This window comes from Glycine soja, chromosome 11 (assembly GCF_004193775.1).
Source record: "Glycine soja cultivar W05 chromosome 11, ASM419377v2, whole genome shotgun sequence".
Classification (NCBI taxonomy): Eukaryota; Viridiplantae; Streptophyta; class Magnoliopsida; order Fabales; family Fabaceae; genus Glycine; species Glycine soja.
The window spans coordinates 18,799,416-18,871,504 of NC_041012.1; the positions used below are offsets into that span (position 1 = coordinate 18,799,416).

The 72,089-nt window shown below is 31.0% G+C and overlaps 5 protein-coding genes across 9 annotated transcripts; 3 read left to right on the top strand and 2 right to left on the bottom strand.

Moving 5' to 3' along the window:
* Positions 1–8,995: 8,995 nt before the first annotated feature.
* Positions 8,996–21,871, bottom strand: LOC114375847 (probable ADP-ribosylation factor GTPase-activating protein AGD11). Its single transcript, XM_028333712.1, has 11 exons — positions 21,815–21,871; positions 21,352–21,413; positions 21,076–21,200; positions 19,982–20,068; positions 18,378–18,462; positions 17,747–17,822; positions 16,705–16,868; positions 16,389–16,605; positions 15,885–16,001; positions 15,695–15,790; positions 8,996–9,453 (listed from the first exon to the last, which is right to left on the bottom strand). The coding sequence occupies exons 3-11, from the start codon at positions 21,125–21,127 to the stop codon at positions 9,172–9,174; spliced, it is 1,176 nt and encodes a 391-aa protein (XP_028189513.1). The 5' UTR covers positions 21,128–21,200; positions 21,352–21,413; positions 21,815–21,871; the 3' UTR covers positions 8,996–9,171.
* Positions 21,872–29,171: 7,300 nt separating this feature from the next.
* Positions 29,172–32,063, top strand: LOC114373009 (protein MAIN-LIKE 1-like). The gene is made up of 5 exons (XM_028330570.1): positions 29,172–29,324; positions 29,436–30,095; positions 30,199–30,288; positions 31,274–31,351; positions 31,887–32,063. Exons 1-5 carry the CDS (start codon positions 29,172–29,174, stop codon positions 32,061–32,063), a joined length of 1,158 nt encoding a protein of 385 aa, XP_028186371.1.
* Positions 32,064–34,825: 2,762 nt separating this feature from the next.
* On the top strand, positions 34,826–39,943 carry LOC114376415 (uridine 5'-monophosphate synthase-like). Of its 2 annotated transcripts, none has more exons than XM_028334515.1 (7): positions 34,826–34,971; positions 36,550–37,405; positions 37,627–37,710; positions 37,971–38,053; positions 38,149–38,236; positions 38,322–38,576; positions 39,629–39,943. In XM_028334515.1, exons 2-7 carry the CDS (start codon positions 36,608–36,610, stop codon positions 39,755–39,757), a joined length of 1,437 nt encoding a protein of 478 aa, XP_028190316.1. In that variant the 5' UTR covers positions 34,826–34,971; positions 36,550–36,607; the 3' UTR covers positions 39,758–39,943. The 2 variants fall into 2 exon arrangements, with proteins under 2 accessions (XP_028190316.1, XP_028190317.1); XM_028334516.1 differs by lacking the exon at positions 34,826–34,971 and adding an exon at positions 35,531–35,698.
* Positions 39,944–46,640: 6,697 nt separating this feature from the next.
* LOC114375131 (translation initiation factor eIF-2B subunit beta-like) lies at positions 46,641–53,563 on the top strand. 4 transcript variants are annotated; one of them, XM_028332881.1, is made up of 11 exons: positions 46,641–46,718; positions 46,910–46,966; positions 47,375–47,526; positions 47,698–47,985; positions 48,293–48,422; positions 49,736–49,843; positions 49,951–50,053; positions 50,137–50,262; positions 52,225–52,412; positions 52,528–52,655; positions 53,202–53,563. In XM_028332881.1, exons 2-10 carry the CDS (start codon positions 46,914–46,916, stop codon positions 52,622–52,624), a joined length of 1,245 nt encoding a protein of 414 aa, XP_028188682.1. In that variant the 5' UTR covers positions 46,641–46,718; positions 46,910–46,913; the 3' UTR covers positions 52,625–52,655; positions 53,202–53,563. The 4 variants fall into 4 exon arrangements, with proteins under 4 accessions (XP_028188682.1, XP_028188679.1, XP_028188678.1 ...); XM_028332878.1 differs by having other exon boundaries at positions 46,647–46,718; positions 47,372–47,526; XM_028332877.1 differs by having other exon boundaries at positions 46,714–46,830; positions 47,372–47,526.
* Positions 53,564–58,749: 5,186 nt separating this feature from the next.
* Positions 58,750–62,505, bottom strand: LOC114376650 (F-box protein SKIP5). The gene is made up of 5 exons (XM_028334856.1): positions 62,315–62,505; positions 61,229–61,373; positions 61,067–61,145; positions 59,985–60,043; positions 58,750–59,295 (listed from the first exon to the last, which is right to left on the bottom strand). The coding sequence occupies exons 1-5, from the start codon at positions 62,451–62,453 to the stop codon at positions 58,914–58,916; spliced, it is 804 nt and encodes a 267-aa protein (XP_028190657.1). The 5' UTR covers positions 62,454–62,505; the 3' UTR covers positions 58,750–58,913.
* Between the last annotated feature and the right edge of the window lie 9,584 nt (positions 62,506–72,089).

Consider the following 72,089-nt stretch of genomic DNA (forward strand, 5'->3'; position numbering starts at 1 on the left):
AATTTGTAGTTGTATTAAGTATTCATAATATATGTTACAAAATGTACCTGTGAATGTAGCTAGCAATTTTTTTATATGTAATAATTGAACTTAAGGATGAAGAATTTATAATAATTCACTCATATAACTCGATCAATTAAATTAAACTTATTTAATATAGTTAACAATTGATTTGTTTCTTTATTTTTAATACATATATATTTTTTGAATTATGCAAATACTATCTTAGTTACATATATGAAAAAAATAAAAAAATATCATCATTTTATAATTTTGAAAACAAAAATATTTATAATCATTAAAAAATAGTAACCGAAAAGTAAAATAAAAAATATATTTTGCATTTCATTTATAATAAGAAGGATAAAATATAATCATTGAATAAACTAATGAAAACTTTTGCATTTCATTTATAATAAGAAGGATAAAATATATTTTTGATTCTTAAAATATTTCATAATTTGATTTTAGTTATTATAAAATTTTATTTAGTCCCTACATTTTAATAAAAACACGTTCATGCGTAATTTTGAAGTCAATCGTGCAACTTTGCAAATCTATCTTTTTCAATTTTTTTGTGTTAGAAAAGTTACCACAAATTTATTGTAATCTATCTTTAGTAATAAAAGAACAACCTACAAGCACAGTGTCACCCTCTCGAATTTTTCACAATTTTTTATTCCTCCTACTGGCTTCCTCAATCGACTTCGTTGTTCTTCGTGGTTCCACTGTTTCGCGCTAATCGTTCAACTTGAATTTTGAAATCGATAGGCCAGCCTCCTTCGAAGCTAGATTGCAGACATGGGAGGTCACATCGCCGAGTCTCAGCTTCATCTACTCTCGCTTGCACGTGTCAGCGCTTCCCCCACCTCCCGCGCAACCTTTCTGCGTTCTGCTTCCATGCTTCTTTGTTCCACCATTTTTCGATTTTCATTTTCAAATTCAAATTCAAAAGCGTAGCTTAGGTGTGTGTAGGTTCCACGCACAACTCATTCTGTCACGCCGCCGAGCTATTCGCACACTAGGCTATACCAACATTGTGCAATAGCTTCTGATTTCACACAAATGTGAGTAGCTTCCGACTGGTTTTCATTTGTTGTGTTTCCAAAAAAAATCCGCCCAGCCTAGCTTCCGATTGCTTTTCTTCCAACCTCATTTCTGCATTCCAGTTCCGCAATCTAACCACGATCCTGCATTTTCATTCTCCGATGTACACAGGTTGTCACCTGTGTTGGTTGAAAAAGCTCACTTCACTTGGTAAGGTTCTTTGTATATTCTCCTCCCCCTAAGTGCCAAAAGTTTTTTTTCTTTTCCCTTTTCATTTCTTTGCAGAAACCCGATTTCTTGCTCGATTCACGTCACTGATTCACTTTGATTTTTTTCGATTTCTTGCTCGATTCACGTCGCTGATTCACTTTGATTTTTTTCCTCAGGTCGACAGTGGTACCACCATGTCGGAGAAACCAATGCCGGTGGCGGAAAATTCCAAGGAATTGGGCACGCTGGAGCCTCCCAATGTATCGTTCAATACTCTTCTCGAAGAATTAAGCATGCTTTTAATTTTATGTTGGTAGAAGAGGTTTTTGCCATAAAAGTGTGTAAAAAAAAGAATTGAAAATTTTATCTAATTCATAGCTTTGATTTGGATGGTTAGGATAATATATATTATAAATATTCTTTTTATTTAAGTCTATAAATCCGTTTGGTTTACTTTTGTTATTTGTCATTAATATTTTAAATCTATTCATGTAAGTTGAGTTTGTCATGTATCAGCTTTTGAATTAGGATTTGTAATTAATTCTGCTTATCTAACTTTGCATATCAGACAAGGTAGGAAAGTTGCTTGCTGAAGCATTATTGGGAGGATTATAGGGAAATAAGTATTTAAAATTGTGGAATATGAAATATTTTAATCTATGAATTTCAGGCCTCTTACACAAATAAAACATATTTTTAATCTATCTATGGAGTCATGGTCTATTTTATATTTACATTAATGGATTTTTAAAGACTGTTTAACAACTCTGGTCTAATTTAAAACCTATTACTTTATATCCTTTTTGTAATATAGTGGTTCTGTTTATATTAACTATCATTTGTGTATTTGTGTAGCACAATGCTTTATTTTATCTGGATAATGCTATACTAGTTTTTTTGTATTTTGTTTGAATGATATTGTGTTTTTTATTTGTTTTGGACTGATTTATGAGTTGTAAGTTATGTGTTTGATATAATGTCTAAATGAATTTTAAAATGTTTTAGCTTATATAATGTCTAAGTTTATTATAAAACATGAACTTTGAAAAGAAAATTGCACATGGTTTACTCAATCAAATAAAAAAGAGAATGTAATGTTGAAACATGAAACTGATGAAAGCACCATTAGTCCATTATATGTCTTTTCTTGGTAAAATTGTGAAATGGATTTGTCTTCATTTTGAATCATAATGTAGGCTTTTAGCAGTGACTCTGTTGGCAGATGCTTAGTGTGGTTATAGCCGATTCCTGGCTTGTTGATTGACTTTGCTCTAGTTAGTCTAATTGACATTTGGATGAAATTTGATTTAATAGTATATTTAAAAAAACTAATGTTGTAGAAATAATGGTTTTTTTTTTATCAAATAATCATTTAGAAAATATGTAAACAAATTATTTTCTCAAAATTAAGTCCATTTGATCTTCGCTTATTATTATTTTTTGTTTACTTTCTAACTGTTATTGCAAACTATTTCGTTAACTCAATTGAGTTATTGTAAACCTATATTTTTGTATTTGGCTTTGATTTCTATGAATAAAAAAAAGTTATTCTATTATTCTATTTAAGAATTGAATTTATTGTATTGATTAAAAAAACACTAATTACATTTTTTAACACTAATTACATATGCAAATTCAATAAATCCAATTCTAAAGAATAAAAAATGTGGACAAAAATATAGTAGTGTCTTTCTTTTTGCTAATATATAGTAATGCTAATATTATTGGTTGTCAGTGTTGTGAGACACAGGAATGTGTATGTCTCATTCTTCATGTTGGAAGCACGGTTGTATGTCTTTTTTATCTAAAAATGTGAATTGAAATTTTGCCATGAGTTTGTTCACATTAAATAGTGTAGGTGCACCTAATGTTATCCTATAACAAGAGATACGTGATTGTGACTTCAAAAATTGAAATCAAATTATATATAAGACAAAATTAAATTTTTGGTCTCCGAGTTTATCTCCAGTTTTAGATTTGGTTTCCTAGTCATTTAATTTATGAATTGGGTCTTTCTATTTTGTAAAATTGAGCAATGTTGGTTCCTCAGACAACAATGGGACGTTCACCGTTAGCAAGTGATGTTGACTGTCATGTGTCACGTTCTTATTGGATGATAACTGTCACGTGTCATGTTCTGATTGGATGTCAACTCTATGAAGGATGAAATGCATTATTGTTTTCATTGATTAATCAGAACATGACATGTGATAGTCATCATCCAATAAGAACGTGACACGTGACCGTCAACATCACTTGCTAGTCAACTTCACTTGCTAACTGTCAACGTTCAATTGTGGTCTAAGGGACCAACATTGCATGATTTTACAAAATAGGAGGACTCAATTTGTAAATTAAATTACTGGGAGATCAAATTCAAAACTATAGATAAATTGAGGGGCCAAAAATACAATTTTACCTATATATAAAAATAAAATGAAAGCGAATGAAAGAAGAGGAGAAAAAGAACATTCATGACTATTCTTTTCCATACACAAATTAACTTTAAATAGTTCTTTGTAATACTCTGGCTTAAGATAGAGAATATGCCGACAACACAATCTGCTGATGTAGACATTTTATCTGATTTTGTTTTTTATTAGAGCTTTTCAATGTAAATTTTGTTGCTTTCTTTCCCTTCTGGACGAAGCATAAAGTTCTGATCTTATTTCCTTGTTCAAGATATAGGAGATGCTGGCTTATGAATATTTTTAGTATACTTGACCAAAGAGCAAAATAATACTGCAACATTTTCAAAATAAGATGATTACAGGAAAAATTGATATTATAATTTGGAATTCTAATTTTCAATTATAAGATGATCAGTCATGCCAGCATGTGATTAATAGTTTAATTTTAATTTGGACAAAGAATAAGTTAAAATTTAGAATCATAATTTTAATTTGAATAGAAATTTGACGATTTAAGTCTCTTAAGTTTGAGATATTTCTTATGTTTTAATCTCTCAAATGCATAAAATATTATTTTTAATCCCCGAACTTGACTTTAGAAAACTAAAATGAGCAGAAAATATGCACCTTATAATTCCTAAATTCACTTTCAAAGGACTAAAAATAACATTTCATAAAATAGAAGGATTAAAAAGAAAAAAATTATTAATTAAGAGATCAAAATCAAATTTATCCTAAATTTGAGAGAATAAAAGCAAGATCATTATACAATTATTAATTTAATCTTTATGTAAAATTTTATATTATCAATCAATTAGAAATATTTTTGTCTATAACTTTTAAAATAATTATTATAAATAACAATTAATAATTGAATAACAGTCTAAAAAACTTCTATATTATCAATATATTCTTATTAAATGATTTTATTAAGAGTTTATTTTCCAAGCTATAAACATAAAAGATTCTCTAAAAAAAATATACTCATAAAATACGAATTATATTGTATTAATTAACTTTTAAAAACTACATTAATTCGATCATTTTAATAATCTTAATTAAACCACATGTTAATCCTATATAATTTTGTTGTTAAATTTGTAAGACCATCTTGTCATTAAATTATAATTTTCATTAAAGTTTTACTTTTTCACATTCAGAAATTAAATTTGAATTTTTCATCTTTCAAAGATTAATTTGTCAATGTTTCATACTTTCAGTGACGAAATTAACCATTTATCCTTTTTTATATATAATTGGTGAATCTCTTTTAAACATGACAATAAAAATCAAACACGTAGGTACCCATGTAACCCTATTCCGAGTTTGACAGGAAAAATCCACTTTGACTAAGATTAGGCTTAGATTTTTCCCGACTTGGGGAAGCAGAGGTGAGGCAGGGTTGGGTATGTCACTCCCCCTCCCATCCCACTATTATATTTTTATAATTATTAATATGTAGTTATATATTTATGTATAATTCTATTATATATATAATACATAATTGTATAATTATGTAGTAATTTTATATTTTATTTTTATAATTATTAAAAATAGAATCATTATTTTAATAGTTAAATAAATAATATTATAATTATAATACTAATTACAATATAATTAAAAATTATACATAAAAATATAATTTAATTCTTAAATATGTTTAGTGTTGGAAATAAATATGTATGTTTAAGATCCAATCCTTCATGTTATCAATATTAGTAAAAAATTGTTCTTTATTTTATTATCATATTTATTATTTTATTAAATTATTAATTTGACAAGTCCTTGATTAAAATCGGAGACTTGTTATCATGATAAAAGTTATGATAATGAGAAACAAGTCTTATATAATTTCAATCTAAATTATTCTTGATCGTAGGATTATTGTGAATAGGACATCAATAATCCGGATAGATCAAAATATATATGTAATTGTTTTTATTGGATAAAGATTAATAAATCTCATTTATTAAATTACATATATAGATTATGTATACGTGGATGTTATAGTTGAAATGACTCAATTGAGAATTTTTAATAGTTAATATTACCTTGATATGTCAATATGAAATTCTCAAGAAGAAATATAATATAGTTTCCTTTAACATGAGATTATACAAGTTACCTGTTATAATTTTAATTTCGGACATCTAATGTCTTAGGACACTAGTTAAATGAATATTGGATATGATTAAATACTTGTAGAATTAATGATTAATCAAGAATGAATCCATCAACTCTAAGTAATGAGTTTGAGCTCTATGATAGAATTAAGACATTGGTCAAGACAATTGAATGAAAGAAGAAAAAAGTTTTAAGTCATTAATTGATTAAATGTATTAACTTATTAGAGTTTGATAATAATATTATATTCTATAATTAACCTTGAGCTATAAATGATGGAAAAAAATATTACCTTATTCTTCTATTGATTCTTGAATGTAAAAGATGTTATTTTATGTTATTCGGACGTTAAGTAGTGTTGCTAGACGCTTACATTGCGTAGTAAATTAATTATGATAAATTTACTACTGGTTTAACATTGAACTTACAAGATCACAACAAATGAGTGTTCCAATCTTTGCAAAATAAAATAATTTATTTGATAATTAAATTATAGAATTTAATTTAATCAAATAAATATTTTAGTGGAATATTATTATATTTTTTGTTAGCACCTATAATTAATATAAAAAGGGGAGTATTACTTTATAAATGTGGAAGTTATCCATAAAATAAGAATAATATTCTATTACTACTTTTAAGAATGTGATTAATTATTGTAATTGTAATTAGTCATGTATAAATTATCTTTGTCTTATATCACAATTATAAGATAATTCTTATTTTTATAAAGATAAAGAGATATAAAAGTATTTTAAATATTTCTTTTTTCTATAAAAAAAAGACCCAAATGCATATTTCTTTAACATTATAAATAAAAGCATTTACATGAGACAAACACAAACTAAAGTTCAAGCCTAATTTTATACTTGAAAAGTAAATACAGGATTTGCTCTTTAGAGTTCCACTCATAAGTTGATCGCATGTATTTTAGTGTGGATACATATATAGTTTTCTTCACACTATAGAAGATAAATTTTGTTACTTCAAGAATGCATATTCGGATACACAAATGTATTTTTCTCTATTTATTATGTTGTATATTTTTTAATGCAAAATAAATCATAATTTTTCGCTATAAATATCGGGAATACTTCTATGTAACTATCATTTACATTATTTATTCTTTATTAAATTATATATATATTGATTGAATTAAAATGTAAGAATTTAAACTTGATATTTCTCTAATTAGTGATTTTCTCACATTTTTATGTAACTATGAAACACTACCTAATTTTCTAAACTATTTCATAGTCTAATCTATGGCAATACTCTCCCTCTCTCTCTCTCTTCTTTGATTGTTGTGTTGCCGACAGTGGAGACTTGAGAGAGCTACAAAGTCTTTTTCAGTCGCAATTGATGGCAGTGAAGTCTGTTTCAGTTGCCATTGGTGGTGGCAGTGGATTTGTAGCTAAAGGTGCCTTGAGATTACGGCAAACCCATCAAATTAAAACTGATAAGTGATCCGTGGATAATATATATGACTTTGTTGTTTATTATGAATTATTGAAAATTCAACTTTCACGGGTTATATCTAGTTTCTTACCATATAATTTTGTATGATGTTAGCATGTCATTCTCTGGTTTGGATATTTAGTTTACTTCAATGCTTTATCATATTTCTTACATGAGGAAATAGGAATGGTTGCTGCATCAAAGTTCTAGTCACTTTTTTTAGAGGAATAAACTTATGTTATTTCATAAAATAAGCTCAGAAATCCAATCGGAAATGTGATGGAAAGGGTGAGAGCTAGCATATAAGATTGATGCCCTAGTTAATGAGTGAACAACAAAATTTGCTTGCTTCTTGATAAAACTCACCAACGAGTTTAGGAGAAAAGAAAGCAACTAATTACATTTAGTTCTGAGTCTTTGTCGGGACGGTAGACATTAAAATTTGCACATTCCTCCATATGAAGTGCCTGATTTTAGGAGGAATGTGCAATGTCCAAAGCTGCTTCAAGTTTCCATCTACTTTAAAATGATCATTTACAGATAAGTTATCCATATAGGCAGCGTGGACAGAATGTAACCCATTCTTGGTAAATTTCCATATTCAAGCATCACATTCGGCAACATTTAAAATAGGCAGTTTCTAAATATGTTGGAGGCCTATGTTATTGAAAATCTGAGTTATGATATCAAACCTCCCAGTACTCGTGTGGTGATCAATTAAAGTATTGACTTTCATATTCTCTAGACCAAAAGGAGGATGAGTAGAGACATAAGAATTACCTTTCTTTTTTAATAACCATGATTGATTCTAAATATTCACCGATTGTCATTTTGATCCTCCATCTTGTGCTTTCCCTTGTCACAATCCGTGAAGCCTGGATGTTATGCTAAACATAGCTTGGATTATGTCTCAAATTAGCATCCAAAATATCTACATTGGAAAAATATTTAACTTTGAACACACTTGAAATCATAGCGTCAAGGTTAGATATGAAATCTCAACCCTGTTTCCTAGCATAGATAAGTTAAAAGCATGAAGATTTTTAAATCTCATTCCTCCATTTTCCTTTTTAATAATTAATTTGTACCAGCACATCCAATGATACCTCTTGTCGATCCACTTTTTTTACCCCACCAAAAAGAGTTTATCATTTTTAGCAAGTCATCCTCTAAAGAAGTAGCAGAGAGAAAGAAGACATTCATACAATAAGATGGAATGACCTAAGCACATAATTTTATGAGAATTTCCTTATCCGCCTTAGAGAGATGTTTCCCAGACCAATCATTCATTCTTTTTCACATTTTGTCCTTAATGAAACTAAAGATGCCTTCTTCTCCCTTCCAACAATAGATGGTAAGCCTAAATATCTAATCATTACTAATAAATAAAAACTTCTATAAATAATAAACTTTATTAATCTAATAATTATTAATAAGATATTGATTCTAATGAAATTGGACTTAAATTCTTTAAGGTCTTAAGTTTGTGAATGAAAAAAATGTGATTGAGAAAAAAATACTTAAAATTTTACTAAAAGTAATCAATCAGTTAGTATTAACAGAGCGTATGGATATTTCACTTTAATGTTATAGTGACAAAATTATTCTTCAAGGACCATTCAGGAATCATGAATGGTCAAATTAAAGCATAAAAACATCATTTTTTTAAAAAAATTATATGATATTAAATAACTTTTAATCTTAACCAATTCACTTATAAATTTACCACCAGCATTTACAATTGATTAATCAATAAGTTTTTTCCCCCTAAACTCTTTTTGATATTTCATATTTTGTTCATTTATAGAAGGATGGTCACAGTCACAACATATTGTACAAAGGAGAGCAGAGAAAGGACATCTATAGTGATAATGCTCCAAATTGTGTTATGCTAAGTTTTGACCCTTAACATCTATCTCAACTATTGAGTTAGAGGAACACATTCGAGTTCAATCTCTAACACTCCTCTTTCAACATGTTGAAGTCTCACTGAGATCTCCTGTTTGACCTTCCCCTCTTCAAGGGAGATGATACTATCTTTAACAAGAGTGTTGTCGCCACTTGCTACCCATTTTCCAAGCTGCATGGACTCATTGATTGAAGATTTTTCATATGCCTTTGCAGCTGAAACTAGAGGTTGGATGTCAATTTCAGCCTCGCCCATAAAATCATCCGTTGAGAAAGTATCTTTGTCATACACAAGCTGTAGATATGCATCACAATAAGTTAATTTCACAAATTTAGGACAAGATCAAGCAATATTAGGTGTAAAATTTAAACGACATTGGGTATCAAATGTGAGAAATGTCACCTTTAATAACTTTTTCATAAAAGTTAAATTTTATCAAATTTTCTAATGTATGTGTTGAAATTTTTATGGTGTTGAAATTTTTATGGAATAGATTAAGCCTACAAATTTTTTATATAATTTAAAAATTAATTGATATTTCATCATAGTATTGTATTTTAACAAATAATTTGATATTTAAAGTATAATTAAATTTATATTATTTCATCATAATATTGTATTTAAACAAATAATGTGATATTTCATCATAATATTGCATATCTAGGAAGTTCTGAGTTATTAATATAATCATTAGGATATATTAGAAGATGATTTAATAGTTGGTTCAATATAAACTTTAACTCATGTAAATGGTTATGAAAAATATAATTTTGACAAATATTAAATAAGTAGATGTGCCTTTGATTCCTAGTTTTGAATTCTTAACATAGATTCCTCTAATTTTGTCTCTATGTGAGTAGTATCCCATATAATCCTTGTGAATTTGTGATTGATCCTTTCCTTTTAATCCTAACCCTTTCCTTATCTGTATTAGATTGTGTGAGCTTTTGATCTTTCCTTTGGAGTGTTTACCTGACATAGCCATGAAAGAACCAAACCTAGATAACCTCAACATTGATGATGAGAACCCAAAAACAAATATACGTATAAAAGCTATTTCCAATGCCGGTTTTGATCCTTCCTTATGTTTGCTTGGAAGATTCTTGACTGACAGGCCAATGAGAAGTTATATCATGAAAGAAAAGAATGTCACTCATTTAGAGGCCTCTATAAGGTGTCTCAATTACTGACATCAATGCCAACACTTTCTTATTCCAGTTTTTTTACCATGTTGATATCCAAAAAGTTTTGAAGGGAGGCCCATGAAATTTCAACAAGCATTTGCTTATATTGAGTGTCATCAACGAAGGGCAAAATCAGCAAATGCCCCATTATTTAATGTGTCTTTTTAGATTCAAATCCATGAACTACCAGTCGAATTCATGTCCCAAGGGGTGGGACAAAATATTGGCAAACACCTGAGAAAATTGAGTATGTTGAAAAGAACAATTCTAGCTATTGGAGGCATATATGAGAATTCCAGTTTTCCTCGATGTTAGGAAGCCTATTAAGAAAACGCCAAGAATCAGGAGAAAAAGTAGCAAAAGTCCACCTTAAATATGAAAGGTTAGGGCCATATTGTTATCTTTGCGGACTAATGGGTCATAATGATGACAACGACAAGCACCTGCTGATAATGGATGAAGATAATGACTCACAAAAATGGGGAACAAAGATACGAGCTGGCCCTAAAAGTTCTATGTCAACACCTTCTTGCCCATATCTCTGGCAAGGAAACATCGACGACTCTAACAAAATGCCAACTAATGCAAAATTTGTTATTGAGCAACAGAAGCAAAGCCATAATTATGGAGGGGACACCAGCATAAATGCATATAATAAAGAGCATGAAAAATGGGCAAAAAAAATTGGTTACACCTTTTCAAAATCCAAAATTGATGATTAACCAATCATTGCAGTAATCCAAGGCCAATACCAATGGTGTAATGATTATAGAGAAGGATAACATTCAAGAAATCATTGTTGGGGAGAAAAAGAGGCGTTTTGATCCTTTTGAACATAATTTTGCCAATTCTACCCAAAACCCTAATCTTTCACCTAGCCTCACGTCAAACACCACTAACCGTATACCTTCTGCACCCTCAAACCTTCAAAATACACCCTTAACATCACTAAACCCTACAACCAACCCTATCAAGCATACACAACCACATATACCAAATACTAATAATCCTAGACCTCAATATCGACACAACTATCCCAACCCAAATATCCACCCACTATCACTTCACAAATCCCAAACCACAAACAAGACCCAAATAGTTTATCTTCCCATGTCCTAAACCTTACCCTTCGTAACACACAAAATACACCTCCCAAAAATGATCACCATTTTTTTTGGCAGGCCCTAACAAAGAGGTCTGCAGGGACAATGATTCTTCTAAGCTAGAATTTTAGGGACTTAGACAACCCAAGTGTAGTTCCTATTCTAAAAGACCTCATTTGTGCTTACCATCCAGATGAAATCTTTTTTATGAAACTCTGGTTTATTCTCAACGCATTGAAGAAATGAATATGCAAATCAGTTTTGACTCATGTTTCTCTGTTGATATAAATGGTAGAAGTGGAGGTCTTGCTCTACTTTGGAAGCATCCATTTACTTGTAATCTCATCAACTTCTCCCCCCAACTTCATAAATGTTGAAATTCATGTCCCAAGAAAATTAGTTTGGCAACTAACTGGTTTCTATGGATTTCCTGAACATGAAAGAAATAGTGAGTCTTAGAGGCTTCTATGTTCAATTGTTGCTTCTTCCATCTCCCTCTGGTACATCTTTGGAGACTTCAATGGACTCCTCTCCAATTATGATAAGATTGACCTTTCAAATCACTCAAATTGGCTCATTCAGGGCTTTCGTGAAGTTATTTCTAATTGTAATCTGCATGACCTCCCCATGGAAGGCTACAAATACATAGGCTCGTAGAAAAGGAAAACCTGATGCAGTTGACTAAAAGTTAGTTAGAACAATGGTCACTTTGGAATGGATTCGTATATTCCCTCGATCGAAGCTCTCAAATATGATTTCTTCAAAGTTTGATCATTCCCTCATCTTTCTAAAATTAAATTCAGGTGATAGAAAGATAAAAAATATTATTTTTTCATGTTCGAAAATTCTTGGCTCCTTGAGTCTGAACTAGAAAAAATTGTTGAAAGTGGTAGAATTAACTCTGTTCTAACAACATCATGGACATAATTAATTCATGCACAAATGAGTCAACACATGGGGAAGGAAAATTATATCAAAATTTCGTACCCATATTGATGATGGCAGGCAACAATTGAAATTTCTCAAGCAATTTCATGATGAATACAAGGAGATCAATGACAAACTCTCAAACCTCATTGCCCAAGAAGAAGCTTACTGGAAGCAACAAGCAAAAACTTTCTGGCTAAAGGAAGGAGACATAAACTCAAAGTTTTTCATTCAATTGCCACAACTAGGGAAAAGTTTAACACCATCACTTCTATGGAGAAAAATGGAACAATCTCCATGAGCATAAAGATATTGGTTGTATTGCAAATAATTATTTTGATGGTTTGTTTCTTATTGGAAATTTTAAAGATCTATTAAATGTTGACCACATCACTTCTTGTATATCTATTGAGGATAATTCTGCCCTGTTAGCCCCTTTTACTATGAATGAATTAAAAAATTTCAAAATCTATTAAATGTTGACCACATCACTTCTTTTCCAAATGCATTATGACAATCTAAATGTTGCGTTTTACAAAATATTTTGGTATCTTTATGGCCCATAGATTTTTGCAGCAGCCACTACTTGGCTAGAAAATGGCTACTTTCCCCCTAAAGTCAACAAAACATCCATGATCCTTATTCCCAAAATCCCTAACCCTCAATCCATGAAAGATTACAAGCTTATATCCTTGTGCAATGTCCTTTACAAAAATTATTTCTAGAACTCTTGCAAACAGAATCAAACCTTTTCTCTCAAAATGCATTTATAAGGAACAATCAACCTTCATAGAAAATTGTTTCATCACTAACAATTTGGTTATTGCATCTAAGTTGATCCACCATATAAGATGTAAAACACAAGGTAAAGCTTGTGAGATAGCCTTGAAAATTGACATCAACAAAGTCTTTGATAGGGTTGACTGGAATTATTTGTTGATTGTTATGACAAAAATGGGTGACCGAGATGAAACTTGATCTTGAAACTATTCAGTTTTCTATAGAACCAATTTCTCTAGAAAGAAGTCTAAGACAAGGTGACTCACTATCACCTTACCTTTTCATACATGGGTGTTTCAAAAAGCATTCGAGTAGGAAAATACCTTGGTCTTTCCTCTATTATTGGAAGGAAGAAGACAGTCTTTGGGTGTCTAAAGGATAAAATGTGGCAAGGGATCTACCATTGGAGGGGAAAACAATTCTCTAAGGTGGGAAAATAATTTCTTCTTAAGTCTCGTGCTCAAGCTATTCCTACTTATTGCATGGGTGTTTTTCTTTTACCTTGAGGATAACCTTCGAAAGATGATGAAATCTTTTTAGTGGTGTTCTAACAACAATTCAAGAGATATAAAATAGATGAGTTGGGATAGACTTACAATGAAAAAGAGTTTGGAGGCATAGGTTTTAGAAATCTTCACACTTTTAATTTGTCTATACTAAGGAAGCAAGGTACGAGGCTCATCTCAAACCAAGATACTATTGTTTTTAAATTGTTCAAAGCTAAATAGTTTTTTCATGTTGATTTATTGGATGTCAATCTTGGACATAATCCAAGTTTTGTTTGGTGTAATATCTTTGCTTCACAGGTGGCGATAAGGGAAGGCATGAGATGGAGAAATGATTCAACGTGATTGTCTCTCATCAAGAGTTAGGCTCCAATCAAAGGGAGTGCAATTCCCTTCAACGTGTCATTCCTGCCATAACAATCTAGAATACAATTGGCACATTTTCTTTGGTTGTGAAAATATAGTTTCTATTTGGGTTGTAGCTGGCTTTTGGACGGAAATTCAGCCTCTAGTGCATCAAGCTAAAGGTATCTCAAAACTCATATTCAACATCATAAAATCCTTGCATCACGATGATTGTAGCAAGTAGGCAGTTATCCGTGGGACTATTTGGTGTCGAGGTAATGAGAAAATATGGTAGCATACTGAAATTCCTCCAACAATTTTGGTCTCTCTTGCATACCAACATTTGTTTGAATGGAACCAGGCGCGAACTCTCTCATTTGAACCTATTCACCAACAACAACGATATGAAGCTTGGCATCCTCCACCCGCAGGTCGTTTCGTTTGAAGTGCAATATTGATGTTTCGATTTTCAATGATCAAAACATACTTAGAATGGGCCTTTGTGTAAGGAACGAATGGAGGTTATTTCATGGTAGCTCAAACAGCTCGGACGAATGGCTCTTCGAATCCAATAGAAGCGGAAGCATGGAGCTTATTGCATGCTCTTACATGGATAAATGATCAGAATTCTCAAAATATTGATGTCGAGATGGTTGCTAAAGTTATAGTGGACAAAGTATACAATAACTCCACTGGTAAATCTGTTTTACAACAATAAATGTAAAAGGCTTCTTCTTAGTTTCCCAAACTCAGTGGTGAGTTATGTACGACGACAAGCTAATCATGTCACCCACAACTTAGCTAGGGTGTCAAGATTATATGCAAGTAGTTTTCAATCACGTTCCTCATTGTATTTCCTCACTTATTATGAATGAAATATCTTTATTGTTTTCTTAAAAAAACATAGATTAAGTATTGTATTTTTTTCTTTCTAAAAACACCGATAACTTGAAAGTCATAGACCAAGCTTTTACTTTTGTCCACCATCCCCTTAAATTTTCTTTAAACTTAAATATCTCCGATGAGAGTTTCTTGAATGATTTTTTAAGTGAAAAAACTGTTTTTTTATAGTTTTTTTCCATTAGAGTAAATCTATGTGGCAAAGAGAATTTTTAAAAAATAAGATTTGTATCTTGTGTAAGAAACTATTTCTTATATAGCCATAAAGAACAATAACAACACCATAATTAAGTAAAAATAAAAATATAAAAATGTGAGTTTCTTGAAGTTTTTAAGAGTTTCTTACCATTAGAGCAACATTGTATATGAATTTTTTTATAATGACATGACATTATAGGAACCACAAAATATACTGTGGGGATCATAAAAAGTAACTTAAAAAATTCTCATTAAAAATGTTATTATATCTTTGTTGATGTTAAAAAAATTAATCAAGCTCTTTCTTCGTTATTTATTTTCATTTAACAATTAACCATTGAAATCTAAACCCCAAATTTCAATTTTAATGAAAGAAAAAAGTTGAATGGATATTAAGGATGATTTCCATACAACAATCCATTACAAAAATAATTATTAATCTATTATTGAAGAAAAAAATTGAATAAAGTCTAATGCAAGATAATGGGTATTTTTTTTGAGGTTAAGATTAATTATTAGTATTAATTACCAAAAACAGATTAATGTGATAATTTTTCTTATGATTACTCACAATAAATGGTATTCAACTTACCACTTTAAGAGGTGGAATGTGATCAGGAATTGACAACATTAAGCTTTCATTCCAAATTGGATTTAAACTACTCTTTATGACACGTGTCTTCACTGACTGCAAAGCAAGCATAGATATTAAAGTTAGTTCTTGTTAAGTTTATTTTACATATATGAATGGTTCCAAGTAGTTAAGAGATGAAGAAACTCACTTGGTGACCAAGAGATATGATGACATAAGGGTCACTACTCATTACATCACGGATAGCAAGGTTAGTGCCTTTAACCACATTGACCTTGATCAACCCAATAAATTCAACCATACCTGCCTATATAAGAGTAAATAGGGAGAAACAAGATTTAAAAAAGAAAATTTTAATAGGTTAAGACTTATCATTTTCTCTTGTTGTTTACTTAGAAAAATATATCAAATAATATATAAATGCTCAATTTCTCAAGTTGCATGTTTCTTAGTAATGCTTTGAAATCAAATTCACATGGGAAAATAGATCATAAAATTTTTAGTGTAACAAATCCTGAAAACTAAATCTTATTTAAGCCATTCTTTTCGTCATATCACATACAAACATAAATATATTTCTTGGTAAAAATGCATATTTACAATATATTTCTTGCATTAGATTATTTCAAAAAGAGTTATACAATTTATTTGATAAACGACTAATACAACTAGCTATAATCCAATGAAACATTACCAATGAGTTGCTCTTCTTTGAACTCTTATGTTCAGAATCTTTTCTTCCCCAACTATTTCGAAATGCGCTCCCAATACGACTTTTAGTTGCTTGTTTATCATAGTGTTTTTTGTCTTGTGGAAATTTGTTGCTTGAGGAACTTCTTGCATGAGATGGTACAAAGGGACAAGACAAATTCTCTTCAATATTCAAAAACTGTAGAAACTCATATTTTCTCCTGAATAATAAAATTATATTTGCGAATCACAATGATGTACCTTTGCAATAGAGTTATGGATTATGTGTGTATGTGTGTGCGTGTGTGCTTTTCCATTACCTAATAAAATCATAGCGCTCCTCAATGGAAGAATTTGGTTTTGGCTTTTTTATGTTACTTGGAAGGCAAGCTTCATACTTCATATTAATTACTGTATTTCCACCCAAATTCACCAATGCATCAACTTGTTCATCTGTCCATTCATCTAGCTTTAGTGATAGAACCTATGGTAATGTCAAATCACGTTAGAACTTTTATTCCTAAACATGCAAGTAAATGCATGTAAGAACATGTAGGGATACATTGGGATAAGGGGAAAGGCCTTAAAGTACTCCCTTCCCACCAAGATGTTTGGATTGCATAATTAGTAGACAAGGTACCAAATTGATTAGAAAATTGTTTTAAAAAATTAATCATATTAACTATCTTTCCAATGTAAGCTAACAAATTTCATTTATCATTTTTGTTTACTTTTCTCCTAATAATAGTTTAAAAATTAAAGGTGGTCATCAAATACATGTGTTCTTAAGTAAAATTTTATTTATCATTTTGTTCGTTCTCTCCGATGACCTTCACTTAATTATTATATATCTTGTTTATAACCACTCAAGTAAAAGCATTATCAAGTATATTTCTCACATTTGCTAGCAATTAATGACGAGATCATGCACTTCTATACAAATTGAACATGAGACTAAGTTGACAACAAGAGAATGATGAACAACAAAGAAAATAAGGAACCGATACAAAATCATGTCGTTGGTTATATGTATCTTAAAAAATAGTAAAGAATCCAAAATATTAATTAAAATTATGAACATTTGCTCATAATTTTTTTAATATCAAACAACCTCCGTTTGAATATTGTATTATAAGAATATGTAAACATAGTCCACAGTAAAATAAATGTTTTCCATATAGCTGGAGCCTGAAGATATTGAAGAAACAATATCCTCAAAATAGTTTTAATATTGACAACCCTGTCATTTCTTGCCAAAACTATAGACATGGAAAAGATGATGATTGTGTTACATAGATAAGTGAGGTTTTGAACAATACTTACAATATCTTATCTCAAAATACTTATGTTATCACAACATACCTTTGATATATGGACACCTAGGCTTCTATGTACACCAGAGCATTTGATGCAAATAAATACTCCATTATTTGAAGACCTAATATATTCAACCAATGGTGTGAACAAAACCAATTAAATACAAATAATATGATTATTTTTCTTTTTTTTCGAAACTAAGTTCCTAATAAATTTTTATCATATTCCATGTACCCAAATATTCTTCCTTCATTATTCTAGTAATATAAAAATAAAAAATAAAGCATTGGAATAATATCTAAGGACTCTCATCATGATATTAGTTACTGAGGCACATCAAAAATAGGATAGAAAAACTTTACTAAGGAGAAAAAAGGTTGAACAAATTAAACTTGTCAAGAATTCACTAAGATACATGAAATGTATGTTGATAGGATAGGATGCTCACCATGATAGGAAGCAAATAATAAAACACATTAAAATTGATGTTTCTATTCAAGTGTATATATGTTGATGTAAGGCATATATCTATCTTCTCGGTTAACTTAGACAATCAATGAAAAGATTTGTCCAGAAAAATAACATCTAGTCCATGATTCATGATAATATTATAAAACAACACAAGCAGTGAGTAATACATAGACAAAATTTCTTTAAAATTCAAGCTAATACTTACACCCATTTTGGGTCTGATGATCCACAGTCGGCACAATACTTGTTCCCAGCTTGACGCATCAAATTATCTAGCCTTTTTTGTGGACCTAGTAATCCATATGGAAAATGAAACAAAGTTAAAATAATCAATTAAATAAGCTTCTGCAGTAAAATTTCTTTACAAAATGATAATAATTAAGGTTAAGAACTATAATAAAAAGGGAGCTATAAGGATGAGTTAATAGTTGAGAATGAGATTTAAGGGTGAGAAGGGTGAAGGAGAGAAGAAGAAGTTGTGGGTTCAAATTTTTCCTATTAACATTTGTAACAAAAATTGACAAATGTTAATATTTACCGATAAAAAAAAAAAGAACTACACTAAAGATAGTACAAGAGGTGCTTTGGAGGTACTTTGATCTCTTATTATTTAAAATTATTTCATCTTATTTAATTCAGTTGTAAAATAGCTCTTATGTTGTCTTTATATATAATAATTAGAGACAACTTTTCTTAATATATCACAAAACAGTGGAAATTGTTTACAATATCTGATATTTCATTATATTACAAAAGTCAAAACAAGGAGCATCCTAGCATGAGAAGGTAATTATAATGCAACCCTTAATTCATTCATGGATTAGGAAGGTTCATTAGTTAATCAAATATCCATATGTAGATGATAAGCAATATATTGAGGTACAAGTAGTAATTCACGTGTTGTCAATGATAGATTGACTTTTGATATTTTCAAGTTTCAATTGTTAAAATTTCATTTTCTTAGAATATGATATACTGAGGAAGTATTATTGAATGGTAGATTTTACACAAGACATAATATGATATGGTAGATTTTTCACAAGCTTCTAAATATCCGAACATGATATTATTGGGGGCCTTAGGCATAAGGTGTCTAGTTATGCATATTTGTCAAGTGTGTGGTAAATTATTTTTTTAACCATTATATTGGTATAAAATTGTTTCTACTAAAAAATGGTGATAATTTTTCATTGGAAACCTTGAATGCATATAAGATGAGTATTTTTCTTTTAATATGATTTATTTTATACATAAGTGCGATCATCATTTAGATGTCTAGAAATATGTATTTCTTTGGTTGCACTTAACAAATTTCAAATACTAGTGGGTGTTATTTATGATGATCACTTGATTTTTTTGCTAAACACATAAGTTGTTGATGAGTGTTCCATAATAGTAGGGATCGAAAACAAATTTTCAATTTTTTGAGGAATGAAAGTCAATTTTTTTTTATAAGGACTAAAATCAAAATTTTGTTGATTTTATAGGGACTAAAATATATATTTAAGTCTTAAATTTTTATTGTTATTTGGTAATTATAACAATAATAAGGAAATCATAGAGCTTATCTCCTAACAAAGATTAATGAGTATTTTCTATTTAGAGAAAAATATTAATAAAAGGGTAAAACTGAAAATTCATTAAAAGGATCAACTCTATCTAATGTTCATGCATTTCCCTTAACGCTAAATTGTTAAGTTAAACGTGCATTTTCTGTCAAAAAAAAAAAGTTAAACATGGATTTTATGATCAAAGACTATCAAACAGTGCATTAATGTAATAGAAAGAAAAATATAAAGGGTCAAATACCGGAAGACATCCATCGATCTCTAAGAACTTGACTATTCAAACTTGGTGTTTCAGAACATAAGAGATCATAAAGGCAAGATCCTGATCCTACAGTTGAGATATTTCATTTTAAAGTTAGTCCGTTATGGTATCATCATAAATTTTGAAGAAATTACAAGAGAGATCACTATTAGTAACTTCCACTAATAAATACAGGCACTAATCTTATAAAATATAAAAATGGCTTGTATCCTACTAATTTTGAAACTCACCAGTTGTCTTCAAGTCTTTACCACTTTTTTGGTCTCGCTAGTTGCTACAAACTAACAATTAACCAAATCTCTATTTGACTAATTATTTATAGCTTCATAGAAATGGAGATTCACCTTTTTGGAAGCCAAGCTTTTCTCTCCTTGAAAACTCAACTTACTCACTTAAAAAGTAAATCTAAAGAAAACATAATCCTATCATTTCACCAATTTAAATAGTTTAACATATTAATTAAATGGGTTGATATAGGTGATATAAAATTTCACTATATTTATATGTGTGAAAATAAACTAGTGGGTTGGAAGATATTCATGATTTCTGATCCATAATAAAAATAATAATTTAATGCAGTTATCAATAAAAGGTGGATAGATATATTTTAATATTTAAAAAATAAACTATTTTATGGTGTACTTAAATAAAGCTAATAAAGATTAATGCTACATAGTTCAAGATGCAAGATCTAAAGTTGTTATTCTCTCATAAATCAAAATAAGAAAACAATAAGAATAAGAGTACCAAAATTTTCAAGAAAGAAAATAATTATCCAAATAATCTTTAAATATGAGCAACTCAATAAAATTCTGGTATTAGCATCCCTAGTCACTTAAACATTTAATAAGAATCATGGTTTTTTAGTTCCTCGAGAAAAAAGGAAATTGCATTATCCCTTTTCATCCATTGATTAGTCTTGCATATACTTTTTAACCCAAAAAAGAGGAGAAAAGAAAATGTGAATAAAATGATCCTATCATATACAAATGGATTGAATCTTTTTTATATAAAACACCTATATCACATGCCTTTGGGAGAGAAGAAGTGAAAAACGAATAAAAAGATTTTACCTGATACACCATTGGCATCAGAATTTTCATGTTGAACAGACATCTCCACCATCCAATATTTGAAACCAAGTCAAAAAAATTGAGGCTACAATTTGAGAATAGCCATATGTTTGTCAATCACCTCTCTGCATGAAGATATAAGAGCACTCAACATATTTGATCATCTTGCAAATAACTCTTGCATCACATCATGGAGAAACATAAACAATGGCCAATGGCAATAAGAAAGGTATAAAAGGTAAGAAAAGAAAAAGGTTTTCTAATAGAAAATCTTACATGTCAAATTATTTCCTTTCTCATTTTAAATTGGGCATGAGTCATGGGCAGCTTAGAAGTCTCTGCAACAAATAGAAAATTTGTCAGAAATCAAAGAAACCATAATCTGTTAATTGGGTTTTGAGAGCCATTGAAGCAACATACAATGAATTAGAAAAATTAGGAAAATTTTCAAATAAATCTGTGGGGAAATCGGGCTTGACAAACCTTGAAGATGAAACTGGGAAAATTTGGGAAAATTGCATTGAAAAAACTAAAAAGAATTTGAAATGAAAACTAAATAGTAAATAGGGATTTTGAAAATGGGACAGTAATTATTCTTGGAATCTGTGTTCTGGCAAATTGCATAGTTTCTTATTTTGATTTTAAGGAAATGGATCGAGAACATTGGGGATCAAAAGTCAATGTGAGAACTAATGATTATTGGGATTGAAATTGTTGCGATGATGAATGTTTTACCCACCATAGAACATTATTGTTCAGAGAGAAAAATACTTGAACGCGCTCACATGGGGCGTGTTAAATCTTCTTCACGACAAATTAACAAATATTTAAGCAACACACATTGGTTTCATCAATTCCTCAACAACTACTACCCATAAATAGAAATTTCCGGTTTGTTTTCCTTTTATCTGTGATGTTATTGTATAAATCGAAAAAAGGGGTGAAAAAGAAGAAAAAAGATATTCTTCTGCCACATATCGTGTAAAAAATATATTCTCAAATAATTTACATTTTAATTTCTTAACGCAATATTAATTACTTCTTTTTATTTATATTTTTTATCATATTAATGATATGAATTACAAAAATAAAAAATAAATGATAATAAAGTTTATTTTATAAAATTGTTATTTTTTTATCTATTTATTAATTTTTATTTTATTTATGTAAAATAATCTAGGACGATAATTATAAAAGAATGGAAAAAATATATAAATTTAGCCTCTTTTATTTTTGAAATTAATAATAATTAATTGTACCTTTAAAGTTATAAAATTTTCATTTTATTGCTTGTGAAATTAATAATATTTTAATTTTTAACTAAGCTAAATTATAATTTTGATTCTTTATAATTTTAAATATGTAATTTTGATTCTCTTATTTCTAAATCAATATATTTAGTATCCTTATTTTTATAATAAGCATATAAATTAAAAAAATTTATATATTAAATATTTTAATTTATAAATTTTGATAATTTGAAAAAGTATAATACTCTTAATGATAATAGAAAATAATGTTAATATAGTTAAATAAACAATTTTTTTAATGATTTATTGTTTTTTCTATAAAATAAAAGGGACATGAGTTTAATTCTTAGTAAACATTTGTTATTTTTTATTTTATTTAATTTTTTTTCACACAAAAATCATGTCAATAGGCTATTTGAACTCTGGAAATAAAAATTTAGTTCTAAAAGATCAAAATTATAATTTAACTTTTTAACTAAAATCTAGTTCGGAAAATAAAAATACAATTTGCAGCTTGAATATATTGTTACATTTTTTTTATTAAAGTTTGTCTATAATTTATTTCAATTGATATATTTTTTCTTTTTTTAATTTATAAGAAAAAAAAATAAGTACTTAGAGTTACGATAATCCATACACTCTACCTAACCATCTTATCAACATGATTTCACGGGAATTACATGCAACAGTTTGAATTTTATCATTTTTTTAAGGACTCGTTATTAAGTTGAGTTATGAAATAAGAAAAAGAAAAGCTTTACACATTCATCAAATGTCAGTGATAGACATTAAATTTTCTCTCAATATAAAAGCATTGGTGTGATTTGTATAGTTTGTTGAATATATATATATATTTTACATATAAAGTGTATGAGTGTAATTCAACTCGAAAAAAAGAATAGAATATAATTGCATGATTATCATTCTTCTTCAGATATAAAAATAAAGCTTTTTATACCATTTTCATTTATATATATGGTTATAGATTTTAATCTCAGTATCACTATTTTATACGAATAATTTGAAGCATTTTCTTTTAATTTTGTGAGCAAGATATTTAAGAATGAATACATTAATTTTTAAAATATAAAAAAAAATATCATATTTATCATAAAAAAACACTAATTTAGCTTGTATCAGCTATTTAGCCTAAATATGCTTTCAATTTTAAAAATATGACACTTTTGTTTTAGTTTTTATACTAGAATAATGTGTTTTTTTCACTTATTAAAATCTAAGAACACACGATTTCTGTAATTTTAAGTGATAAATATGAATAACATTTGAATAGATTGTTTTTATGCATTTTTCAAAGATGAATATGTTTAGCATTCAAGTATAAGTATCAAAACAAATTAGTTTTAAAATTTAATTAATATAACTGATATTTGCAATTCATCAAATGTTAGGGTAAGATTTTTACATTTTTAATAAATAAGGTGTCTGATGTAAAAAAAATTCAAAAAAAAATATTTTGATAATTCAATAATTAGTAAAGTTAAATTCAATCGATGCAAGTTATGACTTTGGAACTTGTAAAAAAAAAAGAGTTGGGACTTTGGATGACCAAAGAAAATAATAAGAAAATGGGTGGATGATATAATTTGTTTGAAAGAATTGGAATAAATAAGAAAAAAGATAAAAACTAGTAAGAAAGTTATGAGGTGTTTGATTTTGTTATTTTTTGTCTTCATTTTTACTAAAAAACAGAAAATGGTGATAAAAATGTGTTTGGTTGGATTTCTGAAAATAAAAAACAACCAGAAAATGAAATCAATACATTCTCGTTTTCAATGTTTTCAGTCAAGAACAAAAATCTCATTTCGGCTAAAATGAAATTACGTGGCAATGAATATAATTCTAAGTAAATCTAAAAATACAAAAGATAATAAGTCAATATATCATAAATTTTCAGTATTTTTATTTCATGAAAATAAAAAATAAAAAGTCAAATCAAACATGTTTTCAGAATTCTAATCTTTCGAAAATGAAAATAGTTTTTAAAAAATGAGAACATGGAATAAAAACAGAAATTTCCATCAAAAAGTTATTATAGAAACTTAGCTAATAAAAGATTTCCGAAAAACATTCTTGACTGAGAATGTTATTTTTTAAACTGATATAAAACGCTCCTGCCAAACGCTCCTGCCAAACGCTCTCTATCTCTCTAAAACAATTTTTTTTATAGGCCTCTCTTCAAAATTAACCAAGTCAAATGAAGTATATTTTTTTTCGGGGGGATAACGAAGTATACAATTAATATTAACGGAATTTGAGTCATTTAAAAGTCACTTATAATAAAGTAAATAATTTTAGTCCCAAATGAGAAATCGATTCTTTATCTAAATCCATCTTAATTAGTAACCTTGTAGAATAAAATGAAACAAAGTGTAGAGAATGGTGAAGGGGAATTTTATCAACAAAAAGATGAATTTCTCTATATTTAATGTTAGGTACAAGGGGTACCCAACCCACAAATATAAAAGCTGACAAACTCAATTACATCATAGATAAACATATCAAGTGAATGGTTGATTTATAGTTAAAATTATTATAATATATATTTCAACGTAGATCTAATAAATAAAAACAAAAGTAAGAATCTTAATATTTTGATAAAATTACTTTTGTCTCAAAAAGTAAATTTTTACCGGATTTGCAAACATAAAAAAAAAACATCTTTTTTTATACAACTTTAGTCATCTTCAACCATTAATCCTCTTCTCATGGTTGGTACAAAGATAAAACAACTAAATCTTAAATTTTAGGTACATCAAATTTTATTTTTTTTTTGAGTTTTTATAAAGAAAAAGAAGTCATATTTATTGGCAAAAGGGACACATATTAAAAAAAACCAACAAAAAGCTTTTTCATTTAAAGTAAAAAGATTTTCTTAAAATTTGATTTAGGTCATTTAGGTCTTACTCATGGTTGGATTGACTCTGCACTGCTAGCCCACAAATTTTGTTTCCCAAACTACATTTTAATGTGTATACCCAAATATATATATATATATATATATATATATATATATATATATATATATATATATATATATATATATATATATATATATGATTAAATGTATTTCTAATCACGGTAATTTAGTATTTTTTTTCTTTATTTTTGTTGCTGCAAAAAAATTATTTTAATTCTTGCAAAATGTATGTTTTATTTTTTATTTTTAAAGTATTTTTAGATAACGCTTTGAATGATAAAAAAAGTTATTTAAATAAAAACAAAAAATAAAACAAACATATTTTATAATGACTAAAAAAAATATATGAATAAAATAAAAAAATTGTTACATTATATAAACCAAAAATATATTTAAACCATAGTTATCGTCTTTAATCTTTACCAGTAATATTGATGACACTGTCGTTGGGGGAGTTTTCGTTGCTTGGCAAATCTGTTTCTTTAGGATTTTGCTCGTCATTTGTAGTTAGATTTTCTCTGTTTTGCACTAACATTTAGCATTCAAGAATTTAACCTACACCATACAATATGCATGACAAGTGAAAAAGAAGATTAAAAATGCTTGAGAACTTACCTTAACCAAAATAATATTCTACTTCTCTTCCCATGCTATTTCATTTGCTTCTTCTTCCACCTCTAATTCTTGCTGCTTCTCTGCTTTTTATTCTTCAGGGGCCATGTTTGTCTCAAACAATGGCCTATATAATTCATAACATTTTCAGATTAACGGATATATGTTAAAGGTTGAGGCCTGCATGTTTTGATGTTTGGGTCAATGGATATCATATCCTCTTGCAAGCTGTAACACTTGGTATTCTGGTTGACATTTTGTTTTATCAATATTTTGCTCAGGGCATAAGAAATGTTTTTGATTAAATTAGAAATTACCATATTTAAATATATATTTTTAAAATAAATTTAAATACAATGATTAAAAAATTTAAAAGTAGAAATGTTTTTATTAACGGATAAAAATTGAATTGTTAATAGTTTTTTTACGTTCTCATTTGATTTACACAATAAATGTCTTTCATTTTTAGTTTCTTAATTAATATTTTAAGAGCACATATTAACAAAATTATATATTTTAAAAATCAGGGTCAGATATTTGTTTAATTACTTATTGATTATTATTTTTTATAATTTAATCTTATTATTGTATAATTTATCTCTCTCGTTATTTTGTTTATTTAAAAAATAAAATTTGTGTATAAAGTTAGATGCATACGTTAAGGATATATTTGATAAAACTAGTTAAAAAATTAACCGGAAAAAGTTACAAAACTAACCAAAAACTAAAAAACTAGTTAAAAGTTAAAAGTCTATCTTATTAAATCTAAAGTTAGCAAAATGAATATGGTCTGATGGGCCGGCCTACATTTAGGATGAGGTTGAACATAAAAAAACCAACTCAAATAGAAATGAGCTTTTTTAGAGTGCTGCTAGGTGCACCCAGCAGTTTTGCTGGTGTACCCAACAATTGCTGTGAAAAGGTTATAATGCCTTTCACTAATTTTTTTTTTTAAAAAGCGTAACCTCTCTCTCGCCTCTTTCTCTCCCGCGCACGTTTTCTTCTTCCTCAAACGATTCTGCTTCTTGCTTTTTTTGCTTCTTCAGTTTTCTTCTTCCTCCCGCACAGCTTCTTCATTCTTCTCTTCTTCTTCGCCGCCAGTCTTCTTCTTCTTCTTCGCCGCCATCGCCGCCATTGTTGTCGTGTTTAGGAGGAAGGTGTGGGTCTTCGCGTTTGTGGTGTGGGTCTTCGCGTTTGGGCTTCTTCTTCGCATTTCTGCTTCTTCTTCGCATTTATGCTTCTTCTTCGAGGTAAGTTTGTCGTTCGCGTTTTGGTTTTTGCCGGCGATGGCGAAAAACGCTGTCGGGAAGTTGCTGGGTTGTTTAGTGATCCGTAAGCATTTTTCGGATCAAGTTGATCCGGAAGATGCTTACGGATCAAGTGATCCGTAAAGCATATTAAGTGGTTTACGGATCAAGTCATCTGTAAACTACTCACAGCTTCATTTTATTTGAAAAATTGCCAATTATTTGATACATTGTGAGTTTTTTTTTAAATTAGGAATTTTGGTTATTAGGATCAGCTCTGAATGTATGTTAAATATTTGATAAATATTGTCATTTTGGAGAATATCTACTGTTTCAATTTGATTTAATGCGAATATGTAATTGCCTTTGATGTAATTGCCACTTAGAACTGAATGTGGTATCGGAAAACTGATTCAAATGCCTAGACAACCTCAGCAAATTAAGTTCAAAAGTAACATGATTAGGACAAATCCCTAAAACTTGATTAAATGTTGATCCTTGAGAGAAAAAGAAAAATGGGAAATCATTGCTTCACCTAACTCACCTGCCTAATGTCTATGAATTTCTTTTGCTCCCTCTAAAGCTCAAAGGCCTGCAATCATTTCATTCTTCAAAAAGCAGCCCAACCTCCTTTGCTTTGAACAAAGACAATGAATTTTATTCATGTCTTAAAAGGAGAAAACATTCATTATCCGGTGGTCATACTACTAACTTCAATTTCAACGTTCACAACATATTTAGGACTAGCATTATTAGATTTTTATAGAACTGGTCAACAAAAACATATTGGTCAATGTGGATTATTTCTAGATAGAATGCTATAAGGACAATCAATTAGTGTATATAGAAAACATTTAGAGAGAAAGTTTTATGAGGGTTAGGAGAACAATTAATCCAAATCCTATAATGATTGCAACTTTTACTAGCTGTTCTTATTTCTATTTCAGACTAAACATCAATAGTGTTCTATATATTAATATATATTGTTCTTAGATGGAATTGTCACAAGCAGTATAACAAGGAATGGTCCTAGTTGTGATAGCCAACAAGGGAGGGAATTGACATTGATATCATAATGAAGTGAACATGTTATGGCAATTGAATTAGTTTAAAGTAGTGGGTTACTTCTATTAGAGTCATCCAAATTTGTACATTTTAGTAAGAATTTAAGTCTTCTTCTGCACTGGTTCAAGTTAGCTATTTTATTCCTTCACTCAATCCTCTAATGGGTTATATTCTAGCTTTGGTCAATCATAAAAATAGAACAAAACACAATATTGTGTTGAGAAATGGTATATTTTGATTCTATTTCGTTTATCCACACACATCAAACACTATCTTAGCATTAATTCCTAATTTTTGTTTATCCACACACATCAAACACATCAATCCTGGTTTGATTCTATTTCGTTTATCCACACACATCATTCCTTCATGAATCATTGTTTCTCAGATTCATAAAGCTCAGCAAGTTTCCCACTAAGCATTTGAGATGTTGTTGACCATTATTTATGCTTAGTTTGTTTATCCACACACATTTGAGATGTTGTTGACCACAAAACAACACCTTGCTGAATCAAGGTCAATACCACTAAGCATTTGAGATGTTGTTGACCATTGTTTATGCTTAGTTTGTTTATCCACACAAATTTGAGATGTTGTTGACCACAAACACAAATTTGTTGACCATTGTTTGTCAGATTCATAAAGCTCAGCAAGTTTCTCTCTAATAAGTAAAACATATTATAAAACAATGAGTGGTCATTAGAGTAATTGAATTGAGTTAACCAAATGCTTGAAATTTGAGAAAACGAAATGAGTGATGGATTTTGCGGTACTCATTTGCAGATCATGGTTAGGACTAGAGGATTAGGTTGTGCCTTAGGTCAGGTCATTGGCAGAGGTCTGGGCAGAGGAGATCGTGATGATTCCGATGATGCTCCGCAGTGTCGACGACTTACTGCATCCGCACGGAGGCAGCAAGTCGCTGTGACTGCGGATCACGTCGATGAGCCAGTCATCCCTGCGTCAGATGTTTAGGATGACCCGATGGAGGCACTAGCTACTGTGGAGGACATTCGTGCGGACGCAGGCACAGAGGCGACTGAGGATCAGCACCAGGGATTTCCGAGTGGTCCGAGCGACCCATCCGTGTTGACAGCATATGCGGATCACGTTGCTTGCAGCGTATGGACGGGAGAGGTATTTATACTATTTATTTTTAGTTACTTGTAAATTATACTATTAGTTTTCCTTTAAATGATAATTTTAACGAATTAACGAATTTTGCGTTCCTTTTATACTTCAATTCAGGAGCGTCCTGAATTGAAGCTATCCTCTCATGGGAGGAAGGTCCACAGTTTAGGCAGGCCTGTCCCTGCCATTGAGGGACTTATTGCTGGTATAGGACGAAGTCCTCTGATCGCGTGTTCGGTAGACATCGGCGATCGGGGACTTTTATCCACGTTTGTGGAGCGGTGGCACCGGGAGACGTCTAGTTTCCATCTCCCAGTGGGAGAGCTCACCATCACATTGGACGACGTCTCCTCTCTTCTCCATTTTCCCGTTATAGGCGACTTACACGCATTTGAGCCCTTGCACGTGGACGATGCGATTCAGATGCTGGTGGACTTGTTGATGGTGTCTCCAGAGTCTGCTAGGGCTGAGATAGTCCAGTGTCGCGGATTGTATGTACGCCTGCAATGGATACGTGATATATATCAGCGCCGATGCCAGGTAGGTCATTGGACAGCTGCTGCTCGCGCATATCTTCTTCACCTACTGGGTTGCACTCTGTTTGCTAATAAGAGTGCAACCAATGTCAATGTTGTCTACTTGGAGGCCCTTCGTGACCTCTGTATGATAGAGAGGTACGCTTGGGGAGTGGCTGCTTTGGTTCATATGTACGACCAGCTGAACGATGCATCTATGAGCCACAGTCGACAGCTTGGCAGTTACATCACACTACTGCAGGTAACAAATATGTTTTTCATTCATTCAGGCTAAACAATGTTCAACTTTAAATTTTGTTACACTTTCATTATTAATGTTTATAATTTGAATGTTACATCTGTAGTGCTGGATTTACGAGCGTTTTCCCTCGGTTGCGGAGTCCACCGCTGATCAGGACTTCGACGAGGCTTCTCCACATGCGTGCAGGTGGATTGTGTTGGACCTGTGGCCTCAATAATCTCAAGAGGGATAGGCTTAGAATGCAGAAGTAGCAACAACAATCAATTTAACAATGTTCTTTAAACATACAAGACACAATTGATTGCAACAAAATAAATAAGATAAGAGAAGAGAGAATGCAAACACAATTTTATACTGGTTCAGCCACTTCTCATGCCTACGTTCAGTACTCAAGCAACCCACTTGAGATTTCCACTATCTTTGTAAAATCCTTTACAAAGTCTGAACCACACAGGGACAACCCATCCCTTGTATTCAGATGCTTTACAACAAGAGACTCAAAGTCTCTTAGCCAATCTCATTGAATAAGAATAATGGAAGAAGAATTCTCTCTTCAAGAGAAGAATATTACAATGAAGATCCATGGATGAACTCTTAATGGATTTGCAAGTGTTTGCCCAAGAGTTCTTGAGAGAGCATTTTACAATGAAGTTCTCTTGGAATCTCTCTCATTTTCTTTTGAGAGGATAAGACATTTTTGCCAAGCAAAATTCTCTCTTCAATTTCGTCCCAAGTCACACATATATATAGGCCTTTGATGGCCATTCAAAATCCAAATGATAAGATGTGACTGTTGGCGATATTCCTTGAAAATCCTCTCTGGTAATCGATTACAGAATTAGTGTAATCAATTACACAGTTGTTTTTCTTGAACAGTTGTGACCCTTCATTTAAGATTTGAATTCCCAACGTTCAGAGTCTCTGGTAATCGATTACATATGATGTGTAATCGATTACACACTTTCAAACCATTGGTAATCGATTACATGTATTGGTAATCGATTACATGTGCCTTGAATGACTTGAAACCTTTCATTGTGAGGCAAGGCTTGATCTTGAAGAAATCTTGAATCAAGGCTTTATTTGTTGAAACAATCTTGTATTAATCTTGAAGCAAAATGAGCCTTGTTTGATTCTTCTTTTGACATCATCAAAATCATGTATACATACATTCACAGATTGAGACGAAGAAGACTGTGAAGAGCATTCGCACGCTGTCGTACAGGGAGCGCCTGGACCCACTCCGGATTCCGGATGTATGTTGGATCCCGTATGGGGAGCATCGGGAGGTCCAGTACTTTCACGTCAGATCATGCTATTCCGGTCTCTTGCGCTAAGGGCCTGCTGCTGTTTATTACCGACCGGAGAGGGTCGTGCGGCAGTTGGGTTACACGCAGACCATTCCTGCTCCTCCTGTCGATTCAAGGGTCTCGTATGATGATATACACGATAGGTGGATGCACTACAATGATCATATCGTACCTGCAAGTGAGGTGTGCGTTGTGTCAGGGGCGTGTTCCAGTGACTATATCGACTGGTTCTTCCGCATCTCCCATCCTTTCATGACACCAGGCCACACATTAGATCCTCTGCCTCATGGTCACGCCCCGTAGCCCCGAGTCATCCCTCAGGCCCCGCAGACGAATATCCATCGCGTGCCAGAGCCAGGAGCATCGTCGACATCTGCGGAGGAGCCCAGACATGCAGTGGTATGTAATACTAATAATTTACGTCATTTACCTCAATATTTGCATAATAATTTGTGTAATTAGTTTGTTTTGTATGTAACAGGAAGTTTGTGATGACATTGCTGAGAGGTTGGAGCGTCATCTGAGTCTAGGGGTGGTCACGCCTGGCTCATCGACACATGAGGTGATCGAAGAATGCCTCAGATTGGCCAAGAGTGTGACACAGGACCATCTAGTATACGTTAGGTGTAGACGCAGGCGACACACTGATCAGGCGTAGTTTATGTACATATTTTACATTGATATTCCTTGTATATACAGATATTGTACATGAACTCATTTCATGAGTATTGTTGGTTTTATTTATTTTCATTACTAATGTTAGTTTTATTTATTTTCATTGATTGTGTATTCCATTTGCGTCTATATATACGCGTGTTATTAAAATGGTCTAGTTAACTTAGTTTACAAACTAATAAAAAATAATTTAAAATATAACTTTAAATATAATTGAAATAAAGAAGTTGAAAACGGGGTAAAAAAAATAATTAACCAACAAATGGACATCATTCGTTATCTAAAGTAGTTAGTATTTTAATTTTTTATATAAATGGACATCAAAATATAACTTTAAATATAACTTTAAAATGTATTATAAAGTAGTTAGTATTTTAATTTTTTATATAATACTAATTATTTTTTTTATATTCTTTATAATATTATCTTTTATGTATTTATTGATTTTTATTAATATGTATTAAATAACCTTAAACAATAATTATAATGGGACTGAGTAAGTATTTTAATATCATCTTCTAAACAAATTTATTCTAAAAAAATATATTAAAAAAATAATTATTTATAATAAATCAATATTTATAAATATATTATAATTAAAAAAATAAAAAATAGATTTAATTATATTATAAATAAATATGCTGTATTTTAAAGTATATTATAATTATTTTTCCTCTTACGGATCAAGTTGATCCGTAGGAGAAAAACTAAACAAGGACAATTTTGTCATTTTTTTAGAATGGTGCACCAGCAATAATGCTGGGTACACCTAGCAACACTCGCTTTTTTAACCCTACTCATGTAGCCTTGACGAACCAAATAGTTTCGGACTGGTTGGTTGGTCCAGTTAATAATTTATAATAAATATTAAATAAAATATATTAATTTTAGTATTATAATTTATATTACCCCTCCCTTTTTTATATTATAACTTAGTAATAAATATTGACTTTTCCACACAGCCTTAGTTAAACTAATTCTCTTTTTTTTTTACTGCGTTTAACTAATTCACTTAGAATCATAAATGCCACTTACAGGAAAATAATAAATAAATTTGCATTGCTGAAATGAAAATTAAAATAGCCGACGTACGACAGTGTGAGGTTGTAATTAGTAATCGTTTAAAATCTTTCTCAAAGAAAGAAAAATAAAATAATGATTTAGATCTATAACTATTTACCACAGTGGCAAAAAATGATTTAGATTTATAACCACACTTGTTGAGAATGCTAGTTTAACCATAATTTCTGTAGAACGCATCACATAGAGCCACAAAATCATTTTTTTTTTACATAACATCAATTGTTTTCAATCATTTCTAGATTAGTCTTAATAGATTTGTTGGTCTGGCAGCCTGACCTACGGCTGGACCTAAGAAATCTCAACCCACGAGAATATGGATTGACTTGGGCTAGTCCGATGGGTCGGCATAACGACCTTAAATAGAAAAATTAAAAAGGAGACCTTAAATTAAAAAAATTAAAAAGAAAATCTAATAAATGTTCAAAGATAAAAAGAGAATAAATATCTAAAAAAATGTTAAAAATTAATAAAAAAACTCGTTTACCCAATAGTTAAATAAAATTTTCAACTAAAAAAAATTAAAAGATACTTAAAATATATTGTCAAATACACTTTTCAATGCATTAGTTAAGAAACTAAAGGGAGAAAAGAATTGATTCGGATGGACAAAACTATGCTATCTACTTTTTTTAAGCTCTCATAAAATTTTCACAATAAATATTTTCTTCTTTTAGTTGTTTAACCAATATCCTAATAATACTAATTAACAATATCCTTAAAATATTTATCAAAAACAATGAAATAACATTTTTTTTATTCTAATCTAATACATGGAACCACCATATTTTCTCCATCCCAAAATTATTGTCATCTTATTTTATACAAATAAAAAAAATACTTTTAAAAAATTAATCTTATATTATTATTATTTAATTTATAATTTATCACTAATATTATAATAAAATATAATTATAAGTACCAAAAATTAATATTCTATTAGAACCATAATTATATTAAGAGAATTTTTTTTTTCTTTCACAAATGGGAAGAGAAAATATATTCCAATCTAGTTTAGTATATTCTCTATAGTCTATACCAATTCAAAAAAAAAGAAGTTAAATTACTCATTTGGTTCCTATAATTGCATGATTCTTACTTTTTTAGTTTTTATAGTTTAAAATTGATCTTTTTAGTCCTTATAGTTTTCATTTTAATTCTCTTGTAGTTTTGAAAGTAATTTTTTTAGTCTTTATAATTTGTATTTTAATTCTTTTTTAGTCCTTATAGTTTAAAAATAATATTTTTAATTCCTATACTTTATATTTTAATTCTCTTTTAGTCCTTACCAAATATGAATAATATTATCAATTATAATTAGCTATAAAAATATTAGAAAATAATTTATAACTAATTTATCACAAGATAATTTGTAACAAAAAAAATAATTGATAATTTATAACTAATTTGTAATTAATTATTTTTATATATTTTGTTAATAAGAACTAAAAAGTAATTAAAATATATTAAAAATATCACTTTCAAACTATACAAACTAAAAGAGAATTAAAATATAAAGTATAAAGATTAAAAAGAACACTTTTAAACTAAAAATAAAAGAGAATTAAAATAGATAAGGACTAAAAAAATTACTTTTAAACTATATAGATTAAAAATGTAAGAATTGTAAAAATATAAAGATCAAATCAATAATTAAAAAAAAAAAAGAAGTAATATTTTACTTATTCTTTGGAGGAGATTCCGCCGCTCACTGTCCACTTCCACTCATTCCCGTTTTCCTTTACTGGTAAGTTGTAACCCTATAAGCCGTTGCTCCCACCGCCGCCGCGCAGATCTCCGTTTCAACTTGGGTATGTCTCGTCTTTCCCTCCACATTTTTTTCTTCCTCGAGCGACTCATATACGTTTCATTCAGACCCATTTCATTGCATTGCATGTGCCATTAAGTCTTAGTCGCTGAAACCTCGTACTTCACGTCGTGTGTATGTGCGTGCCCCCTCCCCTCCTAGATACGGAATACCACGAATATGGAAATACGGTAATTTTTATATATTGATGTAAAATAAAATGCAATTATGCAAATGCTCTTGAGTGTTGTTAAAACACTGCAAATATACAACTTTTATATTGCTGGAAAAATAAACCCTCTCATCAAAAGAATGATGTCTAAAAGTGCCGAAAAGGAGTTGTCATGTTTGAAGAAGAGAGGAGGGTATGTCGTATTTTTGTTTATGTTTTTAGAAGAGAAAATGACATGTTTTGTGTGTGCACCTTTTTTTAAAAAAAAAAAAAAAAATTCTAAAGTTAAAGCAATACAAAAAAAATAAAAATTGAATAATTCTTGGATATGTATCGGAAGTGTATCATATCTGACACGGTTACGACACACCGGTACGTTTTCATAGCTCCTAACAAAATACCCAGTTGCTAATTAGGAGTAGTTGAGGGGCCAAAGTGCAATAAATGAAAATAACAGGGTTAAACAGCTCCAAACATTGCTTTTTGTTAACGAATAAAGAACACTGCATAAATTTCACGCAGCCACTTTAGCAAGCTCCATCTATCTCCCTGATTAAAGGTTCTCTGTTTCTCTCTCACTCTCTCTCTGTGATTGTTCTATTATTTATAGTGGTTCAAGTGAAGATTATGAAATGGAACTTTGCATGCCTTGTATTGATTCAGCACAGTTTGGTTTTATATATTGTTTTTTTTTTTTGTTTAATTATTTTGTGTGTTTAAAATGTTAATTGAAATTGTTATATCTTCGTCTGGGTTGTTGCATTTGGCTGAGTTTTAGTTTATTGGTTGTGGTTATACAGACTTTGGTGATAAAAAACTCGAGAACTGTGCTATGTATGATTATTTTTTCTTCTTTTGATTGACCATTAATGATAGAAGTATTATTTTGCTGTTTTTAAAAAATATATATATACTCCTCTAGTTTTGGTATTTTTCCAGTCATCGGATCCTCTGGTTTCATAATTGTTAATGTGTTTGAAAGGTGGATTGCATTTTTTTTGGTTTCTATGATCTAATTTTTGGTCCTAGAACTTGTTTGAAGGGTATCCATAATGATGCTTAGAAGTCTTAATTATTATTATTAGTATTTTGGTTGAATTATGGTTTGGCTTATTTGTTTAGGAATTTGCCTTGTGATTGTGGGATTTGTCTGTGTCTGTGTGACCTGCTGAACAAAAAAATTCATTTTCTTGAAGTCATGGTCTATTATTCTGCATTATGTATGTTGTAAGAATTACCCAATTTACGATTTCATCCACGACGTGAGAATTCTGTAATTAAATCTATGCTACGAATTCCATTCTGATGCTTAAAAGTGCAGAACAAGTATCTAAATATTATCTTATGCAGTTTTACCTCTCTACTTCAATTTTTTCGATTGAAGAGTTTTATGCATACTGGATGAAACAGGTTATCTCTAAGGTCCTAAACAATCCTCTTTCAAAAACATACCGAGAAAAGTGTGGAAATGACGACACCATCATTGGTAGAGTCTCTAGTTCTTCAACTCCATGAGATCTCAGCTGTCAAATTTGGCAACTTCAAGCTCAAATCTGGCATCTTCTCACCAATCTACATAGACCTCCGCCTCATCATATCTTACCCTTCTCTCCTCCAACAGATCTCTCAAACCCTTATTTCTTCAGTCTCTTCCACTTCCTTTGACCTCGTATGCGGTGTCCCTTACACTGCCTTACCCATTGCTACATGTGTCTCTCTTGCTCAGAACATTCCCATGGTCATGCGCCGCAAAGAAATCAAAGATTATGGCACTGCTAAAGCTATTGAAGGCGATTTCAAGCCTGGCCAAAGTTGCTTAATCATTGAGGATTTGGTTACCAGTGGCACGTCAGTTTTGGAAACTGCGGCGCCATTGCGTGCTGTGGGATTAAAGATCAGTGATGCTGTTGTGTTGATCGATAGAGAGCAAGGTGGCAGAGAAAACTTGGAGGAGAATGGCATCAAGCTGCATGCAATTATTAAATTGACTGATATGGTGAAAATTTTGGGCAATCACGGGAAGCTTGATGAAGAGATGGTAGGGGTTGTTACGAAGTTCTTAGAGGATAATCGTAAGGTTGCTGCTTTGGCAAAGGTGGAGAAGCCTGTAACCAAGGTCAAAGCTTTGCCATTTGGGGAGAGGGCTAAGCTGTCGAAGAATCCAATGGGAAAGAGGTTGTTTGAGATAATGGCTGAGAAGGAGAGTAATCTATGTTTGGCTGCTGATGTTGGAACTGCAGCTGAATTGCTTGAAATTGCTGAGAAGGTAGTTCTGATATCTTTTTTAGGAACAAGTGCTATTTTGTTCACTTGGATCATCAGCTTGCAATGTATTTTCCTACGTAGAACTTTAATTTTGTTTTTTTGCTTATATACATGAAAGAATCCTGTTTTCTTTGGCTTATTACTATCAGTTGGATTCTAATTAGAATATCGGTCATGATCATATATTTTCTTTTAACTAATTTGAACTGTTTGCTCTTTCAGGTTGGACCTGAGATATGCTTGCTGAAGACTCATGTGGATATTTTTCCAGATTTTACTGCTGATTTTGGCTCTAAGCTTCTCTCGGTATAGTGCTAAAAGAAGCTCTCTTTTGTCTATATGCCTTTTTTCCTTTACAGGATAGCACAAGAAACCTTTTGGTTTCTGATATTATTGACATTAGCACACTAGAAGATTTGCTTGAATTTATTCTAACATGATGCCAATTCCTGCCTTTAACCTATGATAAGGGTGTTTTGTACTGTGAGCATTGTGTGTGATAAGTTTCAGGCAATCTTTTACATTTCTGGTCTAGTTGGTCTAATCTATGCTTTATTTTATTGAAGATTGCAGAAAAACATAACTTCTTAATCTTTGAGGATCGTAAATTTGCTGATATTGGCAACACAGTGACCATGCAATATGAAGGGTAAGACTGCTCAATTATCATTGAATCTTTTTCTGGCTTCCTCTTAGTCTTGTCTATTTCTGCATTCAACATGACTTTCTATTCCATTATCTCAGAGGGGTTTTTCGTATATTGGATTGGGCTCATATAGTAAATGCTCACGTAATCTCAGGTCCTGGAATTGTTGATGGATTAAAATTGAAGGTCTGTATTAGCAGTAATTTTAATTATATTATCCCATAGCAACACCTCAACTCATGGCCTAACATGTTTCTTGAACCATGCTCAGGGTTTACCTCGTGGTAGGGGCCTATTACTGCTTGCTGAAATGAGCTCAGCTGGTAACCTTGCCAAGGGAGATTATACAACTTCTGCAGTAAAAATTGCTGAGGATCATTCTGACTTTGTAATTGGCTTCATCTCAGTCAATCCTGCATCATGGCCAGGGGCACCAATAAATCCTTCTTTCATTCAGGCAACCCCTGGAGTTCAAATGGTAACTGGTGGCGATGCTTTAGGGCAGCAATATAACACTCCATATTCTGTAAGTTTCTGCTTAAGCTAAAGATGTGCTAAAGTATTTTGCCTCGTTATTAGTTGTACTATCTTAGGTTGAAAAGATTTTTTTGTGGATGAAAAAGGTAAGGGGAAGGGAGAGGGAGGGTGTCCTAGTTTATCAGTCCTAAGAGCTGAGAAAAGTGCCGTCCCTTGGTTTCTGCACTGAGCATGAAACAGAAGCAGAATTAAAAAGAGAAGTTAACACTATCTTGATACATATCATTGAATATGGTTTGGACATTCAAATATAATACAAGTGATATGGATATTTTGGGGTTAGTACCTAAATATTAGGATATAAATAGAACGATGCAAAATGAATTATTGGTTTGCGTCTTGCCAAACTAATTTGATTTTCTGGCCTTCATATCAAGATTTTTTCTCTTTGGCAAACTAACTTGGTTTGCGTCTTGGCTGTAGAAGCTGTCTCCAACTAGAATTTTATCTTATCATTTGTTTTTGTAAATCTTTCTGTTAATTCTTATGATTTTATCTTGAGTGTATAACATACTTTCAAATTGTTTACAGTTCTGTTATCACTAAAGCTGTATATATATCCTGATGTAACACTCAGTTATGAACGAAACCTATTTCCCAATTACCTTCTATATTGACAAACTAGTTTATTTATATTAAATTCTCTAAAACTTTGGTCTTTAACCAAGCCAAATGACATTGTGTGATTCATGACAAGGCTTTCTTGTTATTGTTGCTGCTGTTGGTTGTAGTTTATTTCTGTGAATGACATTGTGTGATTCATGTAGCCGATCTCATTGAGTGGGATAAGGTTTTGTTGTTATTGCTGTTGTTGTTGGTCATAGTTTATTTCTGTGTGTTAATGATAGTATGATACTGTAGTGTTTCTTTTTTCTTTTTCCAAGTTCATTTATGCTTCATCTTCCCTTATGGATAACCTGGTTATGGTATAGAGATGGTAATTGTCTCATCTAATCCTTTAATTTTCTTGTAATGAAAATACATTACACCAGCATTTCTATTATCTTGTAGCATACTGAAATTGTTCAAATATTTTTCCAGGTGATCCATGATAGGGGCAGTGACATCATCATCGTGGGACGTGGCATCATCAAAGCAGCAAACCCTGCTGAGACAGCTCGTGAATATCGTCTTCAAGGATGGAATGCATATTTGGCTAAATGTAATTGATGCCTGCATTCCTAGAATAAAATTATGAGCTTAAATTATGTTTTAATGGGACATCTGATCTCACTGTAACCCAGATGAATAATCTCTTGGGGTACAATATGAAGACATTTTTCGGTTGGAATATTGAAGTGGATTTTTCATTTTCTCTGAGGAAAATAAAATTAAATATAAAAGATAGAATGGTAATATGGAATTTCATATAATTTTCCCACAATAAATATGAAGGAACCGAAGATTTATCAACTCCTCTGTTCTAAGGTTTGCTTACACTTAAACAAAGAAGCTGGTAAAGAATAGAAAGCAAATAGTATAGTCAAATAGTATGATCAAGTTCAACTATCATGATTCGATTTTGGATTCGTCGATTCTTTTTCTACTGAATGTAAGGAATCTTTCATATATTGAACTGGACTCATGTAGTATATGTTCACACAATCTGTGGCCTTAGAATTGTGGACGGACTAAAATTATTGACCTATATTAGTAGTTATTTTCATGATAAATAGTCATTTTTGTTATTGTCTTTGAAAGATAAAAATACAAAATTTAGAAGTGGAGAAAGTGTGACAAATATATCCGACTGTTAAACTTTCATCCGTTACTGTTAATAAAATAGCTTATGTGACATAGAGAGATAAATTTGTTATTAAAATGATTGCTAGTGTAACCATCTCTAGCATAGGAACATTTGTTATATAATATTTTTTGACTTTTTGTCTTTTCACTTCACTAAAAAAAATGCGAGTGTGACAAATATATTCAAACGTTAATAGTAGATTGTAATTAATTATTATAATTTGAAGAAAAAATTATAATGATTGCGATAAATTTTTTTTTACAAACTCGTAAATTAAATTGAGTGGAAAAGAAAAAAAAATACTCATTTTATAAACTATAAATAATTTTTTTAGACTCTCATGCTTCATGAAAGGTTTAAGTAAAAAAATGTTTATGGTAAAGTATTATAGTTAAATTAGATCTATGAATAATTTTTAGGAAAAATTACAATTGTAATGATACTTTTAATTTGTAAAAAACATTCACCTCCTTTGGAATGATTTTTTTTAAGGTTATGATTTTTTAGATGATTAGTCAATAAAAAATAATTGTGTATGATTTAAAAAAATAATTTAAAAATCAACAAACTTTTATTATTATAATTTGTAATTTGATATCATTGCATATATACTAATAGACATTCATATTTTATTATGAAAAATTTATTAAAAAAACAATTAAAAAAATAGTGTTTGATTAAACAAAAATTATGATTTTCTTATCGTTTTACGATAAAATAAATAAATTTCTGTGTTGATGATATTTATTCAATAATTAACAACCAAAGGATTAATTTTTTTGTAGTTGAAGAAAAGTAAGAAGAATTTGCCAAAGCAATACAAATTCACTTCCATTGGTAACATTTTATGCATGTTTCAACTGTTGATGAAGCTTGAAAATTATATAACGGGAACAGACACTTACTAGTGTGATATAGTTTTCCCAAAATTTTGTTGCAATCATTATAAATTTTTCAAAATTATAATAATTAGTCATAATCTATTATTAACATTTGGGTATATTTGTCGCATTTTTTACACTTTCCAGGACTAAATTTTATATTTTCATTTTTCAGGGACGCATTTGTCAGCGGAGTGGAAAGACGAAAAATCAGAAAAATATTATATGACAAATATGTCTATATACTGACAATTAGAGATGATCACGTTAACAATCATTTCAGTGAAAATTTTATCCCTGTGTGCCATGTAGGCTATTTTATTAACGGTGCTAGATGAAAGTTAATGGCAGAATATATTTGTTGTACTTTTTACACTTTTGGGGACTAAATTTTGTATTTTTATTTTTTAGGGATATATTTATTAGCGAATTAGGATAAAAGTGATTATTTACCCTTATTTTCATTAGAGAAAAAGGTCATATAAAATTTTTTAGAGAGTTATCTAATCACAATCCATTATTTATCATAAATTTGTTGACTTCTAAAATAATTATTTTAAAGTAATTCAAACGATGATGTTTGATTGGATAACTGTATAAAATTATTTTATATCGTAAATGGATAACATTAAACTCTTCTTATTAATTATATTTTACTATGGCAATACCTCATTTGATATCTTAAAGTTGTTTCTTCAACTATGCTCACAATTTTCCTTGTGGTGAAGGTTTATTGTTACTTGCTGAAATGATTTCATCTTTAACCTTGACAAAGGAGATTATATTGTTGCATGCAAAAATTGTTGAGGATGATTCTGACCATGTAATTGACTTCTAAATCAAACTGACATCATGGCCAGGAGCACCACCCATAAATTCTTTCAATCAACCAATGGTGACTTGTGACAATGCTTTAGGGCAATCAATATTTATTTTGGTATACGAAGGCTGTAATAAAGTTCGATTTAAAACTTAGAGCCAATTACTCAAATCCCTTATGATTAGGCTGATTTTAGTGGGTTTAGGGCAAGTAATATAAAACCATACTTTGTAACTTTCTGCTTGTTGTCATGCATCTTTTAGTTATATTCTGAAGATAAAGAGCATATTTGTATACACGTTCCATTTAGTTGGTTTACGTTTTAAAGCACCATTTTGTGAGAAACAACTATTTCTTGCTTTTAGTTGAACATGCCTTTCAGGGGTTCAAAAAGGAAAGACAAACACACTAGAAGACATGCAAAAATAATTTTCAATTATTAGTTGTACATGTTTAGGTTGAAAGAAATTTTAGGGAGGAAAAGGACACAAGAAATGAGTGGGGGATGAACTAGTTTATCAATCTTGATAGCGTAGTTACTTAATCCATTGAGAATGAAATAGAAGCAGAGTTATAAACAGTACAAGGCAGTTTATGCTGTTGCATAGGGGGCGTACATTCCTTTATTTATCCTAAGATATGATGTCTCAATTTAAATTCTTTTCTCTTCACATGTACAATTGATTTAATTAAATATTATAATCAAATATTTATATATTTTTGGTATCTTAACTTTTTAGTTAGCTTTTTTTAATGATTTTATGAGAAAATATGTCATGACAGTGTGAAATAATATTGTATTATTATGTATGGTAAATTTGTTGATTTTTATGATGATTATTTAAAAATTCATAACAACGGGGATTTGTGATTGATTGATAATATAAAATTATTTACCAATGTGGATAAGTAGCAATTAAACTCTTATTTTATTGTGAGCGCATATTATTTCTTAGATTTAATTACCCATTTAGTCCATATAGTTTCCAAACTTATCCCTTTTAGTCTTGATAGTTAATAAGTAAATCTTTTAGTCCCTATAATTTATAATTAATAAGTAGATTTTTTAGTCCCTGTTTATATTTTAATTCTCAAAAGCTCCCTATCGGCTATCGTTAAATTTTGTAACTCTGTTAGTTAAAGAATTTTAATGGCAGAGGCCTTTTGGGAATTAAAATGTAAACTTCATGCACTAAAAAATTCACTTATTAACTATAGGAACTAAAAGGGGTAAGTTTGAAAACTATAAGGACTAAATGGGTAGTTAAACTTATTTCTTATTAGGGAGTTGTTATTAGCCTCATTTCCATTGGGGATGACATCTTTTTTTATTTCGAAAATGTATTTCCCATGAAATCATGGTTTTGTTGTATAACCGCATACAAAATCTACAATGAAAACATGTCTTCCTTGTAGTGCAAGGGGTGTGAAAAATTACATAACAGTTTTTGTTTCAGATTTTGTATGTGGAAACATGAGTATTTTGTATGCACCTCCATAATACAACGAAAACATATTTCTATTGCAGTATAGTATAGAGGTGCGTACAAATACTTAACAAAATCATAATTTTGCCTACAAAATGTCAAACAAAAACATGTATTTGTTATATATTTTGTTCTCACCACCTTTTTATATAACAAAACATGTTTTTGTTAGGTATTATTTCACAAAATAAATTTTAGAAATAAGTTACCTTTTTACTTGAATTAATTTTTATACAAATTATACTAGTGGCAAAACACATTACCTTTTTTTTTAACAATGATCAAATTAATTCTTACATAAATTATCTTTTTTATTTAAATTTAAATTAATGATGACATAAATTACTCTTTTCAATTGTAATCAAATTAATATCATGAATTGATTTGATCACTATTAATAAATGTAATTCTTATAATAACCAATTTGATTAGTTTTATACATGGTAACTTGTACCCAATTAATTTAATTTTAATTAAAAAATATATTAAGTACTATTAAAACTAATAAATTATATCACAATTAATTTGACTACTTAAAAAAGGTAATTTGAATTTATAATTAATAAAAAAATCATAAAAAAACACAACAGAAAATGTGATTCTGTTGTACTCTTTATCAAGATGCATAATGAAATTATATTTCCGTCGTGTATTTTTTTTTGGATTTTATAAAAAAATACATAACAGAGATAGGATTTTCTTGTGTATGTCAATGCAAATTTCTCTTATATAATTTGTATAAAATTCTAAATTTAAGGTTGTGTTTAGTTTTGATTAGAATGACAAAAATACAAGAGAATTTTATACTTTTCACATGAAATTCACATTTTTATAATCTATTTTAATTCAAAATTTTCTCTTATATTTTTTTCTTCTTTATTTTCATCCTCTAAACCAAACACACCATAGGATTAACCATCATTGTAATCATCACTTATTTTGCAAATTAATTTCTATTTGTTGTCGTGCATCTTTTAGTTATGCTAAAGATAATGATTTGCTAAAAATTGTCATTATTAGTTGTACTTTGTTTTGGGTAGAAAAGAAAATTTGTGTGGGAAAAATGTAAATGTAGGGGAGGCTAAAAATATTAAAACTCATACAAACTAATGAAAGAGGCATAAGTCAATACAAATGATAAGACCCAACAAAAAAACCTAAATATATAATATGTTTGATCTATTTTTTTTTCAAGTAGAGCTTCTTAGTTAGGTCTCCGCCACAGTTAAAATAAATTAGGTCTCCATCACTACGTTATTTTCCTTTTTACTTCAGATGAAGTCATGTATTTTTTCTATTTTTTATTTTTTGAAAGTCAAATAGTATTATATATCATAGTAAAAAAGATATACAATTTGCACCAGAAGTGCAGTTGGAACCACAAAAAAGAGGTCATCTCTCTAAACAAAAAACAAGTTGGCCTCATCTATGTCAACTATAAACAATCGAAAGGACATAGACACCATGAGGATAGTTGTGCACAATTGCCACTTGTGATCCTATTATGTATGTAGGCAAGTCGATGGATGAAAGCTTAATAGTTAACTAAGGAGGTTTAACACAATTAGTTGGATAGTGTCCGTGAGTTATTGAAAATAATCCTGGGTTTGATTTCTATGAATAAAAAAACTTAACAATTTCACCTCTGTTTTAAGATCATCATGGACATCCCTGACAATGCTCTGATTTAGGAGTTAGTATGAATAATCACCTGATAAGAATATTTAAAGAAACATAGAAAAGTTATATGAGAAAACTCTGCATAAAAATGAAAGGGAATTTGGTTAACATATTCATTTCATCATTATTGGTATGATGAAATGAAACTTTTGGAGTTTTCAACCCTTGTAATCAATTTTATAAAAACTAAACGATGATCGATCTAATAAGGGTATTGGGTTCACGTGTTATTGATCAAACTAGTGTGTCATTAATTGAGCTACATAAGCCATTATTAAATATAATAATATAAATATTAGAAAAATATGCAATATATTTATTTTATTTTCCATTTTTAAAATGTTTAAATATGTGTTTCATTCTCGTAAAATAATTCATTTTGGTTTTATTACCTGAATTTCATTTTTTTTTATTTTACAACTTTGAAAATTTTATTTTTTGCTTTTAGTACGTAATGTTAGTCAGAGTCGTGATAATGTGATGCTCGTTAGCTTATCATATTATATAAGACTAAGGACAGAATGCTAAGGATAAGAATATATAAATAACTACATCTGCATTTTATAAAAGAAAGATAAATAGTATCAAACTTAACAATTTGTCCCAATAAGTTGCTGGATGTTTACATCTCCAGGAAAATGTCATATTCCACATGTCTATTTAGATATCGAAAGTGAACCATTACATCAAATATTAAACAATTTTAGCTCTCATTTTAATAGTAACATGAAATTTGCAAGATTAATTAATTACATAGATATGCACAAGCACGTAATGAAAAGAAGGTAAGATAATCTACCTAAAAATGATTGAATTTGGGAATTTTCACATCCACATCATATGAAATCAAACAAATTCCCAAATATAAAATGTAAGTCAATAAACTCACCGTTTCTTAAGCCTTATGAAAGCATATGATATCTCCATCTCCGAGTTGCAAATATAAAATGTAAGTCAATAAACTCAATTTTCAGAATGTTAAAGAACATACTTAGAATTTCTCAGAAACTAGTTTTCTTTTTTTTTGGAAGGCTTCTCAGAAACTAATTAATTATTAACATGGAGAGTAACCTTTCTGACGTGGAAGACAAACTATGCTGCATTCATGGAGGATACTTAGAACTTCCTTTATGATTTTCTAATTAAACTTTTATAGTTTAAAAAATAAATTATTTTATAGGCATTAATTTATAAAGTACTTTCCCCTTACATATTTAATTATAGTACAAAATTTTGGTATTTTTCCTACGTAGTTAAAATTTGGAAAATAATGTACATAAATAGGTAGTTATTTTTCAATTTTTGCTACCATTTTTAACTAAGATTATTTACTACAAATACATTATTTGTAAAAAAAAATTAAAATATTTACAAACACCCAACTTAACTTTTATCGCATAAGCTAAAAATTCTAAGTGGTTATGAAATTATAGTATGGGATACGTTTTGGTGGCATTTCAGATTTGGTGTTATTTTTCAACGTAGTATCGGTGGCGGGTATCTCGGATTTAAAAGCGTACGCAACTGGGAATAAAACCCAAGACACTATTATTCTGTTACAACTCAAGGATTGAATTGAACCAACACCCTTTTACTTGATATTATTATTGTAACGCTACTTTAATTAGGTTACTTACCATTTTACTCTTATAATTAATTCTTTCTCTGTTTTTTCTTGATTATTATTATTGTTATTATTGTTTTCAGGAAAATGCCGGATGTTCAAGCCCTTGTTAATGATTTTGTGAATCTGCTTAAGAAACGGTGAGTTTTTTCTCCTTCTCTGCTGATGTTTGAGTTTAATGAAAGGTGTATTAGGGATAATCATGTCACTTGTGAGGTTTAGGAACTGATTTTTGTTGTTTTCTCTAGTCTGGGGGAGTGCTGCGTGTTTCATTTTTTTGTAACAGAGGTAATAGGTATCTTTCACGGAGTTTTTTTTTTTTTTTTTATCTATAGGAATTGAATATGGTACCAGGGGTTTACAACATTATACACTCACACACCCTGCTCAACCAATTGAGCTAGACCCCCTTGATATCTTTTACGAGGATAATCTTACTCTAACCGAATTGGACCATTATATGTTGTGTTTGTTTGAGTCATTATTTGTTGTTGTTTTTATAATTTCTATTTGTTTATCTATTTATCTTCTTGTTGTGATGCTAGTAGAATTGAAGGGTCTCAAGCCACAGCAAAGCAGACAGCAGTGTTGCTACGCTCGGTGATTTCACAGCAGCGGGTGCCACACACAAACCAGGCCACAGTTCTGATTAATGCAGTAAGGGCGGTGGGGGAGCAAATTATTGATGTTAATCCTATTGGTATATGAATTGTTATTATTTTTTTTTTAATAAATATGCATTTTGTGTGTGGTGTTTAATATATTTATAAAAGTCAAAGTATGCTTTGTTGAAGGATGTTTTATAGTCATTTTGGGAATTGAGATTAGTTTATTGTTTTTCTATCATGTCGTGTTATGTATGTGATTGTAGAGTTAGCTGTGGGAAATATCGTGAGGCGTGTTTTGCACATTATAAGGGAGGAGGATCTTTCCCTTGTGACAGATGCTGTGGCTGGTTTGGGGATGTTTGCTGGAAGTGATGATGAGGATGATGTTGAGCGAGATGATTATCCTGCTTTATCCGCGGCTTCTGTTGCAGCTGCTGCAAGAAGCACCTCGCGTCCACCGTCATTGCAAACTCTTCTTGAGGATGTGACTGATTCAGCTGTTGTTCCACCAACACCTTCATCGGGCGGTGACTCTGAAGGGATAAGTAGAAGTGAGGATGACATGAGACTTGAGATTGTGATTTGTTATAACTTTAAAATGTTTTCTGCTTTTTGATAAAACAAAATTGGATTGTCTATTTTGATAGTTGATATGCAAAAATTCAAGCTTAAATGCAATGGAAAAATTGTTTTTTTCATTTCACTTTTTCACATGCAAATTTTTTTATGGTCGACCCCTGTGATTATTGTATAATATTGGTTCCTTGTTGCTGTTTGGCATTTGATGTAGAAATTGTTGTTCACGTATTCAACCACATTTATATATTTGAGTTTGAATTTTGTTTTCTTTTGTTACAGCTCTTGAAAAAGGTTCAAGTGGTCGGAAGTTTAAGCATGATGTCATTGAAGCAGTCAATGAACTCATCCAAGACATAACCTCTTGCCATGAACAAATAGCAGAGCAGGCAGTAGAACATATTCATCAAAAGTTCGTTTCACCAGAACTACTTGAGATATATTGTTTATCTCTTGCTACTTTAAAGATCTTGAAAACATGCCATACAAGATCCCAAAAGCCAGATTGACCTGTGATTAAAAAAACTTGTGAGGAAAAACATATTTACATGTCACGAATAGGCATTGGTAATATTACATTATAACTATTTTGAGATGAGTTTAATTCTTAAATCACTAACTAAACTGTTGTTGTAAACTTGTAATCTAAAACTTAGATAGGAGGCAATCCATATTCTCAATATCTGATCCTTTCTTTTTTGAGTTCTTTCTACATTATTTCGATTGTGGGGGGCAAAGATTGGACATACAATGGCAAGGACCAACACAACGGAAGATTCCAATTAATTTTTGGTTTAACTATTTATATGGTTGAGTTTAACAAGATACACTTTAGTTTAAACTTTCCCTTGTAGGCTGTTTCAGCCTTATTTTAACTTTTCGAGGGGACTGCATTAGCTTTATTTAAAAGCATGATGCCATTATTGGTCTTGGATATAAAACAAATAAAATAATAATTTATTATTTTATGAACATATGGCATTTTTATTGGGCGGGATTATTACTATTGGATGGCATAATTGGTTAAAGAGCAATATTGAAGTACATAATATTAAACTTAGATTAACTTAGACTATTATTCATGTATTTGATAAATGCCTTGTAATTTACAACATTAAACAACAAAGTCTTCATTGTTTTACCTTTTTGAAACCAACTTTAAATGGTTTGTTGCTTCTTGTTTATTGGGGAAATGAGTTGTTTCATCCATTAGGGTCCATACATTTTCCATCTGTTAGATCAGTGTTTGAGTTTCCCAAACATACCTTGCAGGTTTATTATAGGAGGAAGGGAAAAAAGGGGAAATCAATAGTTGTATAGGGCAGTAATTAGGAGAAGCATATAAACCCTTGAGGGCAGTAACAGAGGGGAGATTCTGATTTTGTTTTTGTTGACTGGATTTCCAGTGTGAAAGGAGAATTGCTCCTTTGGGGTACCTGCGTGTACCTTGTTTCTTTTTACCTTAATTGCTAATACAGGAGATTCATTCTTTTCCATTCTTTTTTCCCTCTATCATTCTATACATTCTTAAGTGATATGTTTAGAGATCTAATCCAGTCTGAAAAGGGGTGGGTGCTAACACCTCTTTTTCTATTATTTATTGTCTTGCATCCCTCTTGTCTTAAATAACCAAGGCATATGTAATTCTGTTGATTTTTGTGATTATATCTTGATTTTATGATTTTATTCATTTTCTTTCTTATTTGTTTTCATTGTTAATTTCAGTGAGGTAATATTAACACTAGGTAGTTCAAAAACAGTGTTGGAATTTCTTTGTGCTGCAAAGGAGAAAAAGAGATCATTTAAGGTCGTTGTTGCTGAAGGTGCCCCAAGGTTTGTAGTTAGGGCTAATTAGCATTTGCAAGGCATGATTATGGTTTATTAGCAATGACTTTTTATTCTTGGTAAAACCATTCAATGTTGACTGCATATGCTATCAGATATCAGGGACAAGTCCTTGCAAAAGAATTGGCTGCTAGAGGCATACAGACCACAGTAATTGCTGATTCTGCGACTTTTGCTATGATTTCCCAAGTGAATATGGTATGTGACAATGGTGATATAAATTTTGGAATCAAGACACTTGTGCTGAATTTTAATTTTGATTTCAACCTATCATTTTATAGGTTATAGTTGGAGCTCATGCTGTCATGGCTAACGGTGGAGTAATTGCCCCGATAGGGTTACATATGGTTGCACTTGCAGCTCAAAGGCATGCTGTTCCTTTTGTTGTACTTGCTGGGAGTCACAAGGTAAATTTTTCACTTATAATCTCTTCTCCTTCACATCTTTCGTGCTATAGGAAACAAGAATTCTTATGACTTTTGATGTCTCTCCACAATTTCTTTCCTGTTCTGTTAAACGGGTGACAGTTTATTGCCAAATCTGTCAGAGGCAAAGAGTTAGATGATTTTTTGACACATATAGACTTGAGAATTAGTTGTTATATGTCTAAGTTGATTGATCTAATAATACAATGCAGTTTGTAATTTTGTAAATTGAAATATCAGAATCATAATAAATTTTATTCATTTTTAAGATATTTTATTGAATTTTCAAAAATAACCAAACAGTCTTTAGTAGTTCAAACAAAATTTTAGCAACATAATATGATTTGAATTTAATTAAAATATTTTTTTTTGTGTCTGTATGACACTAGTTTTAACATTTGAACCTAACTTTTTTTTAAAAAAAGGTAGAAATAGAGGATAAGCATAGAGGATATCAAACATTTGAACCTAACTGGCTATGAATGGTCAACCCATAATGATCCATAACCATTACATTTTTGTCCTTGTTTGTTGGTATTTAGATAACTTATTATGAATTAAAAATTAAAATGGCTGTGGCGGAGAAGGGATAAATGATTGGAATGACTTTTGAGAGAGAGAATGATTTGAATGACTTTGGGATGTATATACATATATAAATAAACAAAAAATAATCTTTGATATATATAGATCTATATTAGAGTATTATAGTTATAGTATCTGGCAGTAGTACTAGTTATCTAACTATCTCCACCAGCTCAGCTAGTCAGTTATAACATGTAGCTACAATTGTCAACTGTTGTTATGACTCATGTATAAGTACTCTTCTATAGATCAATAATCTTATCTCAATAATATTGGTTCTCAGTTATATTCATTCTCTCTCTTTTCTCTCTCAACTACCGAACTTTAATGAGGTATCAGGAGGTTATCTCCAATCTAAAAAAACTTGTAAAGTTCTCAGCAGTTACTTTGAAATAATGTCAACTGAACTTTATAAAAATTAGGTGATAGTGAAGCATTGCATTTCTAATATATAGCCATATTTATTTAACTAGGATTTAAGCTTGTTTATTTCACTTGATAAAATTTTATTTTAATACAATATAATTAAAATTTATAATAAATAAGTATCTTGGAATATAAAATGAATAATTTAAATTGTGATCATTTCTTAAAAAAAAAAACTATTGAATTTCAATTTAGAGATAGAGATAAAGGAGGGTAGATTGAAAGGGATTGGTAGTAAAGAAGATCAAATATACAAATAAAGATAAAAGGAGGTAGATTAAGATGATCGAGAGATAAGTTTTTTGGCTAGTTAGAGGGTTAGCATATGAAATACATTTCCAAAAGAGAAAAGAGAAAGAGAATATTGAGAATGTCTAATAGAAGAGTGGATTAATTGTGGGGGTAGTGTGTGAAATGCATCTCCAAGTTGTGTATTCTATATAAGAGTAGATTATTTCAATTCTACAAGTTGGAGAAATCCAAATTCATTTTCTGTTTTAAAAAATTGTACAATCAGAAATTGAAGGTAATGAGTGTCAATAGATTTCTGAAATCAATTTTGGTTATACTCCAATTGGCTGGTGTATGCCTCTGATCTATTAACGAATGGAAGTTTAGAGTCTGATATCTCAAGTTGTTCAAATTGGTTCTGATACTCTTGACCTAATGATGGGATTTGTTGAGATTGAAAAATTAGAATTGAACAATATTTTGTATGACAATAAGGAAATAACTGTTTCTCAGTTATTGTTTCAGTTAAGATGTGTACAGATGTGATAGAATTACTTATACACAATATCTCTAGGTTTTCCCTTAATGGCTAGTGAAGAAACTATGATGCCTTAATCCTATTTTAGAATTAAATTGTGTTCTGCTGCATCTTGTTGGTTACCAACTAGTCTTTCATTGAAAATTGCTTTATTTTTTTGACAGTTGTGCCCTTTGTATCCACACAATCCTCAAGTCCTACTGACTGAGCTGAGATCCCCATCTGAGCTTCTTGACTTTGGGGAATTCTCAGATTTGATGGATTCTGCAACTGGTTCTGGTTCTCTTCATGTTGTTAATCCAGCATTTGATTATGTGCCACCAAACCTTGTTAGTCTCTTTATTACTGACACGTAAGTTAAACCAACATTAATGAAGAAAACTAGCTTTACTTCATCAATGACTTGAGAAAGTGAGTTGTATTATTTGGTTTCTTTTCTTGCATTCGCTGGTTTTGGAACTTCTCAGTGGAGGGCATAACCCGTCATATATGTACCGGCTCATAGCTGATTACTACTCCGCTGATGATTTGGTAGTGAAACAAAGACCTACTACAGGGAGTTGAGTTCAGCTACCCCAATTTTTTTCCTACAACTGTAAGCAACCATTTAAATTTTTGTATTCTTGCATTTTGTCCTGTATTCTATTGTGTTTTTTTTTTATCCGTAGAAATTGAGCACAGTATCAAAGGGTTTAAAACACTCGCACACCCTGCTCAACCAATTGAGCTAGACCCCCTTGGTCTATATTCTATTGGTTGAGAGGACTGGTGAAGCAGCTGTATTAATTTTGAAACAGATTTGTGTAGAAGTTGGTGTTTGTGCATAGTCAATGGTACAAGGGCACACAACCCACCTACTAGTGATCTGAGTTTCTTTCAATAATCTATGTTCCATCTCTGTTTCACCAGTTTTCATTCTTTTGGATGAGGGCTAATTTTTAATGATAAGTATTTTCATTAAAAGTTGAAACATGCAATTCTTTAAATGAACCATGTTATTCATGACTTTTGACAGTCAAACAATATATTCTTATTGTTGTTGCTATCCAACCATCTAAGAATTGTGTAATAAATGTTTTGCAATGGATTTTTTGTTTTAAAGGGACTTCTATTTATTGACATTTCGGTGCTCAATTTTCAGGTCGTTGTGATGCTATCTGAGGCTGAGGAACCTCTGGATTGTGACATATATGCATGATCATTTGTGCAAATAGAAAATAAATCTCGTGTAATGCTGGGGATTGGGGTGGAGAAATTATAACAGGGAAAATGATGAGGGAAAATACCAAGTGAAACTAGGAAAATTCCAATTTTTTTGTGGTTGTTGGTTTTACGGTACATTTTTGTTTACACATAAAGAAATGATAATAGTTTCTTAGTCGTTATAGATAAACATCTTGTCTAGTTTATTTCAATTGTTTAAAAGTGTGGTTGCGACAGTAACTTTTTTTTGTAAGGAATTTTTTTGGAAACATAAATCCAAGTGGAAGGATTGTCTTGAAATGCACAAGTAATTTATCCATAAACATTTGGATCTTCATCTAAAAAAGACTATTTTCATACATATTACGTTTTGCGTAAGGACCTTTTTCAGTGATGTGTTTTGTAAGTTTTTATATTAAATCAAATTAATTTTCACTGGTTATTCCACTCACTTAAAATTGCAATTAAGTTTAACTACTAGTTATCATGTGAAACTAAAAAAAAAAAACTCTTCCAAATGCCATGTAAATCTAGTCAAGCCAAGCAATCCGAATGAAAGTAAAAATAGAGACAACGAAACATGGATTACACAAGTAAAAACCAAGACTTTCTAAGACAGGTTCAATCAGGTCACAACCAAGTCAACGTTCATTGGTAGTTCTGTTATTTATAGTGTTTTTTTTATCCCCAATGTTCTAACAAAAGGTGGCAACCAACCTCATGATTTTCTTGCAAAGCTAGTATTTGCCAACAGGAAAAACTTTATTTCCATCAAACATACTAGGACTTTATTTTCGTGAAAGAATATAAATTTTCATTAATTCCTTTATTTTCATAAATTCATTGTGGGTTTTAAAATGGAGAGATGTATACATAGTAATGTCAGTTCTAAGGAATTTTTCGCTACGATATTTTTCACTGTTGCTTGCTCTGCACAATCATCCAAAAAGAAATGTAGGTCCGTTTGTTTAATTTAAAAACGTTTGTAAATTATTTTTATTTAGTTTTTTTTGGTGAATATTTATTTAGTTACTATATATAAAAACACTTCTTATTTTAAAAACTTGTTACGTTACAAGTTACAACATTTTCAAAATCTAATGACTTGTTGGAAACTTTTTTTAGACTATGTTACACAAAACATTTTAGTTTTTATCTTTTTTTATTAGTTGAAAAATTTATTTGACATTTTGATAAATAAGTTTTTTTTAATAATTTTTTAAGTCAACTTCAATAGGAGATTTTATTTTGAGGTCTTAACTTACTTTTTGGTAGGCTCGTAATGTCACATCATTCTCAAGATATTTTAAATTTTTTTCTTCAATAATATATCTCATTTTACTGTAATTTTTTAAAAATAATTAATTATATATTTTTAATTTTAAAAAAATTACTCCAAAAATACAAAATTTATTAATAATTAAAAAAATTGAATGCACAAACCCTACCCTCCTTCCTATTTCCCTTCTCAGTTGTGCCCCCAAAACACCACTCCTCCTTCTTCTTTCTTTTTCCTCTCATGCTCCCCTACCACTCACCCTTTCCTTCTTCCCCTTTATGTTTTCTCTCATGCTCTTCCACCCCTCATCCTCTGACACGCCACGCACCCCCACCCCTACCCTCCATCGTGCCACACAACCTCTCCTCTCTCCCCTTCATGAACCCCACCAACACCATCTGCTCCCTCTACAAACCAAACCCCCCACCCTTCGTCGCAAAACAAACCCTTACCCTCTCCTCCCTCCCCTTCACTACCACCATCTTCGTTCTCATTAACAACATGCAAAGACAAATCTCGTGCTCATCAACCCAAATCTGTCTTTTTTCTTTTCTTTTTATTTTTTTAATTTTTGATTTCCTTTTTACTGGGTTTAGTTGTTCATTTCCTCTTCTCCCTTTCCTTTGAATTTTTTTCCCATTCGTGACAATTGCTTCCCACGGGTCTTTGCTGGGGAGAAAGACAAAAAAATTATTTTTTTGGGGAAATAGTGTGGATCTTGGTGGTTCTTGTGGAAAAACCAGATCTCCATGTGAAGATCTAACTATCAACTTCAATAGTGGATCTTAGGAAAATCAAATCTTGAAGCTAAGATCCCCTTCCAAGAACCAATGTTGGAGATGCCTTTAGTAGCTTCTAGCGTTAGTAGTTTTTTTAAACACTAGCTTCTAGCTTTTTATATTTTATTCCAATTTTATCTTTAATATATTTATCCAATTTCTTTTTTATCTTTTTAAAATAAATTATTCTTTTATTATTTTCTGTCATTTTATATTTTTCAGCTACTTCAACAATTATTTTTACCGCACTTATAATTTAAGTTAAGTTTCTAGCTTACAATTAGTTTTGCCGAATGTAACATTGTCTACCTAAACATACTTTTATATAATATCATACATGAAAATACAAAATTAATTAAAATGATTTTATTCAATAAACATAAAAGAAGTTCACGTGGATAAAATATTCACATTCACATTAATCACCAAATTAAAAACTTATCGAATAAGGGTATGAAAACATCTCTGGTCCAAAACAAGACCATCCAATATTTTTTACAAAAGGAAACAAGTTAAGCAATGAAATAAAATAAAGTAACATGTTCAGAATATTATGCAAATAACACAGAAATCCATGTTCCAATGTCACATCCTATCAGAACATTGTGTTTTAACATTCTCTAACATGAGGTTCTCCATAGCTATCCACCTAATCATCTACTCTCACAAACACAAAGTTTGAGATCATCACAGGATCCAAACACAAATAACGCACTAGGAGTGAGTTATCACATTCTTAACTAATAGAGAGAAACAAAACAACATAGATATACATATTATATAAATGAAATACAACTTAAACATAACTCACGTCATTCCACCACTTATCGTGTGACATCACATCTCAACACTACATGTCTCACACATTTTTACATCATTCACGTACTTAAGAATCAAAACACGATATCACTCAACCAATCAATATCGATCAATACACAAGTGTTATGCAACAAATATATTAAGACTCAATCTTATATGCAATGTGGTACCATGTCAGTGAAAAACCTCGTCAAGCGCCTAAGAGTACATAATAAGATAGATCACACAATGGTAAGTCAGGTCACTCTCACTAGGTAAAATCATAGGGAGATCAGTTAGGGTCACTTTGTTTTGTGAGAACGCTCTAATTATATGAGATCAACATAGGCTTCAAGGAACATTCAAACAGAGTGTATTTACCCTCAAGGCCTATACTCCTAAGAGTTCATCCAGGCCTCTTCCTCCTGATTTAGGTCCAACCCATAAAATATTTTAGCACGCAGACTCTATCTATGAGTTGTACAAAACACTTAACTCCTCAACTGTTCTCTAAATAATTTTAACTCGTCGTGTCTCAAAGTGATTAAATTCGTTGGGTTCCCACAGTGGATCCCATCACAATACTTGTTGCGCATTAACTCATCGCCCTTAAAGGGTTTTACAGTCATGTGATTGTACGATTCATAGCTCACAACTCAATGTACACAACATCTTAATACACTTGTGTGATCTCACAATTTAACACATACTCAACTTGTCACTTACACATAGTTCATCACACTTCCGTAATCCCAAGATAACAAGTTATCACGCATCATGCATTACATACATGTCACACAATAATAATGTTAATATGTTATGTTCATATGATTAAACCCCTCAAACAATTTCACATAATCATATCAAAATCAAATGAATCAAAATCATAGGTCAAAAACATGAAAACACCAAGAACATCAATTTTATTAACCAATTCACATCAGAGCATTAATTGACCAGTCATACAGAACAATCTTGTAATTATAATCATAAAGGAGGAATCACAATATAGTTTGTATCCCAAAATAAATCTCAATTTGATCTTTTAAGGATCCCTACACATGTTCATTCTAATTCAAAATGCGACAAACTCATTCCTCACCTCTAAGCGGGCTTAGGTGTGTAGTTCGATAGTAATAACAGCGTCTCTAGCGATTTCCTAAGATTCCTCAAGCTTTTTCTCTGGTTGCTCTGTTAGGGTTTCCAAGCGTTAGAGAGAAGGGGAAAGGATTGAAGCCTTAATTTCGCTGTCTTGGTACAAGGGATGTTTCTTTCTCCACATACCTTATTTCGCAAATCCCAACAGTGAAAATATGCGAAAATGAGTTCTAAATCTTATGTTCAAATTTTGTGACGATCCAACGGTTAATGAATCCAAGATCGTAGTTTTATATACATAGGTTTAAGTGTATACAGAAAAAAGATAGAGTTTTAGGAGAAGAGAAAAGAAAAACGAATTTGAGAGAATGAAAGAGCGTAGAGACGTATCATAAATGTAAAACTGACCTAATATGTCTATTTATAGCCAGGGTATTCTCAATCTATTATTTACTCTATTTTTTTATTTTTTTATTTTATAAAAAAAACTCTATTTTATTCCCTATGAATAAATAAAATATCTTTTTTTTTTTATTTTCTAAGAACATATATTTATTTTATTTACTTTAAAACCATTTTTTAATTAATAAAAAATATTTTTCCTTATTTATTTAATTACAAAAACCTTATTACTTTTCTAAAATTCTATTTATTTTTAAATATATTTATTTTAATTTATTTTATAAAAAATAACCTCCAACCTAGTGGAATGGATGAGCAGTTCCCCATGCAACATTCAGGTTCATTTGACAACACTTACACCAATGCTTATGGGGTTTCTGAAACACAGCATCAATCACATGCTCTTTTCCAGCATGGATGGTTTACATATATAGGTCCTGTTCTGGCCAAGATTGTTGCTCTTTTCACATCACTCTTATCCTTCAAGTCCACAATGGTTCACAGCCTCTTAACTTCAACCAATATATGGCCGTGAATATGATAATCCAAGTACTGTCTCTTATGGTACATTTGAGAAAGAGAACACTATTCCAAGATATTCTAGTGCAAGGAAACTGACATCAGAAATGGATGCTAGGCCAACACCAAAAAGTTCGTCACTTCATATACAGATGATGGGTTATTATTCTTCACCGAGTCAAGTGATAAGAGGGAATCAATTGTGAAAATGATTCAAGTCAAGAGAGCTAAATTGAAGCTTGAAAGATCAAGAACGGGGGTGTTCTCCGCTCTCTCACACACGAAGACTTGATGTGATTTTCTTTCATAGTTTCTTCTTGAACTAGGCAATAGGCAACAGGTATTTTGGTGTATAATTGCTGTAAAATTATGATTTTGTTGTAAAGTGTTTGGAGTGGGACTGTGGGTAGTTTTTCTGAAAGATCAGAGAGTAACTGTTTTGATACACAGTGAGCACAAGGAAATGTTTAGAGTACCAGTACATTTACATTTTGCAATACCTTTTTCTAACACTTTAGGCAATTTAAATTTTTTTACTATTTTCTCTTTATCACACCATTCATTTTATTTAACAATTTTATCCCCCCTACATAATGATAAACTTAGACAACTCATTAAGAAGACAATGATAAACTGAATGTTTATTATTACATATATGACACATCCTAATAGTAAATATTAAATAGCAAGAACAAAAAACGCTCTAGTCAAAGAATCATAAATATCACTACTAAAATTACAGACAAGTCTAGGTAAGCAAACCAACAAAATGATATCAAAGAGGCTTGTCATAATCAATTTGATCACACATCTGCTCCACATCAAACCAGAAAAGAAGTGAAGTTCGAGCATAAATCACTCTGACACGTTGCAAGGCCAAATCCCCACTTGTTAAAACAGCTTTGGCACCCCCTTCAATGCGGGTTTGAGAAACAAATACACCATCACCATTATTACTCTTGGTTTGAGAGGGAAGCACCACACTGCTACTGGCTGTACTCACAATGGGACATGAGAGATAATCCAGAGGATTAGACTCACATTGAAGTATGCATCCATCTATGGTTAGCCTTCCCTTTCTATGTAGCAAGCAACAACCAAGCTCGGCCCTCACGGTTAAGTTTGCTAATTTGCATGTGGATAGGAACTCTAATGCACTGCTCAGACAAAACAAAGAAACAAATACCAAGTGTTGATGAAGATGATATATCTGGCAGTTTTTTTTTTTTTGGGATTATTAAGTGTTCACTAAGATTGCAAACTTTGATCATTTTTAGTCCATGACCATGCCAAATCTTCACTTTAATCAAAGAGTGTGTTTGGATATCAGTTCCATCCAACTTAACCCGTGTTCAACATCAATCCAATACTCACATTGCTTCTATGTTTATGCATTGGAAAGTGTAAAACTTTCATTCAAAACCAATCAAAAAGGGTTTCCAAACACACCCTAACTTTGCAAAACACCATTGGCTGAAACCACTTTAGTTCTTTGCAAAATGTAAGTGGAAAGTGTAATGAACAAGGACTAAAGGGAATAACGTTTTGTAAAGTCGGACTAAAAATGAAGGTTTCGTGAGGTAATGACTAGCAAAACTAATGCTTACAATCTCAAGGACTACAATGAGAGTTCATTCCTTTTCCAAGGAGCCCTTTCCAAGCTACTGGATAATGGTTCAGATGGCAACAGATGCACTATTATGAATCAACATCCACATAGCATGAAGCTAAAAACCATTCTTTTTGGCCAAGAGCATTATCCATTGAAACCCAGCAGCATGGAGGTGGTTCCTAGCTACTACTTCAAAAGAGGACTACACAAAATCTAAATGTAAGGAATGCAAACCTGTCTGAGCCTCGAGAACAAACAAGTGTTGTGTCATCTGGAACTTCACCTGCACCAATCTGAACAAACAACATTGATTTGGGAAAACCAAAAATGGAGATTTTCTTTCATTAACACTTAATGTTTCCTTGAGAATTAGAATAACACAAAGGTAGTACAACCACTAATTATCAGTAATGAATTCAATTGCAGGAATTTGGCAGTTATATCAAACCAATAGCAGTCTGTTTGTTTCATAGTTCTTTTATTAATATTCTTTTAAAGCAGTTCTTATAAATGACTTTAGAAAACAAAAATAAGTGAAAAATCATGTCTAGAAAACTTGTTTTAGCACCCTATTTTCTCTCCACTGGGATTGAAACTCCAAGCATCATCTTCATGAAAAGAACACTTCCAAACATGTGATCAGCCTCAATCACTTTAGGGGTGACGATTGGTTGCAGAAGGAAATAGTGCTGCTTATTCTCCATTGTAATTGCAGTTGCATCCAAGTCTTGAGTAAATTCTTCTAGTTGGCAATGGAGTCCGAGCATTTCTTGCTGTGCTACTGTTCTGAATTCTCAATCCATTTCTAATTGTTGCCAATTTGGTGTCTCAATACTCTGATTTGTGGGTCTTACTCATCACTCTGATGAAACCAACTTCTCATCTAGTGTTAATTTTTAAATCCAGTCCACCTAAACAAACTGGGATAACCTTATAGTACAGGAAGGCATGCACTATCATTGTCCTTTTTTTGTGAAAGAAAAAATAAAGACAAAGAGGAAAAAATACAAAGAGATTGGAGGATAAGGAAACCTCCTCAGTCCTCAGCGAAAGTACAAAACACAAAACAACAAAGGAAAGAGCAAAAATCAATGGAACAATCAATAAAGTTTCCCAATCCATCCACATATCTCTACCAGTAAAACCCCATTAAAAGGCCATGTGCTTAACTTTGGATAGATCATAAAAGCCAAATGCCACCAAATGCCTAATCTCAAGGATGGTTGTTGGCTAAAAGTGGATGAGAGTCAAAAGCGTGACTAAAGGTAGAATAATCTAATAAATAGTTTCACACACACACAAGTTGGATAACTCACTAAGCAAAGTGGTTTCCTTATTTGAATGTTTGCAACACGATGAGTTCCACCAGCTGCTATTAAAATGGTATCACCTGGTCTGTAAGAAAGAAAGTGTATGTTAAAATCCAGAGCCCAAAGAAAAAGCTAGAATTATACACAAATAGCATTAGTTCTACATGCCTTGAAGCAGATACAGCGGTTTCAATGTTTGGGAAAACACCGGGTTCAGATAACTCTTTAACTGATCGATCAACCCGAAGCCACAAGCGAGGATGACATGCCAAGTAATTCCATCTGTGGCAAACGAGGGCGGTATTAAAGCGATCTGCAAACTCAATAGCAGCTTTGTGATAGAAAATGCTCTGCTGTATGTTATTAATTATTTTTTCAAAGAAAATTATTTTAAGAGAGGATTAGCGCCTAAGTACGAAGAGAGCGAGGATAAAGCATATCCTCTAAAGCAAGCAGAAATAATGGAAACAGAAGAGCAAGAGAAAAACTAACAATGCCGCAGGGCTGTCACCTGCCCAATCTCTTTGCAAATAATGATGTCATACCTTAAAACAAGTAGGGTGAACAACAAAGAGAGGCTAAAAACATTATATCGTGCCAAAGTAGAAATATCAGCAAGGAAACACTCTTGAAGATGAGGGCATTCAGCACCAAATCACAGATGCATGACCAATTTACTGGTTAAATAGTTACAAAAAATAATTTTTTTTTTAAAAAAAATATACAGCCCAGATCAATGTCAGCAAACCATGGATAGATAACAATCATGTCAACAAGGATGGTAATGATTAAGCTGTTAAATTCATTTCACAGGCTTCACTAAACTTGGATACTCTCATGAGACTAAGCATGAACATGATTGTATATTCATTTCACAAATATCCAACTTTAGGCTCCAAATTTTGACATCATAACCCAACACACATACACTTGATTCAAGCATCAAATTTTAAGCTTTTCATTCTCATAACTCAACAAAATGCAGAAAAATAAAATAATAAATAGCAATTAGTCACAATCCTTACAAATAGGGGAGGGAGGGGGGGGATCAAAGCAAAACCTAGTTCATGTTGCAAATTACCTGCCTAAAAGCAGGTTAAGCACCATAAACCCCACAAATACACATGAAAGTAGCAAAATTAAACAAAACAAACATCAGGGTATTGTTGAATTAGGCAAAAAGATTGAGATTTTAAAGAAAAAAATTGAAGGGCAAAGAATAAATAAGAGAGAGAGAGAGAAAAGGGGTCATACCTGGAATAGGAGGAAGGAAGTTGAAAATGTGCATAAGACAACCATCATCGAGATTGTTGATGTGAGAAGAAGAAGAAGAAGAAGAGGGTTTTGTCCTTTGTGACCTCTTCCATTGTTGTTTCTGTTGTTGGTATTCCATTATGTTCTGTGATGAACCAACTCCATGCCCCTCCTTCGACTTAGGCCCTGTTTGGCTTTTATCTATCCACGCATTGGATATTTTCATTTTTTTATTTTTATTTTTCTATTTGGTTCCGTATTCTGTCACGTGTAAAGGGTCTTGGAAGGTGGACTTGGTTACAGAAAATACGTGTGTTTTTATACATAGGAATTCAAAATTTATAACACTTATATACTTGTTTAATTAATTGAATTAAATTTTTTTATAAAAAAAATATATGATTGGTTTCGTGTTAAAAAAATTGTAAATTAGAGTTCTTTTGCTAATTTGTTTGATAAATATTTAAATTAAATATTAATAATAATATATGTTTTTGGATTAAAAATTTAATTTTAATTAGAAAATAATAACAAGATATACATAAAAGGTTAAATGATGATCATTTAAATTGTCCTTTCTAAGATATGTTACCTTTTTTATGTACTTTTTCATGTGTTTTCTTTCAAAAATAATTCGTTTTCAACACTTTAAGACATTAAATATGATTTTTTCTAATAAAAAATCAGTTATTCAATTTCAATAAAAATTTTAAGAAAAGAAATTGATGGAAAAATACTCATGTTGGTCTCTAAATATATAGGACGGTGATAAATTTGTCTTGTGAAAGATTAAAAATTAAAATTTAGTCATTAAAAGTGAAAAAATACGATAAATTTGTCTTGTTAACTTCTTCCATTAGTGTCACTAGACCTGCCTACATGACATATGACCTCCCTACGTGTTAATTCATGTGTTGAATTCATGTCACATCATTAATGAACATGTTGGACTAATACGTCAATATAAAAAAAATGCTTTTTGTGGTTTTGATTATGATTATGCAAGAATACATTGCTTTAACACCAATCATCATCTTCCTCACAAGCCACCCCCATGAGCCCCACCGATCTCGTAGTGACACTGCACCACCTGTTTCAACTTTCAACTAACCCTTTCCAATATAACCCCCCATAAGCCAATAGCATAAACATATAGAACCTTTTCCATTTCTACTATTTATTTATCCTTTTGAGGACACTGGGCATTAGAGAGTCTCTCACCCTTTTGAATGTGTGCATCACAAGGATTACACAATTTCATATTAAACTTGTTCATAAACTTTTCAACATTATTTTTCTGAGACAATGCAAGAACACCACAAGATCTATCACGGAGAATTTCAATCCCCAAAACAAAAGAAGCATCACCAAAATCTTTCATATCAAATTAAGTTGTCAACATCTTCTTAGTCTCAAGTAGAAAATCCACATCATTACAAGCCAAAAGGATACCATCAACATACAATACAAGAATAACAAACTTACTCCCGTTATTCTTCATATAAATGCGCTGATCAATTGTATTTTCTTTAAAAACCAAGAAAGCAAATGATCTCATCAAATTTCAAGTTCCATTGCCTAGAAGCTTGCTTTAGCCCATAAATGAATTTTGCCAACTTCCAAACCAAGTGATATTTACTTTTTTCTTTAAAACCATCAGGTTGATCGATATACACATCCTCGTATAAGTCACCATTCAAGAAAGATGTTTTAACATCCATTTGGTGATGCTCTAAATCAATATAAGTCACTAAAGCCATCATAATATGAAATGAGTCTTTAGTAGAAACTAAACAAAAAGTATCTTTATAATCAATGCCTCTCCTATGCTTATACTCCTTAGCAATAAGTCTAGCTTTATATCTCTCTATTTTGTCTTTTGCATCTCATTTGGTCTTAAAGACCCATTTACACCCAACAATCTTACAAGCCACAGGCCATTCCACCAATTCCCAAACACCATTTTTTCATAGAAGCTAGTTCATCCTCCATGGCTATCAACCATTGAGAACTTAAATAACTAGAAATAACCCCTTGAAAAGAATTAGGATCAGAGTACCCAGTTGAAAAAAGCTCGTGCTCTTGCAAATAAACATAATAGTCTTTAAATTTAGTAGGTCCAATAGGCTTAGGAGGTCTCTCTAACCTTCTGTGTGGAATCGAGTCTTCAACTTCATTTTGCTCATCATCAACAACTTGTTGAGGGATTTCAACATCATTGATAAGATCAATAACTTCATTATGAGGGAAAAAGGCACCTCTTCCTCTACAAAAGGAGCAAGAGATATAGAAACAACAACACTTTCATCTTTGAATTCAACAGTCCTTGGCCTAGAGCTCTCACCATGCTCTATTTCATTCTCAAAGAATATTGTTTTATCATATTCAATGACTCTAATAGTGTAAGTAGGACAATAGAATCTTGATCCTCTTGAGCCAATACAATGCCCAATGAAGAAACCATTAATTGTTTTCAGATTAAGCTTCTTCATTTGTGGATTATAAGGCCTTGTTTCTACTTTACACCCCAAACACGGAAATGCCTCAAACTTAGTCATTTACCTGACATTAGTTCATAAGGAGTCTTAGTAATAAACTTACAAGGAACATGACTCATAATACATACCGATGTTCTTAAAGCATCTCCCTACAAGAACTTTAGCAAAGTAGAATGGCTAAGCATGCATTTAACCATATCCATAAGGGTGTGATTTCTCATTTCAGCAACTTCATTTTGTTGAGGTGTGTTAGGCATGATATATTGAGCCTCAATATCACAATCCTGCAATAACTTAGCAAAAGGTCCAAGATTTCTTCTAGTCTCATCATATATGCCATAAAATTCACCCCCTTTGTTTGATCTCAATACACACATGATTTTCATACCCAATTTCAACTTAATCACTGCCTTGTATGCCTTAAAATCATCTAAGGATTCAGACTTCTCACAAAGTAATTCAATCCAACCATGACTCGTAAAATCATCAATAAAGGTAATAAAATACCTAAAACCACTGTAGCAACAGGAGTAATAGGTTTGCAATTATTTGTGTGAATCAACTACAAAAATTTCTCACTTCTGGCAACCCCATTCTTTCTAACTCTAGCAATAAGTTCCCCTTTGATGCAATCATCACATGTATCAAAGTCGAAAAAATATAAATCACGCAAGATTAATTCTCTAATCAATCTCTCTATTTTTCCCTAGAAATATGTCCCAAACATTTATGCCATAACATAGAAGATTTTTCAGCCATCCAACCACGTTTATTTCCAACTAGAAAATTAAAGACTGAATTCTTTCCAACATCAGAAATAGAGTGAATATCCAACAAATATAAACCATCACATAAAACTCCAGAAACCAACAACAACAGAGTCATACGATAAAGTAACTTTTTTATTATTAGAGTTGAAAAAGTAGCCATAGTCATCCAATACAAAAACAAAAATAAAATTACTTCTCATAGAAGGTACATAAATTGTATTATTCAAATTCAAAACATGTCCAGTGCATAAGTTTAGGGAAACAACTTCCATGTGCTCAGTCTCCACTCTATCTTCATTCCCCATAGTGATTATTATCTCTCTTTTATTTGGCTTCTGTCAACTTGTGAACTTCTGTAAAGAGTTTGAAACATGAATAGTTACACAAGTATCTAACCAACATGTATGAGAAGGAACTTCAACAAAATTTGATTCAAAACACACTAGAGCTAGAGGGGTACCTTTCTTTTTCTCAAGCCAATTCTTAAACTTCCAACAATTTGCTTGCTTATGCCCAAAAGCATCACAAAATTTGCACTTGCCATTAAATTTATATTTTGGCTTATCAAAACTTTCTCTAGAGTGTTGCCCAAAATTCTTACAAAAGTGCATACTAGAATGCTAACCAAAGTACTAACTAGAAGAGAAACTCCCATTCTTCTTAAATTGAAGCTTCTTATCCTTTAGATTGGAGAATTTCTTCTTGTCATTCCCATTATGAGAAACAAACTACACACTGTGAGACTTTCCCTTCCTCATAATCTCCTCCTCTCGAGTGAGGATAGATATTGTTTCATCAATGTTTCATTCAACATTTTGCTAAGCAATATAGGAAGTTCTTAGAACATCAAACTGAGATGGAAGAGATTCAAACACCTGCCAAATAAGAAAGTTCTCTCCTAGCTTTGCATTCATGGATTTTCAGTTTATTGTACTGCTTCACCATTTCCATAACATGCTCACGAATACCTCTTACTCCATCATAAGTGGTCTTTCTCAACAAAGTAAGATAATGAGCTTTTTCAACCTTATCAAACCTCTTAAATTTCTCACCAACAACTTGCATAAATTTTCTCGCATTTTCAATATCATGAACATTGTCCTTAATTGTCCCATCCATGGTGTATCTCATTATCATCAAACACACTTTGATGAGTGTACCCACTTGTCATATTTTGACTTATTAGAAATAGAAGATGTGTTAGTAAGCACGAGAAGCTCATCCTCAATGAGAGCCATATCCAGATTAGACAACAACAACAAGTAACATTTTCAGATACTCAACCCAGTCCTCATAATTGGTTCCATTAAGCCTAGTCAAGTCATTCATTTGCATAGGCAATGCTGGATAGGAGAATAAAAGAAATAGTTTCATTAAGCATGCCAATATACAAAAAGAGCATAAACATAATGTTGTACAAGCGGCCTCAATAACTTAAGGGGGTGAATTAAGTTTTAAAAATTTTCCACTAACAAATTTTAACCCCCTTTTAAATGATATATGATAGGCTTGGAATGCAGAAGAAGAAGAAGAAATCAATTTAATAATATTCTTTTAAATGTGTAAGACAAAGTAAACTACAATAAAATAACTAATATAAGGGAAGAGAGAATTGCAAATTCGTTTTATCCTAGTTCGAGCACTTCTTGTGCTTACGTCTAGTCCTCAAGCAGCCCACTTGAGATTTTTTACTATCTCTGTAAACTCTTTACAACTTTTGAACACACTCTGGGATTTCTCTCCCTTGTGTTCAGAATTGTCACAAGTCAAGAGATGAACAATCTCTTGATCACAACAATATTTCTAGAATGTACAGAAGAATTTTTCTCTTTTAGAGATGATAATACAAGTTGAAGATCTTAGAAGAATACTCAATTAATTTGCAAGTGTTTGACCAATAGTTGTTTAGAGAGAATTTGATAATTAAGTTCTCTTTTAAAATCTCTCTCTTACTTTTCAAAGTCAGACACACATATATATAGGCCCATTGTGCCTTTTCAAAATGGTTTGAAGAGATGTGACTTTTCAAAAAGTTTTTTCTGAAATTTTCTTACTGGTAATCGATTACAGGATTTTGGTAATCGATTACACAATTATATTTCTGAAGAGTCAGGACTTTTCAAAGGTTTTTTTTTTAAATCTCTTCACTGGTAATCGATTACAGAACTCTAGTAATCAATTACACGGATCAAAATTTAAATAGTTTTGTGTCGTTAGTCTAAAATATCTTCACAAACTCTCTGGTAATCGATTACCAGTTCAAAAATATATTTTTGAACTGATTTAGCCTTTGATAAAAGAGTGTTTGATACTAAAGATGTTGAGGTCAAACTAAAGCAATCAAATTTGAGATTCTTTAAACAAACTTACTAAATTCTTATCTTAGATTTACTTGATCTTGTTCTTTTGACTTGATTCAATCCATGCTCATCAAGTAACCTTTTGGACATCATCAAAACCTGCATGATATTCATTCACACATAAAATCCCGCCTAATGGGTGCATAAAAAAATGTCAATAGAACACTTGTCGCATTATAATCTCGCCTAAGGGTCCCAAATTACAATGCACAAGTCAACTTTCACAAACATTAAACCATGTTTGTAAAGCTAATGCCGATAGGATATTGAAAATTCTAAAACCATAAAATTCAATCAATTTTAAAATCATTAGAAATTACATTAACAAGGATAAACTAATAAGGTAAATGCAATATTAACATAATTTCTAATGCAATCTTAGTAAAAATATTCTACAATCAATCCCACGACAGGTGAGTACATAATCATGAAAAATAAATAAATGCTTAAACTTTAGCAACAGGAAGGGTACTGGACATATAAGATAGAATTCATAGAGCATTGGATAGACATAATATTTCAAGAGCACAATATCAATTTAAAGCATAAAAGAAAAATGAAAAAGATAAAACAAATTTTGTGATCCAATCAAAATAAAAGATCTTGATCATGTTTTATAAATTATTAACACAAAGTATAAGGTTACGTCATCACAAGGAAATTCATAATAATAATAAAAAAATTGAAATTGCATAAGGATATGGTATTTAGTTTATGCAATTTGAGTTATTTAATAACACAATTAATCTCTAGGGTACGATATTCACATTTTTGAGTCCACGATACTATTGCGTAGGATACACTTTTCCTTGTTCAACCTTATTTTACGCATCAAAAATTGGAAAAAGTAATTATTAAATAATTTTCAAGATTAAAAAGTTTCTTAATTAACAAAAAAATAATTGTTCAATCAAGTTATTATAAATTTAATTAAGATAATTTTTTTGTCTTCAAATATTTGAAAGACTCAATATTACAAATATTTGAAAACTAAAGTTACACTCCTTATATTCTATAACAATGATTGTTTTAATGCTTTCTTCAAAACTTTATTACTTTATAAATTCATGACTTTGATCAATTTTTCTTCTAGTTGTATCCTCATTTAATAATTGTTTGGACAATTAATTTAAAATCATCTCAACTAATTACATTCAACTCTCTATCTTTTCATATATCATCTTTCCTTTTTTATTCTAATTCTATTTTTATTTTTTCTCTCTTAACTATAACAACAATTAATTAAAAGGTTCACTTAATTAGAAGGAGTTGAATAACCACACTCAATTGTATATGACTTTCTTTATAGAAATAAAACATTACTTTAGATAATTTTTCCCAAGTTCTAAAGAATTAAATAAGAACTCATCTCATGTTATAATAAGAATGATATTTATTTAAAATACCTTGTATTTATATAAAAAAAGAGTAAATTACATAAATCTCCCCTAAAGTTTAATTAAATTACTTAAGCCTCTCATCTCCTTTTGTACATTACTTTTATCCCTTTATGTCAACACTCTTAAATGATAAAAAAAATAAAAGAATTTAAAAAGTCATCATCTCTTTGTGTTATTTCCATTATGCCCTTCTCACTTAACTCCTTCACTCTCCCTTTACTTCAAAAGACAAGGTGTGGCGATACTAAAGTGATGTTGTCAGATGTGTTGGTGGTGTAACACCCTCTATCCCAACATACATATAAATAAATAAAACATATAAAAATACTGATAAACAAATTCACATGGATAAAAGGTTCACATTCACTTCACTATTACCAAATAAAACTTATTAAAAACATATCTGGCTTAGAACAAGGCCGTCAAAGCTTATAAAAGAAATATTTTCTTAAATCAATGAGGTAAAATAAAATAAAATAACATCATGCAATTAAAATAAAAACTTATCCCCAATGTCACATCTTATCAGAGTATTGTGTTCCAACATTCTTTAGCACGAGGTTCTTTAAAGTCATCCACCTAGTCATTTGCTCCCACGAACACAAGGTTCAAGATCATCATAGGATGTAAACACAAATAACACATAGGGAGTGAGTTATCACATTTCTAAAAAAAATACAAATAAACAAAGACGTAATCAAAATAAATTATGGAAGTAATTATAACATCGCTCAACATAATACAATCCGTCACTTCACCACTTTATCATTTAAAATTTATTTTTCAATCATCAATCACATTACGCATGAATCACACACTCGGGTCAAGACGAAATAACACTTATTAATTTCATAATAAACAATTAGCAAACGTTATGCAACAATTATACTAAGACTCAAGCTTATATGTAATGTGGTACCATGTCACTGAAAAATCACCCTGGGGTGCTTAGGAGTATATACCAAGATGCACCACACAATGGATATGTCAGGTCACTCTCATTAAGTAAAATCATAAGGTCACCAGACAAAGTCACTCTATTTTGCGAGAATGCTTCAATCATATGGGATCAACATAAGCTTAACGGAGCACTCAAACCAAGTGTCTTTACCCCTAAGGCCTAGAATTCAAAGAATCTGTTAGGGTCTCACCTTCTTGATTCAGGTCCAACCCCTAAAACAATTTTTGCACGCAGACACTGCTCACGAATTATACAATATCCATGATCTCACACTCGTGTTTCAAACACGTTTAACACGTTGCGCTACAATTTAACACTTTAGGTTCCTCACTAGGAATCTTACACTTTCCCTTTAACACTGCACATAAATGTTTCGCCTCTATTACAATTGCAAAATTTATCAGCAAGTGTACTGAGCCACAAGTAATATAAAACGGTAAGAACTGAGCATCGAATCACAAGGAGTTTGTTTCATTTGGAAAAGCGTTCATTCAATAAGTAGACATTTGTATAAAATCATGAAATGGAAATAAAAACATGATAAAGTTGTAATTCTAAAGATAACTACAAAATTAACTATGTAAATGCGAGAAATAAACAAATGATTAAAACGTTGGGTCCTTCTACTGAGTGACTTGATGCAATTAAAAGTTTTTCTCTATTTAAGGTTGTTTTTGTGTTCTATGCTGAGGGTAATTCTACCAAACACCGATTCCTCGCGTGAATGGACCAATTCTATTTAAACCTCATTCTAGGATGTCTCGTCGAACTTAGCCTAAACGAATTGCATTACGATTATAGCATATTATAAACTAAATCCCTGCACTTCGTGTCCAGACATACAGTTATCTAGCCCTGCTCTATCCAGTTTTAAGGATTCAAAATATTTTCCAATGCTAAAAATTCTAACTTTACACACAAATGGGTGATCAGTACACAAGTATGCGATAATTAAATGCAGATAGAAGCAATGAACACATCAAAACAACATTAAATAGATAGTAAAGAGTTTTTACATCAAGGCTCGACAGAAATTCCCAACAAAAGCTTTAGCCTTCCATGACAAGTTATCACCTTTGAGCTACAACATGGGTTTTTGGAAGCAAAATTCAGATTACATAGTAGTGGGGATGCCTCCTCCACCTCTAGGAACCTAGAAATCACTCTAAAACCTAGAATCCTCTTGAAAGCTGAGGTTTTTGGTGCTCCTTTTCCCTGTTGTGTCTCTCACGTATATCTCTATTCTTCCACAAGCTAAAGACTTCTCTATTTTATGCGAACCTCAGCTTTTAAGGGCTTTCTGTCTTCGAAGGCTCGCTTAGCGCCATTTTCACGCTAAGCGTGAGTTAGTGATTTTTGGCTTAGCGAGTTAGGCGCGCTGGGCGCAAGAATAGAAAAATGACTCGCCGGGCGAGCTGATGGCGCGCTGAGTGCGTGCATGCGTGATAGATTCTCTTCCAGATTCTCCTCACTCGCTAAGCGAGCCGATGCCTCGCTTAGCGGATGTTGCTCGCTAAGCGCATATGCCTCACTTAGCGAGACACCAGCTACTGCAACCTTCTTATTCTTCCTCTTTTCACCTGAAACTGGAGTTGAAAACACATTAATTCACAATGAAGGGAATATCTACTGCTTAAAAATTAAACTGAACATAAAAATATGTACAAACCTACAAAAAGAACTATAAATTAGGGAAAATACATAAATGTCATAATGCTTTTCAATACAAAAGTTAGTCGTAAATGACGGCTAACAATAAATATTTTTCTCAAGATAAACACCAGTC

Excerpts from the sequence above, each read along its gene's own strand:
- LOC114376650 (XM_028334856.1), bottom strand. The coding sequence starts at position 62,453 with ATGGAATACCAACAACAGAAACAACAATGGAAGAGGTCACAAAGGACA. Across the intron at positions 61,374-62,314 it reads CTTCCTTCCTCCTATTCCAG|ATCGCTTTAATACCGCCCTC; the intron begins GTATGACCCCTT and ends TTGAGTTTGCAG. Across the intron at positions 61,146-61,228 it reads ACCGCTGTATCTGCTTCAAG|ACCAGGTGATACCATTTTAA; the intron begins GCATGTAGAACT and ends TCTTTCTTACAG.
- LOC114376415 (XM_028334515.1), top strand. The coding sequence starts at position 36,608 with ATGACGACACCATCATTGGTAGAGTCTCTAGTTCTTCAACTCCATGAG. Across the intron at positions 37,711-37,970 it reads TTGGCTCTAAGCTTCTCTCG|ATTGCAGAAAAACATAACTT; the intron begins GTATAGTGCTAA and ends ATTTTATTGAAG. Across the intron at positions 38,237-38,321 it reads TTGATGGATTAAAATTGAAG|GGTTTACCTCGTGGTAGGGG; the intron begins GTCTGTATTAGC and ends AACCATGCTCAG.
- LOC114375847 (XM_028333712.1), bottom strand. The coding sequence starts at position 21,127 with ATGGTGGAGATGTCTGTTCAACATGAAAATTCTGATGCCAATGGTGTA. Across the intron at positions 17,823-18,377 it reads TCATCAGACCCAAAATGGGT|GTCTTCAAATAATGGAGTAT; the intron begins GTAAGTATTAGC and ends TGAATATATTAG. Across the intron at positions 16,869-17,746 it reads TAGGTGTCCATATATCAAAG|GTTCTATCACTAAAGCTAGA; the intron begins GTATGTTGTGAT and ends ACATTACCATAG.
- LOC114373009 (XM_028330570.1), top strand. The coding sequence starts at position 29,172 with ATGGAGGCACTAGCTACTGTGGAGGACATTCGTGCGGACGCAGGCACA. Across the intron at positions 30,096-30,198 it reads GTTACATCACACTACTGCAG|TGCTGGATTTACGAGCGTTT; the intron begins GTAACAAATATG and ends TTACATCTGTAG. Across the intron at positions 31,352-31,886 it reads ACCCACTCCGGATTCCGGAT|GAAGTTTGTGATGACATTGC; the intron begins GTATGTTGGATC and ends TGTATGTAACAG.
- LOC114375131 (XM_028332878.1), top strand. The coding sequence starts at position 46,914 with ATGCCGGATGTTCAAGCCCTTGTTAATGATTTTGTGAATCTGCTTAAG. Across the intron at positions 47,986-48,292 it reads CTCTGAAGGGATAAGTAGAA|CTCTTGAAAAAGGTTCAAGT; the intron begins GTGAGGATGACA and ends CTTTTGTTACAG. Across the intron at positions 52,413-52,527 it reads AGTCTCTTTATTACTGACAC|TGGAGGGCATAACCCGTCAT; the intron begins GTAAGTTAAACC and ends GGAACTTCTCAG.